This window comes from Penaeus monodon, chromosome 10, assembly GCF_015228065.2.
Source record: "Penaeus monodon isolate SGIC_2016 chromosome 10, NSTDA_Pmon_1, whole genome shotgun sequence".
Classification (NCBI taxonomy): Eukaryota; Metazoa; Arthropoda; class Malacostraca; order Decapoda; family Penaeidae; genus Penaeus; species Penaeus monodon.
The window spans coordinates 1,614,455-1,666,954 of NC_051395.1; the positions used below are offsets into that span (position 1 = coordinate 1,614,455).

The 52,500-nt window shown below is 38.9% G+C and overlaps 4 protein-coding genes and 1 long non-coding RNA gene across 8 annotated transcripts; 3 read left to right on the forward strand and 2 right to left on the reverse strand.

Annotated features, from left to right (window-relative positions):
- The first annotated feature begins 11,808 nt into the window (after nt 1-11,808).
- Nucleotides 11,809-18,928, forward strand: LOC119577755 (transcription elongation factor 1 homolog). Of its 3 annotated transcripts, none has more exons than XM_037925309.1 (3): nt 11,809-11,910; nt 16,474-16,613; nt 17,179-18,928. In XM_037925309.1, exons 2-3 carry the CDS (start codon nt 16,498-16,500, stop codon nt 17,309-17,311), a joined length of 249 nt encoding a protein of 82 aa, XP_037781237.1. In that variant the 5' UTR covers nt 11,809-11,910; nt 16,474-16,497; the 3' UTR covers nt 17,312-18,928. The 3 variants fall into 3 exon arrangements, with proteins under 3 accessions (XP_037781237.1, XP_037781236.1, XP_037781238.1); XM_037925308.1 differs by lacking the exon at nt 11,809-11,910 and adding an exon at nt 15,209-15,331; XM_037925310.1 differs by lacking the exon at nt 11,809-11,910 and adding an exon at nt 15,284-15,308.
- A 5,445-nt stretch (nt 18,929-24,373) lies between these two features.
- LOC119578188 (eggshell protein-like) lies at nt 24,374-24,921 on the forward strand. The gene is made up of 2 exons (XM_037925924.1): nt 24,374-24,413; nt 24,503-24,921. Exons 1-2 carry the CDS (start codon nt 24,374-24,376, stop codon nt 24,919-24,921), a joined length of 459 nt encoding a protein of 152 aa, XP_037781852.1.
- A 1,203-nt stretch (nt 24,922-26,124) lies between these two features.
- On the reverse strand, nt 26,125-29,098 carry LOC119577760. The gene is made up of 2 exons (XR_005229143.1): nt 26,681-29,098; nt 26,125-26,526 (listed from the first exon to the last, which is right to left on the reverse strand). It is a non-coding gene; the product is annotated as an uncharacterized LOC119577760 (long non-coding RNA).
- Nucleotides 29,099-34,330: 5,232 nt separating this feature from the next.
- Nucleotides 34,331-38,633, reverse strand: LOC119577756 (60S ribosomal protein L14-like). Its single transcript, XM_037925311.1, has 5 exons — nt 38,494-38,633; nt 36,394-36,495; nt 35,051-35,128; nt 34,824-34,940; nt 34,331-34,641 (listed from the first exon to the last, which is right to left on the reverse strand). Exons 1-5 carry the CDS (start codon nt 38,581-38,583, stop codon nt 34,360-34,362), a joined length of 669 nt encoding a protein of 222 aa, XP_037781239.1. The 5' UTR covers nt 38,584-38,633; the 3' UTR covers nt 34,331-34,359.
- Nucleotides 38,634-38,687: 54 nt separating this feature from the next.
- On the forward strand, nt 38,688-43,302 carry LOC119577758 (40S ribosomal protein S24-like). 2 transcript variants are annotated; one of them, XM_037925313.1, is made up of 8 exons: nt 38,688-38,780; nt 39,012-39,080; nt 40,767-40,835; nt 41,411-41,551; nt 41,675-41,788; nt 42,085-42,087; nt 42,430-42,440; nt 43,167-43,302. In XM_037925313.1, exons 1-7 carry the CDS (start codon nt 38,709-38,711, stop codon nt 42,433-42,435), a joined length of 474 nt encoding a protein of 157 aa, XP_037781241.1. In that variant the 5' UTR covers nt 38,688-38,708; the 3' UTR covers nt 42,436-42,440; nt 43,167-43,302. The 2 variants fall into 2 exon arrangements, with proteins under 2 accessions (XP_037781241.1, XP_037781242.1); XM_037925314.1 differs by lacking the exon at nt 42,430-42,440 and having other exon boundaries at nt 43,167-43,207.
- The last annotated feature ends 9,198 nt before the right edge of the window (nt 43,303-52,500 follow it).

Genomic DNA, 52,500 nt, shown 5'->3' on the forward strand with positions numbered 1-52,500 from the left:
CATAACCACCCTCTTTACTATTGTTACGACTAAAAACACTTTATATTATCGAAGAAAGCTCATTTATGGTTTAAACTATTCACCAAATTCGTCCAAGATTAAGAGGACATTTCCATTAATCACATGGACAACTGGTAATCGAGAGCCATTAACTGATAATTCCCATAGGGCGCCACACACTCTCCTTCGGCAGATCGCTTCCAGCACAAGCCGATGCCGTGCACCATCCTTAGCAGGACTCACCCGTCGGAATCCCGTGGAGCGAGTGGTTATTGGGAAAATCCACTGCATTATCATATCTGTGTGTGTGTGTGTGTGTGTGTGTGTGTGTGTGTGTGTGTGTGTGTGTGTGTGTGTGTGTGTTTGTTAATAATCTTTTGTATTCTAATTTTTTCTCCATTTATTAAAAGCTTTTTTTTATGATGTCATTACATTCTTTATTCCATCGCGGTTTATTTGGTTTATCTTTATATGCTCGCGTTTCCAGTTGAAAATATTTTAAAGACGTATTTTTTTATGATTTCTGTAATTCAATCGAGTGAAGTTAGATTTCCTATTTCTGTATTATTTAGTTCTCTTTGGATGTCCATCCATCCTTCTTTCATATATTGACACTTTTTAACAAACTATTATATTTATGTGCGTTATCTTTTAATATTATTAGCAAGGGATGGCTATCTAGGTGAGATGCCGTTTTCAAATGTGGCTTAGGCTTGATGATCCAAATACTAGGTCTATGATTGATTCTTTGGCTGTTTTGGGACCAACTCTAGATGTATGATTTTTTGGAGTGAACATTATTATATTATCATGACTATATACTTTCACCTGTTTTATTAATTTGCCAGTAACTTATACTGTCATTCCAGTATGGATGATGAGCATAGAAGTCCGCCATTATCAATTTTGGATCTGTGATTTGATCTGTATAGTATTGGAATTCATCTGTTTTTATGTCATTACATGGGTTGTATAATATTAATATGTTCAACCATTTGCCTTTGTAATTTATCTTTATTCCTAGCGTTTCCAATTTATCATTGTGTTTTTCTCTTAATTATATTTAGTTAGTTATAGCTCAAGACTGTCACGACGGCAATCTGAGTTCGAGGGTTCGAGTCACCGGCCGGCGCGTTGTTTCCCTTGGGCAAGGAACTTCACCTCGATTGCCTGCCTAGCCACTGGGTGGCCAAGCCAGCTCAAGTCAGTGCCGGGTAAATAGAGATGGTGACTAGATAAAAACACCGGGCGGAAGGCAATGGCAAACCACCGCTCTAAATTGCTAAGAAAAAATCATGGAAGCCCATGATCGTCAAGGCCGCGGTGGCCAAATGGTTAGAGCGTCGGACTCAAGACTGTCACAACGGTAATCTGAATTCGAGGGTTCGAGTCACCGACCGCCGCGTTGTTCCCTTGGGCAAGGAACTTCACCTTGATTTCCTACCTAGCCACTGGGTGGCCAAGCCAGCCCAAGTCAGTGCTGGTCCCAAGCCCGGATAAATAGAGAGAATGATTCCCTAAAAGATAACACCAGCACTCTCCGTGGAAAGGAACTGGGGACCCTACCACGTGCTCACTCCAAGAGCATTACAACATGAAAACTACAATTAAGTATCATGCTGTGACCACGGCGGCTCAGACATGAACCTACCGTTAAAAGAAGAAGATAGCTATACCACCTGCTACTTGATATAATCTTTCTCCTCTGATTATTGTGTAGTTGCTTAAAGTAATTTTTATCTTTTTCTTTTAACCACGTTTCTGTTATGGCTATTATACCTGGAATTTCTTTTTGTATAAATTTTAACTCTTTTTTTATTCGCACGATTTTTGCTTTCCATAATGAAAGTTCTTCTTTTAAATTTGTCGAAGAGATTTTTTAGATATTTAATTTATTTTTTACCCCCGTTTTGTACTTTAACCCGGGCAGAACCCATGCATAGGGATATTTTACCCGGGGGTCCGGGGAGCAGACCCCCCGGGTTTGGGAAATTAAAGGGTTTAAAATTTCCACGGGGAAAGGTTTAGGGGTTTTTTGGTGGGGCGCTTTGTACGTTCCCATGGGACGGGTTTAGAAAAAAACCCCGAGATTTTTTTCGAACGATGGGTTTTGTTCCCGTAGATTTAGTTTATTTTAGTTTAGTACTTTATTTACCACCCTGGCTAACTGCAAGGGGGGAAGCGGGGACTTGTCCATGGTTAAAACATAAAATGGTTTTTAAAATTAAATTTTTGGGTTTAAAAAACTTTATTATGAAAAATAAAAATTTAAGGGAAAAGGAACAATTACACATCTTTTACCTCCCATCTCCCACGCCGGCGTACAGCTGGGGTGGAAAAAGGCATTGTAATTTGATTGCAGTATGGAGCTACTTTCCCCAAATTAGGAACAACATAAGTTATTTCAAAAGACATAGAGGATAGGAAAATGTACAAGTTCTCCTTACCTCAGCTAGGGGTCAAAAGGGCTGTAAAAAATGGCACTCTGAGTATAATTCAAGGGTTGTAATTCTTTTTACATATTTTACATTGTTTCTTCGACATTAAAACGTACTGACTCCAATAAAATCTATCCCCAACCCTTTGATTTTTGCGGTACAATACACACTGTCTTGTTTTTTTTTATAAAAAAAAGTTGAATGAATTTTTGCCAAAAACATGTCATGGCTTTAGCACAGTTTTCAGGGCATGAGAATTTTAATAATCAGTCAAGTCTCTTAAAGGAAAGCTTAATGCTAAAAAAAAAAAACTAGAAAGGTACCCCAAATTAAAATAAACCTTTGCTTGTCACACGCGATTTTCCAGGCGTCAGCATGATCAGCCTGGGAAATTCCAACATGGATGGAATCCACACAAAAAAATATCATGGCCTCGTTCTTTTGAGATACACGTTTTCTGATGTCATTGCGTATTAACTGACCTTGGTTAGATGTTCAGAGCCTGGAGCACTCGGAACAAAAATATTTTCCCCAGAGCCTGAATTTTGAAACGGGGCCATGAGTATTTGCCAACTCAGTTTTGGGAGGCTAGCCCCCGTCATGAAAACCCCCACATCTGGTGGCAAGTATTTTTTTTATTAAAAACAAAAAGACACCGCCCTGCCAGACGAAGGGGCCCCTCAGTGAAATCTATGCAGGGCGAGTTTCAAGATGCTATTTTTAATTGCAAGGCTCGTTAAGTTAAAAGGGGACACCCTCTTTTTTGGGGAAAGGGCTATAATTACATAGGTCCAATTTTCCACGGTGGGACAGAACCCATGTAGGGATTTGTTTTGGGTGTTCAGCGAGAAATGTTTACATGACTTTTATCCCGGTTTTAGTTGAATGGTGTGTATGCTAAGTTAGCCCCTTTTTCTGGTTTTAGTTTTTTTGACTCGTTTCAAGAAGGGGTTTCTAAATTTGGGTTTTACACCAAAAAATGGATTTTTGCATTTAAAATTCTTTCGTAAAAAAAAAGTAAGTTGTTAAATTTTTTTATTCACAATTCTTTTTGTTCTAGGGGCCCCAAGAATACCCATGGTTCATTTTAATGTTCTAAATAGCAACTCTGATTCCCTTTAACAACAGGGGATGCATATAATCTTGATGACCGTAGTAGACAACTAAAAAGGTTTGCAAAGGGGCATGATACCAAGTCTTTTCCAACAAACCTTTTTTCGGATTCGATGAAAATCGTACACGAAATCACCCCAAGGGATTTGTATTTAGGCAGAGAACTAGTCAGGTCATTTATATGAAACCTTGGAGAGGGGTTTTTTGGGTTTAAAAGCCTTTGGTTTTTTTTATCGAGATTTTCAAAAACACTCATAGCCCTTTTGAGAGTATATCCAAAATCCTTTCATTTTTTTCGGGTGAGGTTAAGCAAAATTCAGAAATAGCAAATAATGGATCATTGCCCCCAAATGGAATCGCCCAGAATTATGCATTTAAAATATAAATAGCTGGGGCTAAGACACCTCCCCGAGGTTTTGGGTTCAAAAACTTTTTTGGGGTATCTTAAAGCCCGAAGAGAAACCCGGCGACCCAATTTGATAGTACATTTTAACCATGCAACAGTTTTCCCGAAACCAAAAAAACTAGTTTCTCAAGAATTTTTCCCTTTTTGCAATATCAAAGCGATTTAAGATCAAGAAAAACGGTTTGTATGCCTGGGTTTGTGTTTGTTAAGTATTCTGCAAACAGTGCTGGACTGCTACGCCCTGGGAGAAATCCATACAGTCTGGGGGATAACTTAGCATTTATACGATACATAAACCTGTTCAGTATTATCCTCTCAAGTACTTTGCATAGACAGGAGGTCAAGGAAATGGGCCTGTATTTGTCAGTATTAGGTTTAGGTATGGGAATGATTAAGCTTTAGTCCAGGAGCTTGGGATGATTCCTTGTGATAGGCTGAGTCTATACAGGTGCAAAAGTGGGTTGCCTGGTACCTGAGCAATGTGGCGAAGGACGCTGTAAGTAAAGCCGTCTTCGCCAGGGGCGGTTGCCTTACCTTTCAGAAGGGCATTACTTAGTTCCCACTCGGTTATTTCGGCAAAATCGGAGGGGTCAGTAGCAGCACAGGCTACTGCTATATTAAAAGTTCCTATCTATTTTCGACTTGTCTAGTTGACCTTTTATCCCTTGTGGGAGTGATTTTAGCTGAGAATTCCCGGCCCACTGCTCTAGCAGCATATTAGCCTGCTCTTGTGGACTGTGGAACTGCGGTTACGTTACGCTTAATGCAACTCACAATTTCTTCATTGCCACCTGTTTTGAAAGAATTTAGCGTCCGAAGAGCACTTTGAGAGTCACAGAAAACTACTCCAGAGCCCCTAGACATTAAGAATTCCTGCCAGCTCCGTTTGTGTAGTGCTGGCCCAGTTTTGTATTCTCATATTAACTTGATGTTGTAGTAAGCCATTTTTGTATACAGCGCAAACACAACCAGCTTTGTATCCAGACTGTACGGATCCGTCGGCGTAACACTCATATCACCCATAGATTCTGTATGTTCCATTACCGTTGCTAGCGCAATTTGTTTCAACACACAGTTATGCACCCTGTTTTTTTGTGGTAGACATGTAAGGTGCACGATCAATGTTGAATTTTTCCATGGTGGAATGGAGCGACTTTTTGGTATTTTACTAATTGGAACATTGAGTTTTATAATGTTCATGGAGATTTTGTGTATCAGAGGGCACGCGTGTGTGCGATTTGTCACGTCTACTTGCGTGATTTTATGTTGCAGTTGTTTTTGGAAATCTGAGAGATACGAGGGTTCCCTCAGAGCTTTGACCCCAAATATGGTGGAAATAAAATATTATTCTATCAGAATGGATGGTAAGTTTAATTGGATCTCATGTTTACTATCCTTGCTGTTCTCGGGGCCCCGAGGATATCCTCATAGCTTCATTTTGCATACCTCCAAACTACCTTTTTCTGATCCTACACTGCAACAAGTGCAGTGCATGGTAGTCTACAACTGACCTTATAAAAACAAATAAAAAGTCTAGCGAGCTTAACTTGATGCCATGTTCTCTTCCGACAAGAACTTTAAAGGGGTTTTTCAATCTCTCCCAGAGTCTCTTCTTTAGAGAGAAGACCAGGTCTGCATCATTTACATTTACCCCGAGATATTATACTTGTGGCATATGTCAAGCTCCGGGGTCACCTATGCGAAAAGGGGGGGGGCATGATACATGGGTTTAGAGCCATTGTTTTCTCAGCGGAAATGACTAATCCACACTCATGAGCCTTTGCTGTGATTCTGTCGAGAATTATTTGCATCCTCACTTGTGATGATGCTCTGACGCATATGTCATCAGCATAGCATATAATGGATTCACCACCCCCAAGGGATATCTGCCCCCAGCTTGTGCATGAGGAATTGAACAGCATGGGGCTGAGAACTCCCCCCTGTGGCGTCCCAAGTTCAAAAGACTGTGAAGTGGAACATCTCACTCCCCTGAACAGGACACTTGCAGATCTGTTCGATAGATACATTCTAATCCAGTTCAATATCTTACCCCGGATGCCAACCTTACTAATTGTTCTAGGATAACTTCTTGTTGCAATGTCAAAAGGACTTAAGGTCAGAAAAACAGTGTGCTTCCCGGGATTAGAGTGTGAAAAGTACTCTGCAAAGCAATGTTGTGTGCTACGTCCCGATAGGAATCCGTACAGTCTGTGAGATAATTTCCCTTGTAACCTGTCCCTGAGTCTGTTCAAAATTATCCTTTCTAAAACTTTGCATACACATGAGGTTAATGAAATGGTCGGTATTTATCAGTGTTTGATTTCGGTATAGGGATGATTAGACTGCGTGTCCGGGGGCCAGGCAGAATACCTTGTGACAAATTTAAAACCTGAAATAGGTGCAAAAGGGGATTACCAGGTACCTGAGCTATAAGGCGGAGGACACTATAGGTAATTCCATCCTCACCTGGGGCGGACGTTTTTCTTTTGACAGTGAAATTGTTCAGTTCCCACTCATGATCTCAGCAAAGTCTGAGGGGTCAGTTCAGAACATCCAATCTCAATGGCAAATTTGCGTGCAATTTTAGTTTGACTAAGGTGACCTGAATATTTGGGGGAAGTGAGTTCAATTTGGACGCTCCAGCCCATTGGCTAAGGAGCATATCTGCTTGTGCAAGAGGACTATGGAACTGCGGGGTGTTAGTTGGTTTGCCTGAAATTCGATTAATTTTTTCCAGACCTCCGACTTTGAGGTGTTATTTTTAATGTTGTAGGAACTGTTCAAAGTGTTCATTTCTGAATGAGTTTTTAATTACCGTGGGTTTTTTGTTAGTTTAGAAATTTTCAATAAGGTTGTCACGGGATTATCCTCTTGTAGATATCATAAAGCTCCTAAAACTCGCTTTTTTCCCCTTTAATAAGTAGGGTCACCGCCCCACTTAGGTTGTTTGGAGCGTTGTGAGTTGCTGTTCTTGAAGGTTTTTTTTGGACAGACCAAGTGTTGTAGTAATCAGTGACCACTGTTGCAGGGCCAGGAAATTTATCAACACTTGATAATCAAGTGTAATCATTATACCAGTCATAGATACGTGATTTAAAGTGATGCTCAAGGTAAGGGGGGATAGAAATTTGACCCTATTTGTTTTTGTAGACTGAGTATATCCAACAGCGTATCTCGTTACTATTGAAAAAGAGGTCACTGATTAGCTCTTTTTGCAAGCATGCTTCTGACGTTCCATGCACAAGATCCCTTCCTATTACATAATCTAGCCTGCCCCCCGCCACGTGAGGTTGCCTGTCTGTATCATATATGTCATAGATCTTGTTCACAAAATGTCGGAACTCTTCGCCATTTCATTGCATTGACTATCTCCAAAGGGTATAATGTCTAGCATTAAATCTCCCATGCATATTGTGCCGTGATTCTGAAAGTTGGGCAGTGAATCATCTGAAACTTTTACACCTTGCGTAACATTTTTACAGAGAAAAAAACCCAGAGGCTGTTCGAATATGTAAATGCTGATACTGCACATTTTGTCATTAGATTTCTGCACCAACTTATGCGGTATGGTGTCAATGACATAAGTCAGTAGGCCTGTCATTCCCGTGTTCGTTAGGATGGTAGCCTCTAATTTTTAGGGGCGTTTTTTATTTTAGTGGCTGATGTGAAGGGCTTTTTGTAAACAGATAACGTCAACATTATGTTATGAATATAGTAAAAGCAAGTCATTAATTCTACGGTTGGGCACCACGTATATTCCATGAAAAAAAAGTAATTGTTTCTTGTCCCCATCACACCCTATGTTTACTGATTGGTCAAAAATTTTTGTTTGATGAAACTCTTTAGTCTGCATATTTCTTGTACTGCATTTCGTATTTGTGTTGTATCTTCTTTATTAATCTGTTTGCGCGCTTTCCGCGTATTGATACTATACGCATAATCCGTACCTGATAGCATTTTCTGAGTGATGTCCCACAGATCGGCCGTTTCCTTCGCATCTTCGTCAGCATCAATTTTACGGTCACTGTCGTCACTGTTTTCAGATGGTCCGCCGTGCGTAATAATAATATCAGAGACCTCATTCGTATTTTCAACATCACTAACATCACTAACATCATCAGAACACACGTAATAATAATATCAGAGACCTCATTCGTATTTTCAACATCACTAACATCATCAGAACGCACATTTTCCCTGTCTACACGATCACTTTTGTTCTCCAATATCATTTTTTTCAATTCAGCAATCTCTTGCCTGATGCTTTTTTCATTTCCCGCAATCTCTTGCCTGAGGCTTCTTGTTTCCTCGGCCGCATCCATGTCTTTTTCACCAATGGTTTCTCCTGTGGCACTGTTTCCTGGGATGGGGAATCCCCCTGGCAGTTGCGGAATCCTGTGGGTTGGGACGTCCCCGCGGCCTGGGTGGGGGGGTGGCTGGCTGGGCATCGCCACTCCGCGGTCGATGGGTACGGTCGGGGGAGGGGGGGGGTGCTCGTGGCGGTTTTTGGGGGCAGTTACGGTGCCAGGCCGCACACCTTCCGCTCTGCACCCGACGCACCTTTCACGATGGTGGCGGCGTCTTCATTGTCGTTGTCCTTTCCGTCGTTTCTTGCAGGGCAGTCCTTTGCCTGGTGAGCTCCTGCCAGACAGCCCCACGCTGTGTCCTTCCTGCAATATTTAGCTACGTGGCCATAACTTGACATTTGTAGCAGACTACAACCTCTGAGCACACGGGCGAATGGAGCTCGGCTCTATGTATCTTCCAAAGAATTGGTACTTTTAGGCGGCGGCTGTTCACCGCTCCATACAATGATGAGCCTGTTCAAAGGGCTGTCCGTTTCCCTTATAGATCCTCCGGCTTTAAAACACCCGGAAGATGCAGTGCTTCCTCAGCGGCCGCCTCCTTCGGAAACTGGTAACCAGGTATTCCCCTTATTTTTTCTTTTTAGGCTGAAAGTCGTCTTTGTTCTGCAGAGAGATCCCCGCAAAAGTGCCATTAATCATCAGGGCCACATATTGTTGTTGTTCTCGTCGTACATAGGGACGTAGCGCGAGGATATCCATCTCCCCTGCACCATGTCTAGCGGGCCTTCCTCTTGGAGGGGCGGCAAACTGGCTCACCTCCCTCATCCACCTTATTTTATCGACAGAAGTCGTGTCCTCAGGAAAGGCCAGTCTAATGTACCTCTCCCGGGGGGCGATGGGTTCGCGCTTTTGGGTCGTTCCGTTTGCTTTCTTGGTCAGGTTGCTGGTGTCATTCGGCATGGTTTTCACTTTTTTCCTTCTGGTCTGAACGAGTTGGAATCCCTCGTTATCAGCATCAGGGTCGGCAGTCGAATCCACATCGTTCACATCCCTAGGTCGGTGGAAACAATCCCCCCCATAGAGTGGAGGGTTGAGGGGGTGGTAGTTGGCACTGGTACTGGGGGGGCATCGAGCGCGTCCCCACCCTCATCCATGGTAGGACAGTGAGGGGGTGGTTGTCCCGTCCGCTTCTTGGGTGATTAATTCCCTGCGGTCGGGCGCGGGGAGGGTGCGAGCGCCAGGTCAAGTGCTGTCACACATACATTCACCAGGTCTCTCCAGAACACAGGAGGAATCCTGATGACGTCCTGCTTTGGTGTTACTAGGCTTACAACTGGTCGGTCCGTATATTTTCAAAGTTGCCTGGGGACGTCCGTAGGATTTCATTGGCCGATTTTCATTTGAACCCTCGATTCCCCACGCATCAACCAAGATCGTTGAGTAGAGGAAAGATATAAATAATCTGATTTTGGAACAATATGGGGTATTTTGGCAATCTTTAAAATAATGCTCTTGTTGGCTACAGTTGTTGCTTTTTTTCAAATGTTACTGTTCCATGACAATTATAGCATTTTGGTATGGGGAATGTGTAGTGTCTAACTTGGTAGCTAATATGGTTATAGCTACTCTTTTGGATGGAGTCCCTCTAAAAGTGATTCTTAGGGATTTAGTAGGAATCCATTTTTCTTTTTTTATTATTATTATTCTTATTGCGTCTATTTTTTTCATTTGATTCATATCCTAATGTTCTTGTTTTCTCTTTAATGTTTTCAATATTTAAATCCGTTTCAAATAGGTATATCGTTCCATAGGAACAGTTTGTATACTTATTTGAAGTTGGTTGTTTGCATATTATTTCCCAGTCTCCTAGTTTATTTATTTCCTTTAAAGGTCATTATTTGGATATGTCTTCATTTCAAATCTGAGGGCTTTACCTGCCCCTAGTACTCTTTGGGTATCTTCAACTATGTATTTCGGAAATTCTATTTTTTATGGCTTTGGTTGATTTAAATGGATTGTTAAAATTAGTGGTTGCAGATCTTTTAATTAATCTTTTAATTGGATTTCCTGCCTCCATATTTGCTAGGTTGTTACTTGTTGGTTGGGGTTCTTCCGGTGTTTTCCATCTGGCTTCTCTGTTTTTCGGTTGTTTTGGGATTGGGGTTTTCTTCGTTATCACTTTCTAATTCTTCTCTTGTTCTCCGTGTTGGGTTATGATGGTCCATGTATTGGGCTGATTCGGGATCTTCACCTAGATCGGAATTGAGATCAGTGTCCATAAGTTTAATATTTTTCACTTCACTCGAAAGTTGACGTTCACTCAGCAGAGTTACAATCCGTTCTCCTAGGAAATCATCGACTACTGTTGTTTGTAATTCGACAAAAGAAAGTATAAATATCTTTGAATATTTAAAGAGCAAACGCAAGTTTTATCAGAGAGTTTATGTAAAGTATTACAATATTCAGTATTCGCTTTTAATACCGAAAAAGACGCGCTCATTTCAAACCAGACCTGAAATATTGAAGGCGTTTCGTGAAGCAGCGAAATGACAGTGTTCCTTCTGGGAGAAAATGAGAGAGAGACGGAATAGCTTCGGAATATAAGGCATCCACATTTAAGAAAAGTTTAAAAAGAAGTTTGTTCACCGAAATTTGTCACGAAAAACTCACTACTGGTAAGAGCTATTATTTTTTTATTCAGTTCCATGACATGTATAGAGTTCTCATAACACAAAATGTTCATGTTGAAGTAAAATTGTTTGGTTAGAACAGGAGAGCACATCCGAAAGGGAATGACAGAACATTAGATAGTAGGGAAAGAACAAAACATGGTTTCAACCTAGTTTTATTTTGAGTTACTGAAATTGGCTGTATTATATCTAATATAATAGTTTCTTAATTCCATCTTGATAATGAAAATAACAGCAACAAAGAAAGACCTCTTTATCAACTTTCCACATTTTTAAATGCAGAATATCACTGTTAATTAACCATTTATTTTGTGTCTATAACAACCATATACAAGTGTGCCACCAGAACACAGCTTATTTATAATACATATTTACACAATACATTTTGTGAGAAAAACAATATAAAGAAATTAATATTGATAATTCTAAATATGAATGGTACATGGTACATCATTTCCATGATGTCATTGTCATTATAATTGAAGGAAAATTCAGTTCAGAGATAAGGAATGACAGAAATTTAATATGAAAATTATACTGAACAATATTATTTAAAACTATTATATCATTAACGTTCTTGATGAAGCCTCTGTTGATATGTAAATTACCAAAGGCCTTTATTGATTTTTTTTCTTTTTTTTTTTTTGAATGTCGCGCGACGAATTTTGGCCTGCCTGGGAGCCGCGCCATCATAAAATCCGGCTTACATACTGTAGAGTACTGTTGAACAAAAGGGACAAATAATCGGGAAAAAACACCATATCCTTTCATAAAAAAAAGCTTTTAATCATATTCCAACGGTATCATCTTATAAATTAACGCACTTCTGATGAGCACTTAACACCCCCAACAAAGCAATTACAACCAATACACGACCCCGAAACAGTCCGGACTCCATTGTTTACAAGCACCCTGTCGCCTCGCGCTGAACCTCCGCGGAATTTCCTCTTATTTAGGCGAGTGCAGGTTGACTTTCTCGGGTTTGTGGCAGATATTTGTCCCTCTGGCACATGAGTACTTCCCACCTGTTATTAAAGGAATATGTCACGGTTCGTTCGTCATGGAGATGTAGATGTGGCTTTGTTGGTCTCGTTATAGGGCGAGTTAATTCGTGGGCGCAATTCAAGATAAATTGGAGGTAATTCTTGGGTTTTTTCGGTGTTTTTTTTTTTTTTTTCAAGTAGATGAGATCATCGGTTTAGGAAATAGTCTGTAGACGAACGGTAATGGGTAAGATTTTTGGTAAATATAAAGGAAAATCTTGGGTTTGTGTGTGTGAGGCGTCGGAGGCTTAATTATTTCCAAAATTGGATCCGCGGCTTTAAATCCAGTCAGTGTAGGAGCATGGACTTTTAAGTGTTTATGGGTATTTAGTCAAATTTAGTTTGGTACGAGATGGCGGCAGTGATAATGACGCTAAATCCAGTAGGTGGGGAAGGTTTTTTTTTTTTTTTTTTTTTTTTGGTCTGTTTTTCGAAATTCATATATGTAATGCACTCTTTTAGTTTTATTGAACTTCTTTTATGTATCTTGGTAATTATTTAATCTTTTCTGTATAATAACCTTCAGCCCATGTGTGCATTTTGCCACCGGGAGATTTGATAGGCTTTGTGATGCCATTCGTTGAGAAACGCCGGTGAGAAATGTTTCTTTGTAAGCGTTGCATTGATTTAGGGTCATTTTTAATATAGTGGATGTACAGAACAAATAGACATTAATATCTATCACAGCCTGTACTTCAGCCCATCAAGCATCCCAAATGCTGTAAAAAGCTTTTTTTTTTTTTTTGTCCGAAGTTTTTTATTTAAATCAGATTCTCTTCCCCTTCCCCTTCCCCTTCCCCTTCCCCTTCCCCTTCCCCTTCCCCTTCCCCTTCCCTTCCCTTCCCTTCCCTTCCCTTCCCTTCCCTTCCCTTCCCTTCCCTTCCCTTCCCTTCCCTTCCCTTCCCTTCCCATCCCATCCCTTCCCTTCCCTTCCCTTCCTTTCCCTTCCCTTCCCTTCCCTTCCCTTCCCTTCCCTCCCCTCCCCTCCCCTCCCCTCCCTTCATCATAAAAATATTTGTGAAGCTATTATGTATTCTATACATTAGCTTCAAACACATTTTGGATTGCTTTTACAGCATGTTGCATCATTTCTCACTTGGTAACAAAGTGTCTGAACATGTCAGGCAGCCCAGTAGCCATTGGCCAGGATTGCATCATTTCTTTGTCCTGATTCCTGTTCCTGTATATATCAGTGTTATGACATGGCCTTGTGTCTTGTAGTAGTTTGGGTGTTACAGCCACTCATTCCTGAGCTAACTGCAAGAACAGAGAGATGTCACTGACCCCATAGCCTAATGTATCTGGTAGGAAGAGTGATCCAGTGTGGGAACATTTTAACAGAATTCCTTCTTAGTCTGGGAAAGGATGGAAAGCTTTGTGCAAACCTTGTAAACTTGAGTTACAACTAAGAGTAGCAAGAATGAAAGCTCAGAGAAAAATTAGAATTATCAGATGAGGATTTAGATAATCCAGGTAAGACTGAAAATCTGACTCCAAAGGTGCCTCAACTGCAACTCCAACATTACAGAAAGAATGTCCAACTTCTGCCACAAGGTTTTCAAAGTATAATGCAACAACTTTGGACACATTTGTTACAAAGACAACTTCTTATGAAAAAGCATACCTTGATAAAGAAGTCGCTGAGATGGTCTTTGCAACCAATTCTTCATTTAGATTGATAGAACATCCTCAGTTTTGTAAAGTGTTTGGGAAGTTGAGGCCAGTAGACACTCCTCCAACAAGAAAAACAATTGCAGACAAATTCCTACCCATGATATATGAAAAAGAATATGCAAAGTGTGCCACTGTGTTGAAGGTTGAAAATGTATGTCGTTCTTTAAATGGATGGTCTAACATTCTCAGTGAGCCTACTATATGTGTTCTGTGACAACCTCAAATGGCCATATGTCTAGTGGATACAGTAGACACTAATGGCCAGTCTCATAATAGGGAGCAGATTGATGTCAGAGTTAGAGAGGTGTCCAACTCAACAATGAAGCAGTCAGCAGAGGAGCTACTTGCACGAATAGAACCAATAGCTGTGGCTTTGGACAGAGTACAGAGTGATAAATGTACAAGTAGTGAACATATGGAAAAAATTCATCTCGACTATATGCAGTGACAGAGATGCATTATATAACTGCTGCAAAAAAAAAGAGGTTTTGCCAAGTCATAACACAAGCTCATCATCTTGCCAATCAGATTCATCCTTCCTTTCAAAAAAAACTGCTTAGTGCAGTATAAATGAATAATGCAATGGAGTATACTAATGAAAAGTTTTCCTCTCTTGTCCCAATCATGAAATTTCAAGTCAGATCTGCTCCTTTTCATGCAATTAAGTTTATTGGTTTTGTGACCAAGTATATGTCAGCTTCAGATGTGGTGGATAGCGATGTATTTTCAGCAGCATAACAACAACTGCCTGCAGTGGCATCTTCATCGGGGGTGGAGAGAATTTTTTCAAGCTATGGTATTGTACATTGAAAGCTAAGGAACTGGCTGATGACAGAAAAAGCAGCAAAACTGATGTTTTTGTTTAAAATCATGAATGTACACAAAATAGATGTATTTGATGATACTAATGATAAGGATGCATAAAAGAACCAATTTTATTGTCATATGAATGACTGCTTTTCCAGTATAAATTGTGTGTGCTTTTGTTTTAAATACAGGCTCTAATAATTTTCTTTTTTTAAATTATTACTTCAGGAGATAAGTACAGTACATTATAAGTATACCTCTTTCATTTCCTTTTTTAATAGCATGTGGAATTAAAAGGAGGTTTTTAGTGTTCAGTTCCACAGAAATATATAAGCAGGCGGTTGTTTTACACATTTCTTTCCCCTGTTTTTGTTATCTTAGCCCATTTTACATTGCAATTTCCCTGATCTACTTCATTTTATTTTATTTTCCTAATTACTTGAAATGACCATCAGAATCCTGCAAATAGTAATAGTCTAAATCGTTAGTAATGGAAACTTCACTTATTTTTTTAAAGTTTATACTCATTGTAAATTTTAAAGAGAAGGGGCCAGTTTTTAATCATCTCCACTTATTTTGTGTTTTAAGATATATGAGTAGACTTTTTTTTGTGTGTGTGAAATATATTTCAGCATTTCTTTTTTTGTTATTGGAAATATGAAAATGGAATTGATTCACTGGCCTAAAAAGTATCCCCAAACTATGAAAAGTTTGTTTCATCTTAGATTGTGCAAGGGGCCGGAGGGTAGATTGTGCAAGGGGCCGGAGGGTAGAGGCCCTGAAGGCTAAACACTCCCTTGGCAGGGGGCCGAAGGCAGAGCCCCTGATAGGTAAATGCCCCTATGGCCCTATGGTGGGTAAAAAATAAATAAATGAAATAAATACATTTGTGTGTGTGTTGTGTGTTTTGTGTTTTGTGTTTTGTGTGTTTTGTGTGTTTTGTGTGTTTTGTGTGTTTTGTGTGTTTTGTGTGTTTTGTGTGTGTGTGTGTGTGTGTGTGTGTGTGTGTGTGTGTGTGTGTGTGTGTGTGTGTGTGTGTGTGTGTGTGTGTGTGTGTGTGTGTGTGTGTGTGTGTGTGTGTGAGAGATATGTAAAAAAAAAAAAAAAAAAATTGTGTGTGTGTTCTATTCTATAAACTGGTCAACTGTATCAAAAGCATTGTGTTACTGATACTAATGATTCTATATGAATTGACTGTATAACACACACCCAAACTCCTATAATACAAGTATGCATAACTCAAGAAGTGCCAGTGATTCATCTTGATGTCATTGCTGTTTTGTGACAAATATGAACAGAAACACAAATGAATAGATAACTCGTTTATACCCTCTCAGCATAATCAAGAGAATGTTTCTGTTGATTATGAATGTGTGGTATCCTAGTTTATCAAGGTACAAACTCTGAATTGCAACAGTGAAGGAAAACACACAAATGTGCTAAAGGCCTTTTCAGATTTGAGAGAGGTTTCCCTGTAGGGAGTGTGACATGTGCAGTCACCAGTGCTAGAGGATGTGAGCCTGCCATTCCTGCTAGGTATATCAAGGCCCTACAGGAACTTGGGAGAGAGAACTCCATCATCATTGCTCTGGCCGATAAGGGTGGCAGTGTCATTAAATATTGATAACACTGATTATGTCACTAAGATGGAAGTACTGCTGTAATGCAAAGAGGACTTCAGCATATTTGTGTGTTTTGCTGTACATCTCTTCATTGTTCTACTTGCAGTTTGTTTAACATGAATTCCACAAAACTCTGAAGTAGAATGCAAATTGTATGAATATTATAAATCTGCTTTTTATGTGTTATCCCATTAACATCCAACAATTAGGTTTTTGCAGCAACTTTCTACAGCATATTCTGATGGTGAAAATATGTTTTTGAACATCAACACTCTAGATATTATGCAAAATCATTTAAAGACATTGGTTTAGTGATAGTATGTGTAGAACTCCTCTGAAAGGTGACATATATGTTGAAAAACTTATTTTTCAGGTCTGCTCTAAAAGCCCAGGGACCATGGGACGCCGCAAGTCAAAGAGGAAGCCTCCCCCCAAAAGGAAGAACATTGAACCCTTAGACACGCAGTTCAATTGCTCATTTTGTAACCACGAGAAATCTTGTGAGGTTAAGATGTAAGTATGACAGTTTGATTTTCAGTGATCATATTTCTTAAGTAGAGTTTACTATGTCACTATTGCAAACATCTTACATTTCCAGGATACAGCAAAGCAATGCTGACTGATATTTTCTTAAATTTGATATTTTCTTGTGTCCTCATGCTGGCATACTTAATACTACTTGGATCATTCATTTTCACTATCCCATTGTACTCAACTGACATTTATATACATATTTTCTTGCAAATTTCTTTGCAATATGATTAAGTTGCATCATTTCTCCTGTTTTTTTTTTATTTCCTTGCATTGTTTTATGCTCTCATCCAGTCTTATAACCCCATTTGTATTGTAAAGAGTTCAGTTTTCAAATAGTTTATTTGTACTTTACTTAAAGTATGATGATTTTTTGCCAATGTTATAGTCTGTTGCAAATCTTCCCAGGCCACACCAAATGTTGTATTTTGCAGTTAAAGTAACTCTATTTAGGGAAATTTGAACTTTGCTAGTATAATCTATAAAGCTGGGTAGTATTTATGGTAAAAGTCTTTGTGGTAAGTAATTGTTAATTCTTTGTTTGCAGGGACAAACCACGAAATGCTGGAAGGGTCTCGTGCCGTGTTTGTCTGGAGGACTTCCAGTGTACTATTAATTATCTCTCTGAAGCTGTTGATGTCTACAATGAATGGATTGATGCTTGTGAATCTGCTAATTGATGAACCTACTCCTGAAGATTTTTGGGAAACATTCACCCTTTACATTTGGTGTTCCTCAAGCAGAAATAGCTTAAAATATGTCATTTACCACATGCATGTATTCTTTGATTCGCAAGCTGATAAAGCTACAGAATATTTGACATCTTTCAGAAGTCGTTGGCAGAAGTGCCACTCAATGTAGAATCACCCTCATTGTTAACCATTCTTGGCAATCTTAATGTTTGCAAAATTAAACTCACTTCACATCATATGTCATTATCATACAAATGTTTGCCAGCGATGGATTTAGGTCTTGTGTTCTGATTTTAGTATCTTGGATTTCCCCTTTTAATAAATAGAGAAAACTACTATCAAAATGGAAAGCAATACTTATATTTCTCAGTTTTTGGAATAGCCATATTGGGTAAATTATATATTGCTTATATTATGTAAAAGCTATGTGACGTAGCTTGTCACACCATTAGTAAGGACCGTGTGTCTAATATGCAAGGAATTTGGCTAGATGGTTACAAGTGAGCTTTGCTGGAGAGTAAATTTAAAGAAATGCAAGTTGAGCATGATAGACCATAAACAGAACTATATGTAAACTTGGGCATTCCTTTCTTTGTAAGGCCAGTAAAAACATTTAGGGGAAGTAATACTGAACCAAGTCATTGCTCTTTCAGTCTTCAGTAATTAACTAGAAAGAAGTAATGCAGTTCCTGAAGTAGTCTTCCTAAATCATCATTGGCTACATGAAAAGGACAGTTTTTAATTCATTCTTTTTGTCACCCATTTATAAGATTCATTTTTTTGGTGAGGGATTTCTTTGTTTCTGTTTGCCGTATTGTTTAGGCGTCTTCTCCATGAGTATTGGTTAGCCAACTATTTATTACTGCTGTACCATTTATCAAATGTACATTAGTTATTGAAAATGAACCAAAGTCAGGGTTGGGAAGTACTGCCATTTCCAGACTTCAAGATCTTGTGAATTTAGATATCCAAATTATTGATTAATGTAACTGTTAAGACAAATTAATGGCTATCTTGAGCATAACTTTATGAAGTACCAAAAGATAGAAAATACTACTAGATAGTACCGCTGGTATATTTTAGCTGCATTCATGGTTTTGCCTTTATTTGGGGGGACCAGTACTTCTAGAGATTTTGCAGGTAGCTTTGGAGCCATATTCTTAGTAGCTACAGCAATCTTGATTTCTCAGCACGTAAATTTCTAGGTGGAGAATGATATTAGTTTAATAATAATGGTGATACTTCCTGCCACAAATAATCAGTCATTATATTTAGTTTTTGGTCTCTAATATACCTACAGTCATTATTACATACCAAACTATTTCCACAGAAAGAAAATTAACTGACAAGATAAAACCAGATAATTTTGGTTGTATTTTCTTACTTGTAGCATTTTGTTCACATTCCTGTATTTCCAGTAAATACGGTTTATCAGTAGTTACAAGATAAATCTGTATTAGTGGACTTGGAACAGATGCACTGCAAATAACCCTTTTACACAAGTGTGTGTAGCTAATGGCTTCAAGACTGATGTGGAATTTGCCTGTGAAAGGTCTTCAGTGTCAAGGAAAATCTTTTTCTTAATCTAGTAAACAAAGATGTTCAGCTGCAGTATTATTTTGATCCTTGAGAATTTGTTAGAAGTTTGAGGTAAGTATACTTAACTAATAATTTACCTTACAATAAAATTACTAAAGTTAAATATATTACAAGTTCCCCCAGTTGTATTATGTATTGTAGTGTTTATGTATGTTTTAATGTTTCTAGTTAGGCCCCCCCCCCCCCTAGTCCCTTGCCTGCCAATGTTGGGCTTCAGTCCTCGGCTCAACCAATTTTGCAGTCTTTCCTTCTCTCCCTTTTCTTTTCCATCTCTTCTTCAACCCCCTTCTCCTGTCCACATCCTAAGATATGACAGCCATTTTGAAGGAATAAAAGACTGACTTTGGGTCAGTCCTGAGTGGCCTCAGGGAGCCATGGGGACAAAATTCCTCTTTAGTTGTCTAGTCCTTCTGAACCAACTGATTAAATTTTCTCGTTCCCCAACCCTGTTAAAATATTGCGGCTAAAAGGGTAAAAATGAGTTAACGATCAAGACAAAATGTATTAGCTGTCAAAGGTTGTAGAGTGCTGTAGAATAGTATGCTAGTAAAAAGTTTAAAGAAGTTGCAGCAAATGGAGTATGGCAGGGATTTGTAAAAGGCAAGGGGTTCAGAGTATACTGTGATTAGATCAAATGGAGAGTATCTATGTGTCTGAGGAAAGGAGACTGACAGCCATTATGGAACAATCTTTAGGCAATATGGTTAATAATGGTAGTTGGAGAAATAAAAAAATCCAGATTTTAACGAGGAAGGGCCTGATATAGTTAGACAGGGCACCAATATAAACTTGATGGGGGAGATCATATCTATGGAAGCAATTCTTGGCAATTTTGGTGTAGGACTTGCATTGGCCACTAGGAGGAATAGTTCTGCCACTAAAATAGTCGAAGAGGCAGGCAAGCAGGTCATTTCACAGTCTGACCAGTCCTTGTCGTTTACATGACATTCAGACGGGGAGACGGAAACAGTTCCGGTACAAGTATGGAAGGAAGAGTGAGGTTGCTGGTGAGGTCACAGTGAGACATTGTTGAAAGAGAATGGTGTTTTCAGAGTATGGGGCCTGTAGGAGGAATCACAAAGAATTGATCCCACTTAGCTGGACCAAAAAGAGTACTCAAAAGATTGAGTAATGATCCAGGTAGATGATTCAGAATGGACAGAGCTGACAGCAAACATAGAAGAGGTAATAGTAGTATCAGTGGTCAGAGCCTTGGTTGAAGGAGAGACAGGGATTGGGAAACTAGAGAAATCAAATTTAGACAGGCTTGTTGATGAAGGGGCAAGCCTTAATGACCATAATAGGGGGAAAAAAATTCATTATTGGTTATGGTGAGCCTGAAATCAGTGGGGGCAAGAAACGGTTTACCCCTCAAGGTCCCCTTACCCCTTAGGGCTAGGTGATTAACCAAGGCTCCCAGAGGCTGTTCATGGCTGACACAAAGACAGACTCTTGTCCTTTCAGCATGACTCTTGTGCCTGAGGAAGTGGACAGGAGATGAAGAGAAGGAAAAGGAATGAGAGAGAATACTATGCAAAATTAATTGAGGGGTCATTTGGCCCTGACCGTTCAAATTGTTATGCTCAGTCACGCACATGTGACAATGGTGGTGGCTCCCAAAATGTATTTTATAGATGCCCTGCCTACAAATCAAATCTGAGGTAGCAGTTTTTAAATTCAAATTAGGCCTCACTTTATGTAAGGCCAGTCAGGGAGCATGCCAAGGTTTTTTCCTCTCTATTCCAAAACTGTCCTTCGCTCAGCTCCCCTCCCATTTTCAAGATGTCTCAGCATATATCTCTTCCCTCTATACCCTTTCTCTCCCAGAAAAAGACTAAATCCAGATACTCCAATCTCTACTACTACCTTTATTATTATTATTATTATTATTTTATTTTTATTTTATTATTATTTTAATATTATTTTATTATTTTATTATTAATTTATTATTATTTTATTATTATTTTATTATTATTATTATTATTATTATTATTATTATTATTATTATTATTATTATTATTACTCTTCCTCCTCCTCTTCTTCCTCCTCCTCCTCTTCTTCTTCTTCTTCTTCTTCTTCTTCTTCTTCTTCTTCTTCTTCTTCTTCTTCTTCTTCTTCTCTTCTTCTTCTTCTTCTTCTCCTTCTCCTTCTCCTTCTCCTTCTCCTTCTCCTTCTCCTTCTCCTTCTCCTTCTCCTTCTCCTTCTCCTTCTCCTTCTCCTCCTCCTCCTTCCTTCTTCTCCTCCTCCTCCTCCTCCTCCTCCTTCTTCTCCTCCTCCTCCTCCTCCTCCTCCTTCTTCTCCTCCTCCTCCTCTTCTCTCTTCTCTCGCCTCCTCCTCCTCTTCTCTTCTCTCCTCCTCCTCCTCTTCCTCTTCTCTCGCCTCCTCCTCCTCTCTCCTCCTCCTCCTCTCTCTCTCCTCCTCCTCTCTTCCTCCTCCTCTCTTCTCCTCCTCCTCCTCTTCTTCTCCTCTCCTCTCTTTCTCCTCTCCTCCTCCTCCTCCCCTCCTCTCTCCTCTCCTCCTCTTCTCTCTTCCTCCTCCTTCTCCTCCTCCTCCTTCTCCTCCTCCTCCTCCTCCTTCTTCTCCTCCTCCTCCTTCTTCTCCTCCTCCTCCTCCTTCTTCTCCTCCTCCTCCTCCTCCTTCTTCTCCTCCTCCTCCTCCTTCTTCTCCTCCTCCTCCTCCTCCTCCTTCTTCTCCTCCCCCTCCCCCTCAATTGTCGCACCAGGCAATCTAAATTTTCCACACCATCTTTTCCTACCACATCCTCTTCTACTTTTGTTTCTTAGACCTCCCCACCCAACTTCCCACCAGGAACTTTTGAGAACCTCCAAAACTTCCTGAACACGACCCATGAGAACGCTCCATTCCCTCATCTACCCTCCAATCCCTCTATTCCCACTCCCTCTACGTTCAAATATTTGCCGATATTCATCCTCCCCCTCAAGTACCCCAACCCCTCTTCCTCACACTCTCTCGCAAAACACGCCATCCTCCCCTCCATGTTCACCACCATTCCCTCTTCTGTCCCCATTATCCTTACCACTCCCACGTGGATGCTCACGTGACTCCCTTATGTCACAACAGCATCCACCTCCGGTTCCTTTCCCACCCGACATTCTTCCAGATACTTCACTACCTTCCCCTGTTCTCTTATTTCAACTATGGATTCTTCTACTTCTCTAACTACCATTTCTACCATTTTACCAGCTGGTTGTCCTCATACACTGTTACTCTCCCCTCTTGACACAGATACTCTCCATTTGATCTAACAGCCCTATTCCCTTAAACCCAGCCCCTTTAACAAATCTCCGCTGTACTCCATTTGCTCTCCCCGTTTTACCCGTTTTGCCACAATGTTACCATAGTGTTATATGACCTTTGATGTCATTATTAGTACCTCTCCAACTCCTCGCAGTGCTCATTGCATCAGATAATCTAAACGTCCCACCCCATCATCTTTACCGCATCCTCTCCTACACTTCCCTCCCTTATAAGAAAACCTTCGTTTCTCAGACCTCCCCAACCAACTCCATTTCAGAAACTTGAGGACATTCAGAACTATCTAAGTTAACATGCATATACCCCATCCACCCTCCATCCTACTTATGTACCACCTACACCCCTTCAAACACACTCCATCGCCCCTGCTTCATCTGTATCACCCGACATTCATTATCTGTTATCCCTTACGCTCTCTCGTGAATACACACAATTCCCTTTTGTCATTCCCCCTTCTAAATTATCTTCTGAAACTGCTCGTTCTTCTATTTATTAGCTGAAAATCTTCTGCCCGCGTCAACATTTAAGGTCAGCTGCGTATTCAAAATAAAGCGATAGCCTGAGGCCTGGGAACAAAGCTCCCAGGTAAGGAAGTGCTACACGACCTCGAAGGTCATACGGCGCTATGGTAAAGTAACGAAAATGGTTAGGAACGAGGTGATGATCTGGGTAAAGGTACAGGTTGAACAGTACTAGAGGGTAGTATGGTAGTGAAAAGGGTTGAGAGAGGGAACTGATGGGTGATAGAATAAGGTAAAAGTTGTTATAGGGAAAGGAGTTGAGGTAGTAGGGAGCATTATGATAAAATTATTGTGATGAAAACGGCAAAATTAATTAACGATTAAGACGATTGAAGGGAAAGAAAAGACCATACAAAATTAGGTGAGGTAAGAGCTGAGGTCCAAGGCAGGGGTGATCCTCCTGCATTGGCCCTCAGTCCCCGCCTCTTAACCCCCCTCCCCCCACGATAACAACGAACAAGGGATTGGGGGAGGGGGTTTTTAAAACAAACATTTGCCGCGTCAACATCAAAGGTCACAGCGTATTCAAAATAAAGAGAAAGCGCGAGGCTTCCCAGGTGAAGAAATGCTACATGACATCAATGATCATATGGCGTTATGGTAAAAGGGTAGAGACGGGAAGCTGATGGGGTATAAGATACAGGTTGTTGGAAGGGGAAGGAGTTTTAAGGGAGTAGGGAGCATTATGATAAAGTATCGGAGCGAAAACGGCAAAAATGAGTAATTATTAGGATAAGTGGACAGAAAAAGAGGAAAAGGAAAGGAGAAGAAAAGACTGTGCAAAAATAGTTGAGGCCTTTAGAAGTGGACAGTTACATGCCCGATATCTATGTAATGATGTATCTACCAGCGAAAGGTGGCCCAACTAAAAAGTATCCAATAGCCTCATCATGCTGCATCAATCGATGCGTCAACATGACTTATAACTTGGTTATATTTAATTGTTCAGATATATCACCATTTTTTTAGTACAACATTCTTGTGCAGGGGATCCACAGGGTCATGCACCACCCTCCGCTGAAAAACAGCACTTCTTATTTCTTCATTTCCCATGTCTGAGCTGGTGCATGTGTAGATCGACTGGTGTCCCGAAGCCTCTGGGCGATTTTAACCGACATGTTGCTTCACCAAGCGGGGAGGGTAGCGGATAAGCTTGGAGTGAACCCGCTACCGCGTCTGTTTTGGCCATGGTACAAGACACGTTTGTTTTTCCCTTAGACCCGCTAATCATCTTGTTACCCTCTACCCCCCCCCCCCCCCAGCAAATCACTTGCAGTGTGGCCGTAACCTAACGGCACCCTCCAGGAGGAATGATGTAGCATTATACTGATATTGCATCATTATCATGAGGGACACGAGTAAATCTTCAAAATCTGACCAATCCTTGTAGACTGGCCAGTTTGTCGGGGAGATGGAGAGCGTTCCGATACAAGTGTTGCAGAAGAGAGAAGGCTAGGCAGGAATAGGTTTGCCAGTGAAGTCCGTTAGGGTTGATAACACTTTGGCTTGGGACAAGGCAGTTGCGGAAGGAAATTTTGCCAACTTGTTTTTTGGAGGAATTGCTGAAAGAGGGCGTGTTGTCAGAGTAAGGGGATGTAGAGGTGATCACAAACAATCCCATTTGGCTGGGCTAAATGTATTTAGGTTTGTAGAAATGGGGGTAGTTGAAAGACGCGGACTTGTGGAAGTGGGAGGTGCGTTGAGTGAAGTAACACTGCGGAGAGATGGATATTAAGGCTACAGTATAGTAATAAGGGAGAAGGTTGTGTAAATGACCCCGTAGGAGGAGGTTGTGTAAATGACCCCGTAGGAGGAGGTTGTGTAAATGACCCCGTAGGAGGAGGTTGTGTAAATGACCCCGTAGGAGGAGGTTGTGTAAATGACCCCGTAGGAGGAGGTTGTGTAAATGACCCCGTAGGAGGAGGTTGTGTAAATGACCCCGTAGGAGGAGGTTGTGTAAATGACCCCGTAGGAGGAGGTTGTGTAAATGACCCCGTAGGAGGAGGTTGTGTAAATGACCCCGTAGGAGGAGGTTGTGTAAATGACCCCGTAGGAGGAGGTTGTGTAAATGACCCCGTAGGAGGAGGTTGTGTAAATGACCCCGTAGGAGGAGGTTGTGTAAATGACCCCGTAGGAGGAGGTTGTGTAAATGACCCCGTAGGAGGAGGAGGTGTAAATGACCCAAAGGAGGAGGTTGTGTAAATGACCCAAAGGAGGAGGTTGTGTAAATGACCCGAAGGAGGAGGAGGTGTAAATGACCTGGGTGTATGTTTTGGACTGGACTGAGGTGACAGTATGCATTGAGGAGGGGGTAGAAGTAGTGTTCCGAGTCGTGGCAAAGGAAAGCCTGGGATCAGGGAGCCGGGGGAATTAAAGTCGGTGGGACTAGTTGACGAAAGGGCAAGCCTCATTGCCCCTAACATGGGTACAAAATCTTCATTATTGGCCATAATAACCCTGGGGTATGTTGAAGAGAAATTATCCACCCACTAAGGTCCTCTTGAGGGATAGTGGAAGAAAAGACCGTGTAAAATTAGTGGAATCGAGGGTTCAGGCCCAAGGCCCTAATTTACCAATACTCACTCAACCCAGGGCTGTAAGCCACTGCCAGACACCTATCATATCAGTTACATGGCCTTCTTATACTTAAGGAAAGTCTGAGAAAGCTTACAATAATGGTACACTCGGTACACTCGCTAAAAAAAAAAAAAAAAGTATCTACTTAACTATAGCATACGCTCATAATATTATTGCATTTCAGTGGAATCTTCCTGTATGTCTTTTATATAGTACATTGATTTATTGTTTTGAACGACATTTACTTCATATTCCTCCATGGATTCCGTTGTTTGGTGTCGCTGGATCCATACATATGGTTGGCTTCAAAATATATATTCTTGATATGAGGTTACAAATGGTCAATGAGGTCTCCATTCCTAATATAGGTATGATACGGGGCCCTAACCATATCGGCTCCTAAACACTATTCAAACTCATTGTAAAGCCTCATCCGTTCTGAGCTCTGAAAATCTTTCTGAATGAATTATTGGCGATCTTTTCAGTTTCATCTACTCTTTTTTAGCAAGTGTACAAGTGTATAATAACGCTTGATAATTTAGGGTGATCTTAAAACTTTGTTCATCACTGCTTGCAAAATTATGAGATATGGAAAAAGTGTCTTAGATCTGAAAGCATTTCCTTTTGTTTTTAATTTAGTAATTTCATCAAAAGTATTAGATACTGTAAAAAATTATGGTGGAAGACTCCCTATTAATTGCGAGGTATTTGACGTTACTCAAATTATCTAACAATGTAAGAATTTAAGAAGTTACCATAGCCTTATAACACCATATATAGGCAATATTTGCATGACCCCTTCATAGAAGGATAAGGCCAAAGACAATATAACTTTTCATATTTTTATTCATCAATCTACATCATAAAGGGCATTCCATCAATTTCACAATAGCAAGTTCAAAGTGCAGCATTCTGGGGGGAATGTACTGCTTTTGGTTGATTTATCAATTAACATTCAAATATTCACAAATCACTTCAACTTACTTCTACTTCCACTCGTCTTAATGACTTCAACATTTAAAACAGTTTAGGTGGAGGCTGATGCTAATCAAAGTTCCTCCCCAAAATGATCATTTTAATGGATTACAAGGGGACACTGGTCTAATACTGTCCATAGTTAGCAACACTTAGCTTGCAGCCCTGCTTGGTATTTGCCTGGCATGATGGGTTTGAGCCTACAGGGTGGCTGCAAGGCTTATTTGGCTGCATGCCTCACATATACCCACATGGCTGTCATTGGCCAATAAAAATTAAATCATGAGAGCAAGATTTGTTACTATAATATCAATCATCATCATCAATAATCATTAAGGAAAATCAATACAAAATTATTAAAGCCATCGACTTTTCCCCAATAAAGCCGACTATAACTTTACATACTTACCTTGCACTTGCTTTTGGCCACATACCAATCTTTAAGAGGAAAAGAAAGTTTTCATTAGAAAAAAAAAATGCTAAAAAGATCATCTATATGTAAAGTGATATTTCAGATACTCAGAATAATCAAGGGACAATAGCCATTGGAAGGTGACAAACTCACTGTGCAGAACGCAGAGTAAGTTAGCAACCACCAAGAGATATTACCCATCAGATGACACGCATGAGTAAAGGACATCATTCAATTTGGTTATGACTACAGCCACATTCTAGGAGGCATGCTTAATCTCACATCATTCCAGTCACAGTATGCATAATTTCTTTTTCCAAAGCCAGGTTGTACAGCTCATACACTATCTTGGTTTATGATCAGACCTGTTTCTCCAATGATGCACAAACTGGGAAAAATGTTTAATATATAAAATACTTTTAAATTTCTTTCAAAGTTTGTTTTACATTTCTAACTTAGTTGTACAAAAAAAAACAGTAAAAGGTACTGAAACTATCAGGAGTATATGGCTTTCTGGCAAATTTGGCAATCAGTGACAGTGGTGTGAAACTGGATTTTCAATACAGAATAAAGCTGTATGCTTCATTTTCTATACCTTATTTTTTTACACTCAAGTAATATAAAACCTTGAATAAGATGTGGAAAAAATATATATATCAACACCCTCTTGATCATACACATACAATTCCAATTAAACTATCTTCACAAAGCAACTGATGGCAATTCTCTATTGATCTGGACTCGCTAACAATTTGCATTATAGATTATAGGCTTTGCAATATTAGTCTCCACAATAAAATTGCTACATCAACTTCAGACACTTAATAAACTTATTAGTTATTTGTTAATCCGGAAAAGTATTACATTCACAAATTTTGGGAGATGAATTCAAAATATTTTCTTACAACCATCAACCAGCCTGCATTTCCTAGTCAATTAGATTCACTAACCCATTAACTTGTTTGGTTAAAATCTGCACTTTTAAAATCTGATACTGAAACATTTACCAAACCTTAAATTTATTAAATTTTTCATTAAAAAAAAAAAAAAAAAAAATCAGCTAGCCTTTCCAAGTACATGTCCGCAGCAGCAAAAGAACCACTTTATGAAAATTACAAACATTATGGCTAAGTGGTCTGTCCAAAATGCATAGGAGAGCAGTAACGTGTGTATGGCATCAATACTGATATTGCTTGACTATTTTCAACAGTCAAGCAGTATCACAATTTCATGTACATCATGTCTAGCACACACCAGATAATAATCAGGCTTGTAATTAGCACCAAAGAGAATTCATCCAGTTCCTGTAAAAATTAATACAAAATATATATTCTCACAGAATTATTCATCCCTTCTGGATGTGTCTCGTACATCAGCAGCTTCATGGACTGATCAGCTGGCATTTCCTATTAAGGATCATCACTGTACTAAGCATCTCAGATACCAATCCTACCATATTATACAAGGTCTGCTAATTTTCTAAGGTTTCATTTTGACATATGAAAACAATTTTTTTTTTTCCAACCTTTCTATTTTAGTCAGTTAGCTTTTCCAATCAAATTAGGTTATAATCTTACAGTTCTCCATGTCTTTCCTTGAAAAGATTCCTAAAACTATTGGCAGACCACAAGACAACAGCTCATAAATCAATTTAAAAAAAAAAATGAAAATCAAAATAGACCTTATAATCAACTGGGACAGAAGATGTTGGAAACATCCAGCCCCCTATGTAGAGAAGGCAATGGGGAATAGAATCTCCACAACCTATTGCATATCAAATAACACATGCCAATGTTAATAGTGTGTTTAAAACTATTAGATCCTGGTGCGTATACAATTGCACATGGCCCAAAACCCAGATATTAGGCTTACTAATGTGCCGACTCTCAGGTGTGTGGCTTCTGTGGTATCAAGACTGTCTCCCCTTTGCAACAATCACTTTTTTGTTTCAATGCCATTTTCCAAGGTCTATATTTGTCATCTGATATGCTGTAACAAGATGGTAATAGACTTTCATTGCACAGAAACCTTATGATCTCTAGGTAGTGAGGACAATACCAAGAAGTTCTTTGCATCATATTCAAATATTTTTGTAATATTAAATTTTCAGTAATATGAACTGCAGCATGTATTTAGCTTCAAGTATCTCAGGGAGTAAATACAAGTATAGTAGTACCTATCTAGTCTCTTCCCTTTGACACAATTATCCATAGTAATCTTATTATCTTGCATTGGTCATTAGCTCATGCTTATATGGTATAAAACTTCAATATAGAACACTGCACAGAATGCTCAGAAGAAGCAACAACCAAGAATTGCCAGTCAAACTATGTACATGTACAAATAACATTTAGGTTTCCAAGGTAAACATGAACAGGAAATCATTACTTGTATGCACTTCAAATATTGATTTGATTTTACCTTTACTGACATGCAGCCATAGAGTTCACTGAAGAGAATGCACCATCTTCTGAAAAACAAAGTTATCCAAATTTATTTCCCGTCTCCCTTTCTTACAATAAGAAATATAATCAAAAGTATCAGTTGGCATTTAGCTTCAAGTGTCGATCAGCCGGCATTTCCTATCAAATTTGGTTCATCACAATATTAACAAGTAAATGTAGTATAATAGCATGTACATTTATGTAAAAATGTTGGTCATTCAATCTAGTTTGTTCTTTACTAACCTTTCATTGGTCACATTCTCCTAATTCTTGTTTAGAATTTATTCAGCCTGTAAAGAAATTTAATACATTAAAAAGAAGTTTCCCAAAAGGGTAAGAGTGAAAGAATGAGAATTTTCAGATGCACATTACAATCAATAGGTACAACAGACATTGGGAGTGTCCGCTCACACTGCACAGAACGCACAGGAGAGAATCAACAACCAAGACTTGTTGCCTGTCAGATGACGCGCATGTGCAAATGGCATCATGGTAGTTTGGTTTCTAAAGTAAACAAAACCTGGAAATTCTGGACTGTCACACACATGTCCATTTCATAATATATCAGTTTAAGTCTTCCCTTAACTGACATGTTATTCATAAGGTTCACTGAAGAGAAAATGTATTACGAGGCAACTTCAGTAAGACTCGAGACTTTCAAAGGGACAGTTATAATCCTCCAACACTTGCAATTTGGTATGTCATTACCATATGTCTAATGAAAAAACATTTGTTATTCCAGGTTGGAAGACACGGCTGTACATGAAGTTAAGTGAAACTTACTAACCCATGCTGGCCAGAGCCGACTTTTTTGCAGAATGCAGTCGGGCCGGGAGGAGACTTTGGAAGCACAATACGCTATAGTATTTTACGTTAAAACTTGGAAAGAACGCTATGCAGACTTATGAAAAGCTTCAGACTGTTTTTGGAATAACTTGCATGGGCAGAGCATCCGTTTCATTGGCACAAAAAGTTAAAGGGTGGCAGAGAGTGAGATGAGAGGTGTGGAAGGGGGAGGGAAGTCAGAACACCAGAGCTGGTAAGGAAAATTTGTGGCTTTTCTGGATGAGGACCGTCGAGTATCAAGAGAGAGAGTAAGTGAACAGTTTGAAGTCAGTGTGGGAACTGTGCACAAAATTTTTCATGATGAATTGAACATGCAAAAGATTTGCACACCTTGTCCCAAGGGTGCTCAGTGACAAACAAAAGGAAAGACATGTTTGTGAAAGTAGGGAGATGGTCAAGCTTATCAATTCAGATCCAAGAGTACTCATGGCTCTGGTGACCTGTGAAGAAAGCTGGATCTACTGCTATGACCCAGAAACCAAGAGTCCAGTGGTAGCATACGGGCTTGCCCATACCCAAGACGGCCAGTCAGAACAAGTCCACCACCCTGAAACTCATGATCCCCTTTTCAACAGCGAAGGCATGATCTACATCCACTAGACAGACCTCCATATACAGCACTATATGGAGGTCTTGAGGGAGTTCCTAAAAAGATTTCATCACAAAAGACCAGCACTATTCAAATCAGACCGGTGGCATTTCCACAGTTCCATCCGTTTTTCCAACTATTTGACCGAGATGGGCATCAAGACAGTTCCTCACCCTCCCTACAGTCCAGACCTTGTTCCCTACGACTTGGTTGTTCTCCAAGCTCAAGGACAACTTCAGAGGCAGTTATTTTTGAGACCATCGAGGAGATGAAAGAGGCTGTCCGAAGAAAAAAAAGGTGTCCCTACAAAGTCTCAAAACTTATAAAAGTCACATCGTATCTCCAGAAAAACTATACATTTTTTTTCTTAACCCACTCTAAGATGTATAATCAGAAGCATCAGTGGGTAATTTAGCTTCATGTATTGATCAGTTGGCATTTCCTATCACTTTGTGATCATCACATTCAATATATAAATCTTACCATTTTACATAATGCTGGTTTCTCCGACCGGTGCTTCATTCTTCTAATGCTTATTCACTTAACCTGTTCTTGCCAGGTGACGTGCTAGGACGTCATAGCGAACCGCATGGTTGGGAGGTTCAGCTCGTACACGTGGCAACACGCCAGAGCGCGTGGAACGGGAAGTTCGGCTTAACTCAGCGGACTCCCGCGCCCACTGTCGGGCCACTACCAGATACCACCAAGAGTTTAATTGCTCTCAAGAGATTCTTGATAACCAGGAATGATGGGTTAAGGACCTGAAAAGAGAAATACAATATTTTTTCTTTTTCTTTGTTATGGAGAGAGACTATTTTTTCTATATACAATCAGTGGCATTCTAGCTTCACATATCGGTCAGCCGGCATTTCCTATCAAATTTGGTTCATCACAATTTTAACAAGTAAATGTAGTACAATAGCATGTACATTTATGTAAAAATGTTTGCCATTCAATCTAGTTTGTTCTTTACTAACCTTTCATTGGTCACGTTCTCCCAATTCTTGTGTAGAATTTATTTTGCCTGTAAGGAAAATTAACACATTAAAAGAAGTTTTCCCCCAAAGGGTAAGTGTGAGAGAGAGAATTTTCAGATGCACATTACAATCAATAGGTACAACAGACATTGGGAGTGTCCGCTCACACTGCACAGAACGCACAGGAGAGAATCAACAACCAAGACTTGTTGCCTGTCAGATGACGCGCATGTGCAAATGGCATCATAGTAGTTTGGTTTAAAAAGTAAACAAGACCTGGAAATTCTAGACTATGACACACTTGTTCATTTCATAATATATATCAGGAAGTTCTTTCTGTCATATTCAGCTAGCAATTCTTCATCAGAATCTCGGAGTAAATACAAGTATAGTAATACCTATCTACTCTCTCCCCTTTAATAAAATTATCCACATTAATGTTTATCTTGCATTGGTCATAGCTCATGCTTATATGGTAAAGAACTTCAATATAGAATAATGCATAAATACACAGAAGAGAAGCAACAACCAAGAATTGCCAGTCAAATTATGTACATGTGCAAATAACATTTAGGTTTCCAAGGTAAACATGAACAGGAAATCATTACTTGTATGCATTTCAAATATTGATTTGGTTTTTACCTTTACTGACATGCAGCCATAGAGTTCACTGAAGAGAATGCACCATCTTCTGAAAAACAAAGTTATCCAAATTTATTTCCCGTCTCCCTTTCTTACAATAAGAAATATAATCAAAAGCATCAGTTGGCATTTAGCTTCAAGTGTCGATCAGCCGGCATTTCCTATCAAATTTGGTTCATCACATTCAATATATAAACTTGCACAATTAGATAAGTCTTACCATTTCACAAAGTTGGCTTCTCTGACTGGTTCTTCATTCTTCTAATGGTTATTCATTTAGGGATCTGAAAAGGAGTATATTATTTTCCTTTTTTCTTTGTTATGGAGAGAGACTATTTTTCATATAAACAATCAGTGGCATTCTAGCTTCACATATCGGTCAGCCGGCATTTCCTATCAAATTTGGTTCATCACAATATTAACAAGTAAATGTAGTATAATAGCATGTACATTTATGTAAAAATGTTGGTCATTCAATCTAGTTTGTTCTTTACTAACCTTTCATTGGTCACATTCTCCTAATTCTTGTTTAGAATTTATTCAGCCTGTAAAGAAATTTAATACATTAAAAAGAAGTTTCCCAAAAAGGTAAGAGTGAAAGAATGAGAATTTTCAGATGCACATTACAATCAATAGGTACAACAGACATTGGGAGTGTCCGCTCACACTGCACAGAACGCACAGGAGAGAATCAACAACCAAGACTTGTTGCCTGTCAGATGACGCGCATGTGCAAATGGCATCATAATAGTTTGATTTCAAAAGTAAACAAGCTGGAAATTTTGGCAATTGTATGAATTTCATAATTTAACACACTTTGTTCTTACCTTAACTGATTTGATGTTCATAAGCTTCATTGAAGAAAAAATGGACCACCACCTGAAAAACAATCATTTTATTTCCTGACTCAATCCCTCAATAAAAAATATAATCAAAAGTTTTCAGTAGGCAATTAGCTTCATGTGTCGATCAGCCGGCATTTCCTATCACTTTGTGATCATCACATCTAATATATAGTCTTGTAAAATAAATATATAAACCTTACCATTTTATACAAGGTTGGATCTCTGCTGCAGGATCTTCGTACTTATAATGCTTAGTCATTTAGGGATCTGAAAAAAAAAAAAAAAAAAAAAATTATATATTTCTTTCCCTTTTGTTTGAGGGATATGATTTTTGTAATATATACAATCAGTGGCATTCTAGCTTCACATATCGGTCAGCCGGCATTTCCTATCAAATTTGGTTCATCACAAAAGTAACAAGTAAATGTACTACAGCAGTATCTATATACTTTTTTTAAGGTGTTGCCTAACTCTACCTCTTCTTAGCTTAAACTTACTCTTAATAATGCTCATTAACAAATTCATTTGATATGATGTGTAGTTTTGAAAGAAGTTACCCTTGAAATGCAGCCAACTTCTGAACCAAATGCAAGTACCAGCATAATGCAAATAGCTTTGAAGAAAAAGATTCTCAGCTCTAGGCAACACCTTTACACATTTATAAAAAAAAAAAAGTGTCCTGTAATCTACTAACCTTACATTGGTCATCTCTTAATTCATAGATGTAATCCATTTAGCCTGTAAAGAAATTTAATGAACATTAAAAAGTTTTCCAAGAGAATGAGAACTTTCAAATGCACTTAATCAGGTATAACATCCATTGAAAGTGATTTCGGACAATGGCCAGATACTAGTTTCCTCTGCTAACACTCATTCAATATGGAAAAGAAACCTACATTTTCAAGTGTAAAATCAAATTCTTAAAATCTAAAAAGACCAAAAATTGGCTAAATGAAAGGAGAAAAAGCATACCTTATTTCAGCTGGTGGGATTATTATTCTCCTTGGTTGTCTGTCATACGATAGGTTCAGTGCCTCCCTCGTCATCCCTTCCTGGTGTGTTGACGTATGCCTTGGAAATGATAATGGTGGTGGTTTTCCGTTGCCTTCCACTGGTGGATAGGCAAGTTGAATTTTGTGGTTCTTAGGGATTAACACTTCTGGACAGTAATAATAGGGGGCAAAACTACACAATATAAACAATATTTATCAAAAAATTTGTTCCATATAGTAAAAAACATACTTACAGAGGTATGGCACTGTGGGAACTAAGTATTCAGAATTTGTGGTTAATAAAAGACAAACACTTTTTCCTTCTTTATTCAGTCAAAAATCTACTTTGCAGCCTTGACTGTCTTTGCAGGCTTGCCGTCCTTGTTCCTGGCTGCCCTGGGGCCTCTGGTCTTCCTAGGTTTCCAGGTCTTAGGCTTCTTCTCCTTGAGTTCCTTCTTCTTAGCCAATTTCTGTCCCCTTACTTTCCTGGCTGCCTTTACTGTTGGTCGCTTGGCAATCAGGATGTTCTTCTTCAAACGCAGATATGCAGACTTGACAATCTTGTTCCTAGCTTGCTTTGCACGGCCAAGCTTGAACCTATCGAAGTCTGTCATACTGGCACGCTGCAAGTGGTTAACAGTGTCACACATGAAACAAAGTATCTATATTCTACTGTTCTAAGCAGATAAAAATGCAACATCATGATCTTTAATAATTACATTACAGTAATGGAAATTCAGAAATTTTAATAACCTTCAGAAAAAAACACATGCATTCTAAAATATAAGTTTCCATGGACACTCACAAGCAATCCCTTCTTGATGTTCTTGTTCCAAGTAGAGGCTTCAAATTTCTCACTGATCTTTGCTGCTTCCCAGGCTGACCTGATCAACTTGGTCCTCATACCACGACAAATTTTCAACTGGAAAGAACCACGTAATGAATATTTGAATTATCAGATCTATATAAGCCAGGTATAAGATGCTTTACTCCCATAATATATAGTTTAGGTTACACTAACATCCCACTTACCACATAGGTTGTCAGTCTCATCTCACAGAACTTGAACTGCTGCCGTGGGACTCCATGGCTAGGTCCATCAATGAGGGCCTTTTAGAGGAGAGGGAAATAAATTAGTCTCACAGATCTCATCACATACTAAAAATCATACATAGTCACAATAAAAGGTCTCTTATTGTCTCCCATATTACTCACCAACCTAGTGTGTAGTTTTTGTATATACCACTTGTCTGTCATTTGGGTTTTGTTACCATGGTTGTTTACATATTTTATGTAAAGACCAAAATACTGGTTATACTTCCATTCCTATTTTTCAAGATTGTCATAACACCATCTCAGGTCTATTACAAGGTGACCTGGATATAAATATATCACTACTACAAGGTGAAGTTGAATTCCTTTAACCCATTACTGACGGGTAGCATTCATAGAGGCCCAGGCCTCGCTGCCGGGGGCTTCTATCGTCGCCCTAGCATGCGCGACCACTCATGCCAAATACCAGCATCCCATGCCGTTTCTTCATAATACTACGAAAATATGTTGTATTTTCAGTTTTCATTATTTTTTACAGTCTCTACTTGCCAAACTTCCTGATAAATCGAGACTGAAGGGTATTTTTGTTGTTATATAGACTCCATAGTTGATCATTATTCGGTCTATAGTCCGAATAAAATAAGCAGAGTGCGGCATCATGGAGTTGAAATTGTCGGTTTGTTGCATTTTTTTTTCTTTGTTGCATGGTAAAAATGAGAAAGTGTTAAAACCGACTTAATCATACTTTCACTGGCAGAAAAATAATCTTTTGCCGTGATTGTAACAAAAAAAAAACTCATGGCATGTCCATGCATCCTCTATGGCATGTGCGTACGTGCCCCCGGCAGATGGTCCCGCCATGCCATGGCATGTACGTACATGCCACCCGTCATCAATGGGTTAAGTTGCATTCACTGCATTTTAAAAGATTTGTCTATTTTGCCACAGTTATCTTTTTGAGCTCAAGTTACAGATATGTGAACTTAACCCTTGAAAATCACTTTTTTCATAAATGAAGTTTTATTATAATGTACCCAATTATAAAAATATATTCTATCCATCATTCTATTATATGACAAACTATAATGTAGCTGTACAGCTAACAGACTACTAAATGAAGTTACTCCATTGCTGTAACACATTTTCTAAATTCACAGAACGAAAAAGGGTACTACACCTTAATGCACCTGTATCATGGCGAAATAGGCAAGTTGGATTTTGTGGTTCTTAGGAATTAAAACACTTCTGAAAAACACTGTTTTTTGAGTGCATGGTAAGGGGGACAATTCCATTAAAACTGCAAAATATGGAATAATACTTACCCTGTTGGTGTCAATAATGTCGACAATGACAGCAAGCTTGCCCTTGTACTGCCCTTCATTGATGTAAATCACACGCCCAATCTGGGCAAACTTTTTGAAAGGCTGAAAAAGAAGACAATTATTGTAATGAATTCTATGTTGGGTACCATATTTGACCAAACTTTTAAGATTACTAACATGTAACATACTGAACCAATGATGTATCAACAGCTGATTTCATGAGGCTGACCACTCGTGGAACATTTTCTATTCTCACAACCCTAAGATTTAAAGTTTAAAAATATGTCCAGATAAGGGCAGAGCGTCTAAGACTCACAAAATAAAGTTTATCTATGGCTGCTGTGGAGTTGGGTGAAAGTCTACCGGAGGACTGAACCTACCCTAACTCAGCAAAATGAGATGAATAAATCCCATCTTTGACTCGCACACCAATACAAAAACCATATTTGAAAAAAAAACAAGCCCCTACTGATTACCATCTATCTGGTCTGTTGCAGTATCTTTGTATAGTTTAACCTGTTTCTGTATTCTTACTGGTACTCAAAGGGGTTATGTGCCACACAAGAAAAGGTAATTTTTAGTTTTGCACAGCCATGCCACCGTTTTCCATCCCAAATGATAGAAGTGAATGTATAGCCAATTGTGTAGCACCTTTAAGTATTAAAATTGGAAAGCCACTTAGATAAAGAATACATACAACTATAAACATGCTCCCAACACCCCCATGGGACACATTGTCTTCACCTGAGTATGCATGGCAAATCAGAGCCAAAACTAAACTCTGGAGCACTGAATGGAATCAAGTCATGAGCGATAATTCCTGAAATCTTTTCCCTCAATTTATAGTATTTCCATAGGTGTCCATTTCCTGCACCAATAACACCAACTTTACATCCTCTACAAGAATATCTTTAACCTGCCCTATCTTAGTGTGTCCATAATGTAACAATGAATCAATTCCTATCACTCCAGGCAAAACCTTGGAGGCACTCATGGGAATCCACAAACACTGCCATGCAAATCAAAACTTTCCTAAATTGGGTGCTTTGCAAATAAATACCCTATAAACACCACATCAGATATGAAAAATACTCTTTACAGATTACCAATTATAAATGTTACACAACAATGTTCTGCATGCTAGAAATGAAAAGTTGTAGAAGTATAATTGAGGAGAGAAGTTACACATTTATTTGCCAATAATCATAAAGGCTAATCCTACCCTTTCTACCTAGCGACAACCCATTGTTCCCGTTATCTTACTGTATGTACACATTTGGGAAATGGGCAAAGCTGACAAGCACTCGATTACTGATAAGGTGCACATCACCTCATGTAAATGTTCCCGACCATTCACGGTGTTATCACAGCACACTGTGGGATTCCGATCACAAAATAAAAACATTAGGCCCTTAATACCATTTATAATATAATTTCACTGGCTGTATTCCTCCAATTTTTAATGACATAATTAAATATTCACTTTACGCTAAACAATCTGCATTTATTCATCAAAAGCACAATAACACAATGAAACGAATATTAAATTTTGACACCTTTTACAGAAGGATTTTCCTTCAAAAAAAAAAAAAAAAAAGTCATCTCCCCAACATAAAACCGCAAAGTTTAACAAAACTAACGAGGCACGAATTATGAAAAACACCAACTCGAACTCCAGCGAGGAATGGCCTAAGAACACGGACTTGTTTAGGGCAATGCTCTATGGACTGCTACGTATTATGCCCCGAATTCTTACTCAAGAGCCGTGTTTCAGCGACATAACTCGATTGTGTGCGTCCCCAAACCATATCACAACCTGAATTCGTTGCTATGACCAAGTATTTTCGTAAGATAAACCTTCACGTACACATTAAAGCAAGCATAACATTTATAAACATTGGACTTGCACATTGAGTGTCGTGTTCTCCTGTCGTGGTTTATTATCATCCCAATTATCTTTATACGTGTCCCGATTGACCCTCTAAATTTCCACTAAGGATGTAACCAGGTACATCCAGTGCCGATATTTCACCTCAAAAATATCGGGAAAGGACAGATGACGTCAAAATTCGCCGATAAATGTAGACACTTCTCGCTTACCATGGTCGCGCTCTTTCGCCGACTTCGTGAAGGCCTCTGCACGTCACCGGACAGAGGAAGTCGAATGTAAACACCAATTTTGACGAACATACGAATACATCAATATTTGAATAAAAAACATATTGTTTCATGGTCGGATTTAATAGAATTAAATAACTGTGTAAAAACTGTGTATGATGATATGAATTACAGTTGTTATTTATTTTCCGTATTTGATGCCTTTTGCGTCGGCGGCCATAACGTTCTTTTCCGTCTTTCGCCAAACGCGACCAACCATGGGCAAGGAGGTGCTGCTCTCTTTATCTCCTAATATTATTTCCATCGAAGTGAAAATATATGATCTTTAGTGATATTCAGATTGGTGACGATTTCGGCATGGTGACTGAGATAATTTAAGATCTCCTATGTGAAAATTTTGGGAGATATAGATGTTAGAGAATAGGCGATGGCGAATGTAAACAAGAAGTGCCGTGGTCAATGTGATAGCAATAAGCTTATTTCTCTCTCTCTCTTTGCAGTCGGAACCCAAGGCGACAGTTCGCACCAGGAAGTTCATGACCAATCGGCTCTTGAACAGAAAACAAATGGTGAGTGGAGAACTTACTTCAGACTTATGTTATTAATATATTGAATATATTGCTGAGAAATTCCACTTGGGGTTTGGAAATTCATGACTGCATGTTGAATACTATTGATTATATCTTTGGTTAACTGAAGGTATGGACGCACAAAGGTAGGGCTATTTGTAGATATTCTTACAGAGGAGGGGGGTTGCAGGGGGGCACAGCCCCCTGCTTTAAACACTAGACTGATTGTGTATAATTATATTTTCTCGGTACCTTTCATGTCCGTATGGAATGGCTTTTCTTAAAGCCACAGGCGGTCCAGTGGGCATATGCCCCTGGCTGGGCAAATATAATACCATGGGGTCCAGGGGGCTTACCCCCCTGGCTAGGCGTATATATTACCACAGGGTTCCTGGCTTGGGAATATATTGATTGCAATGTACGATTACCATAGGGAATCTGGATTAAGAAATCCCATAGATTTTTTATGCCGAACAATGGGTTCTATTACTATAGTTTTTCTAAAGTTTCCACGTTTGGTTTTTAGACTTTTAAAGATGGTGGGGGCACCTGTAGAGTTTCATTATCCAAATTTAAGTGTTTTTTGTTTGATTTACACATTTAATTTCGAATCATTAAGATTGTCAGCAGGAGAATCTGATGTAAATATTTTCGGGGACTATTTGATAGATCACAGTAATGGATTACATGTCACATTTTTGGTCCTCGTAAGGTAAACATGATGGTATTTAGAAAATGAAGGGTCGATCTTCTCTTCTGTCTTTTATCTCCATACTTTTGAATTGTGCACCTTTTACCATAGATGAGTCTGTTTTTGCCAAGGTAACCACTCCATACACCTTTTTTTAAACTGTAATCCTGGTTGCCATACATGGTAAATTTTCCCTGACTTTCTCCTACATGCATGCTCATACATATCCATGTTCTGTTATGTCGGTCTTTCTATTAACTGCTCTGAAGTTGGAAATCACCCATGTATGAAATGTGGATCTGTAAATCTGGCTGCTAAGCATAGTTATGCATATTTTGCAGTGTATGTACTTAACCATAAATTAAAACTTTGGTTAATGTCACTGAGAGCAATGCACTCAGAGGGAAATAGACACTGCCATATTATATAGCCCCCTGTAGCACTTCATGCCAAATTAGAGAAAACACAACCTTAAGAACTTGGGCTGTGTAAGGCTGTTGTTGACTTAGTAAATGCATAGTGGTTTACTGCACCTGTGTTTGTCAGGCCACTGCAACTATACCTGTGTTTATTAATCTATTTCTTATGCTTTATGAGAGGGCAGTGTCCATTTCCTCTAATGCCGGAAAATTGTGTATGTTGCAGCCAAACCTGCACAATGAAGTAAATGTTTGAGGGGTTGGTAATCCATGTCGTGGATCAACAGGAAGAAATCCATCAGCATTGGGTTTACCCAGTTAGCAAGAATACATGCCATGTCCACTGTAACACAAATTTGTTGTATTTACACATTGATGGCTCTGCAAGTGCTTAGTCACCAAGGAGTCAGTTATTAGTCCTGCCTATCTCACCTGTTTACCACTTTTCCTTGATTTTTGTAGTTTTTGTATTATTTAATTGTCTTTAACTTAACAGTAAAATTTTACTTTAAGTATAAATTGAAATGTTTGTCATGCCATTGGTTTTTTGTACTTAGATTTACAATAATTTTTCAGGTTGTTGACGTCCTGCATCCAGGGCGATCAACTGTCCCCAGGAATGAGATCAGAACCAAACTTGCAAAGGTAAGCAGCTTTTAGTTTATTAATATATAACTTCACAGATGGTTCTTTAACCAATTTGAAATTGTCATTTACCATGTAGTAGCAAGTAACTATAAATGATTGGTGACACCTCATGTAATGTCTGTCCCAACTGCTAGGATGAGGTCTTGTTTAGACTACTGTGAACTGGACAATTATCCAGACATAGCAGCAAATCCAAATGAATGCCTGGCCTGGCTCAACTTTTTTGAAGATTTTCCATGTAATTATTGAATTAAAAGAACATTTTCCCCTCAACATGAAGATTCATAGATCTCAGGAATCAGTTAATAAAGTAGAAACTATTATCCCCCTGATCTGCAAAGTTAATCCAGATCTTGTTAGATGTATTCCTTTTAGTTTTATAGTTAAACTTCCAGATGTATTACGGAGCCCAAAGATGTGTTAAAGGATTTAGCACAAAAAATCGAATTTTGTAAAATCTAGCACATGTTAAACAAGGACTGTTTTTTGTGGTTTGATTATTGAAGTAATCCTATGAATTTTCTCCTTTATTTTATTTATTTATTTATTTTATTTATTTTTTTTTTTTACAGATGTACAAGACCACCAGTGATGTTGTCTTTCCCTTTGGCTTCAAGACTGCCTTTGGTGGTGGTAAGAGCACAGGTTTTGCTCTTATTTATGACACACTAGACTATGCCAAGAAACTGGAGCCCAAGTACCGCCTTGAAAGGGTAAGTAGGCAAGGCTGCATATAATCTTGATTTAGATTGCTCATTTGAATTGTTGAATTGCATAACTTGATGAGTAGTACCTGCAAGTAACTTTTTTTTTTTTTTTTTTTTTTTACTTTGCAGCAAGCTCTCATTGAGGTCAAGAAAACCGCTCGGAAGCAGAGGAAAGAGCGCAAGAACAGGATGAAGAAGGCTCGTGGTACAGCGAAGGCGAAATTGGCCTCTGCCACAAAGAAGGTAAGAGGAAAAATCTGTGAAATTTAAATGGTTTTCAGCTATTGAAAAAATAATCTATATATTTTTTGTGTGGTTATATGTATGTGTGTGTGTGTGTATAATATATATATATATATATATATATATATATATATATATTACATATACATACATATATACCTATTTATATACATATACATATATGTATATATTTTTTATTATTTATTTTATTTATTTATTTTATTTTGTCTTTATTTTATATAATTTAAGTTCCAGTTCTTATGCTAACAGTTGTTTTTTATTTTCTCCATTTACAGAAGGTAAAGTAAACAACATTAACTGCAGACCCCAGTTGGCTGGGTGGAATAACCCAGTGGATGAAAATTTACCTGGGTTTAATGAGGTTTATTTAACTTTTATTGTATAAGGTAGAAAAAGGGTAAGTCTTCTGGCAAATGCCAGGGGAAACCACTTCATGAGCAGGATTAATTTATAATATTCATATCTGGACAGACAGTAATTGTAAATGTTGATTGATTAATATGCAAACCAAGATAATGCAAGATAATGTTTTGTTTGCTTTTATGAGGGAGTTGGATAGAGTACAAACAAGTAATTTAAGTAATGGCAGATATTCACTCTTCATCTGCATTTCTTTTCAGAAGTAAACAAGGTACATTCAGGAAAGACGGTTTGCATTTTGTGACATAAAATCCTTTCTTGTAGAGTAAAGCTTATCCTTTGAAGGCACAATTGAAGAGAAGCTTAACTCCTATGATGATAGGCTTTTAGTCACAAAATGTTGCAAGTACATGTTGGTTGCACTTATTTTCCACAGTAACTCTTGTGTGATCAATTAACTTGTTATAGAAGTGTGGGAGGGGGGAGGGAGTGGTAAGACCTTGATACATAACTAACCACAACTAATTTGGAAGCAGTGTATCTTGATAACCCACAGTCAAGAGCTAGGAAATTTACATGCCCTTGACCAAATAACAGGAGTTTTATATGCATGACAGGTGCATCTTTTTAGGAAAAGTATATGCAGCTGTTTGACGATTGATCAAGTGATATCTCTTTGTGTGTGTGTTTTCATTGTTTGGTCATTATTTGCACTAATTAGGCATGTATTGGATAATGTATACAGATTCTAAGTCAGCATATGGAGTTGTGTACAAGTTTAGTTGCCTGTCGTTGATTAACTTACGTAATTGCTGAATGTGAGTTTAGTTGCGTAACACCTTTCACATGGTAAGAAATAAGTGTGTGTGTGTGAGATATTGAAAACTTTTATTTATTTCCCAGCAAGGAATAAGGTATGGGTTTTTAAAAAAGATTGTTCATTCTTTACTTATTACTTATGCCTTTACTTATTTTCTTTTTCTTTTTCCCCCAACAGTAACCGTGGAGCTTCAAGGAAAATAAAATTACAACTAAAAACGGTGTTTCTCTAGCCCAGATTGAAGTAGACCTGAATTGACATACGATTATGCAATGCCTTAATGGTTGATCTGATAGATAATGAAGAATTCATTGTTTTTTATTTAACTTCATTCCTTAAGTAACAAGGAAGACTAACAAGGCCATTAAAAAAAAAAATCCTACTTGATCACAAACCCAAGTGATAATTGCATTTGCCTGGAAAGCATCTGTCATGGAATGTAAGATCACTATATATGCACAAGAGTTTGGGGATTATGAAACGATAAGCATATTTTACGTGTTTTTGAAAGTGCTGAAGATAGTGTTTAACACTTCAGCTTTCCAAAATAATGTAAATTTGCCGTTTGGACCAGTAAATTACTCTACCAGTGAAATTTAATCCCAAGTATCCACAGTTCTCTTCCATTAAGACTATTAGGGAATGCATCTCCATCACCACCCTATCTTCTCTTAGTCCTATAATTCTCCTTTTTCTTCCTCTGAACTGTCTTAGTCATGCCACAACACTCATAAAGACCCTGTCGGTATTCACTACCGTATGCTCCAACACCTTCCATTTCCCTCTTTCCTTCCTATTAACCATTTTCAACCACACATGAACGTTAGAAAATTTTTCTTCTTAGCTCTTAGCTGCTTGATACTACATGGCGGTACCATATTCTCCAAAAAATTGTCCTCCCAAGGCATACGTGGAAACATGGCTGTCTTTGTAATCTTTCCTCTCCAAACGCACTCGTGCCAAATTTACCTCTTTAATATCATTTCAACAGTTAGAGGGCGCCCCACGAGGCAGTGTGCTCGGCACCACTTTATTCCTTCCTATATTGTCTGCTTTACCACCGGGAGCTCGATCATCACTGTTTATTTGACCATATTCGCCTCTGGCACATCCATACTATATCTCCGCCAATTCCCTCAGTCTGCAATATCAGCAGTATCTCCCTGGGCCACCAACCATGGCTTCCACTCTTCTACCTCCAAATCTTTCTCATCCTTTTCTCTCGCACACGTCTAGGTCCCTAACCTCCACTTTTCTTATATGGCACTCCACTCTTGTACCGTTCCTCTGGCAAATTCCTTGATGTTATTTTTGACTCGCATGTCCTGTCGATACCACATCTTTTACATTAAAGGAAAAGCTCGCCACCGCCCCCGAATCTTACAAAACTCTGTCCCATATATCCTGGGGCTCAGATCGCAAAACTCGACTCCATCTTCATGTTACCTTGATCCTCTCCACTCTCGATTATGGATGCCACATCTCTGCCTCAACCTCCCTCTTTGCTCAAATTGATAACGAGCCACCACTGCGGTCTTCGCTTAACCCTAGGCGCCTTCCACTCCTCTCCAGTTTAGAACTTGCACACTGAATCAGGCATGCCATCTCTCTCGACGTCGTACCCTTCTCCCTCTCCGATGCTATGCTCGATTCCCTCAGTAAGCTAACCATCCCACGATCCCTACTCCCTACCTTTGCTTCTCCACGTTTACTTACTCCCTTCTCCATTCGCAGGGATACCCTCCTCTCCCATTCCCCATATCCCCATCTCCGACCTCTTCCATTTTCTTTCAAATACCCCCTCCCTCCTGAATCCAGTATCCTTACTACAGAACTATACGCACTTCTTTTGCCTTAAAACACAAACTAACCCTCTTCTTCCTCCTTCACTATTTTTACTGACTCCCATAACTCATTAACTCTAATAAAATCAATACATTCGAGCAACCCCCTAGTCTGTTGTAAGATCCAGAACTGGTTGTTATACCTATCCACACACCATAAAACTATCAGGTTTTGCTGTGTGCCCAGCCATGTTGGAATCCCTGGCAATGAACAGGCAGACACACAACGCCTGTATGTCCACAATCATAACAACCAAGTTTCTCACGCATTCCAGCTACGGATTATTACCCCTACTTTAAGACCTTATTGTATAACCGATAGCAAACTTTCTGGTCGTAATAAATTACATACTGTAAAACTATCAATCTCCTGGTCAGCTCCATATCATCGGAACTGACGTTGGGAGACGGCTCTCGGCCGCTTACGTATTGGCCACATCCAATTAACACACTCCTATCTAATGTCCTTCTGATCCACCCCTATGTAATGTCCCTTTCAGTTCCACACATTCTGTTGCCCTGTCCACGCTTTGATGCAGATCGTATCTCTGCTTTCCCTCACCTATCCTCCCTTCACCGACCTCCCAGCCTTTCAGACATCCTTACAGAGTCTCACACTCTGCTTTAACAACCTGTTCTCCTTCCTCAGATGCATACATATCTTCACTTAATCTAATCCCCTTACCTAACCCTACCTTAACCCATTCACTCATCAACTCCTTTTCCCACCTTTAATCTATTCAATATTAATCTAGATAGTAGATATAGCAACTAACTACTAACTCAACTACGCTTCACTACCCTTTACTGTACCTTCCTGTAGTGCTACATGACCTTAGATGTCCAGCACATTTGTTTAGCTTTTAACCATTAATAATGATCAATAATTCAAGATTTTTTGTTCTCTCTAAATACCTCAGAAAATAGTAATGAATACTATTGTAATATGTTTATACATGTCTATCTGCTTACATGCACACTTACATGTATGCTTACAAACACTTACATACATACTTGCATCTCCCGCTTTCTCGCTCTTTATCGCTCGCTCTCTCTCTCTCTCTCTCTCTCTCTCTCTCTCTCTCTCTCTCTCTCTCTCTCTCTCTCTCTCTCTCTCTCTCTCTCTCTCTCTCTCTCTCTCTCTCTCATTATATATATATATATATATATATATATATATATATATATGTGTGTGTGTGTGTGTATTTGATTATATATATAAAATTATAACTACATGTAAAATTGTATATTTATATGTGTGTGTGTGTGTCTGTATTATATAGACATAGATATATAAATATATATATATATATATATATATATATATATATATATATATATATATTATATATACTTATATATTTGATATATAGTCGCGTTTTGATATTACATTCCGAATTAATGATAAGGCATACCCCCCCCCCCCCAATCTTTTGCTCGTTGTTGCCGTAGGGGGATCACCCCTTCCTTGGATTTCAGCCCTCGCCTCCGCTAATTGCGCAGGGTCTTCTCTTCATCCCCTTCTTCTGTCCATTTGTCTGAATCGTATTTACCCTTTTCGCCACAATACTTTACCATAACGCTGTGTGGTGTTTGATGTCTGGTACATTTGTTTGTTTTGACCATTGACCATTTTGGAAATCCACAAACATTGCCTTACTGAACCAAAAATGAATTCTTACCTGGAGGTTTCGCCCCCATACCCCACCCTATCGCTGTATTTTGTGTACGCCGCTAATGGCCTTAGATTTTCAATAAATTATATTAATGATAGCATATTATCCAATACACGCTGGGTGGCATGTAAGGTTGACTGACATAGCGCTCTGAGAGTTTATGCACAGGTTGTCCCGACATGTTAATCAGGTCTGTACCTAAACGTATTACGTTTTCTACAGCGTTCATGGATTTCTTTATCCATACTTAGCTTATCATATGCTGCTGACCTTGCAGTCATTTGGGTATTCACACATTGTATTACATGTTCCCTTTATTGGGATGTTATTTGCATTATTTCCTGCAACTTTATTTTGCATTATCCTGATAATGCAAAATATTGTTTTATACAAGCGCATCCTGCTTTGCTCGTAGATTGCAAAAGGGAAGAATGACAAATTGTGTTTTGTTACCAACAGCATAAGGACTATTGTCGTAAACTAACTTTCGTAGCTTCTGAAAGAGGCATATCATAAGGTACTTCATATTGCAAAATATCGTATCATTATGATGAGCTTCGTAAGAAAGTTTCCTCGCGATCAAAAGGCATCCCTAAAATACGATCCCCACTGGGAACACCGCTTTTCTTTTATCAATAATTCTTCAGTCAATGTTCTCTTCAAGTCGTACATCTTTTCTCTCTTGAGAGATGTGATTTCAATAATCTTAGACGGGTTTAATTATTTTCGTCATTAATTTGTGTCCTTTACACACTTGATCTTTATTCGACTGTCTAACCTACAAGGGTCTCCAACTGAATACATTCAGCGCAAGAAAACGTGACAGTTTGTTAGCATTACTGCCGGGTCACGTGTATATCCGTCATAACAAAGCGCTTAATCTTCCGGGCGAGAAGTTTGGATACATGTAGTGGACCAGAGTCTACAACACCGAGCGATTTGTAATACCGTCACTGACGGATTAAATAAGTAAAATGCTCGAGCGTTTCTTCATGGGATCCATAGTGTAGCGTGACTCTTACTGTACACGGGGATGCCAATTTGTTATCACGCTTGACTTTTTTTTTTTTTTTTTTTTTAGAGAGAGAGAGAGAGAAATTGTCCACTTAACTTCCTATTGCAAAATTGTTGATATCGTATGGCTTACTGTCACCGCACTTTCGAGAAAATTCCACGGAAAACATTTTTACTCAATAATGCCATAAACAGATGGTGACTTTAATTCTTTCATACAACAGGTCTTTGTTATCCACATAACACATGTGTGTTACACAGACACAACTTTTGTCACACATCTATCTCTCTATCTCTCCCTCTCTCTCTCTCTCTCTCTCTCTCTCTCTCTATATATATATATATATATATATATATATATATATATATATATATATATATATATATATATATTATACTGCATTCATACCTTCGCGAACGACACCAATTTCTAAATCTGAGCATAAACCCGTCTATGTTTGGAAATGGGGTAAGTCTGTCGTTATCTGAGATGACAAAAGATATGATCGGTATTTATCAGTAGTGGTGGCGATGGACAGGTAGTCTATATCAATGATCATTTGAAATAGATTTACTACGTATTAGTTCAAATAAAGTCAGTAAAGTACGAGGGGTTCGATTCTTCATTCAATAGTGGCATTTTCCGCTCTCTACGAAGAACAAGAGGTTTTCCATTTAATATTTCGTGTTTTCATTATATTTATCGCTGACTTTTGAGCCACTGAGATGCATATATGATAAGAAATGACTCGCCGCTGCCCATCCACGCAGATATATCAGTGATCGGGAAAGTTCCACACTGATCAGTTAAATAGTTTCATTTTCTGCGTTATACCAAGTTTTCCGTGCGTAGTCTCTACATTAATGCATATATAACATATTTACTGTTTCTTGGTTTAAATAAAGGTAAGTAAATAATGAGTGGTTTGGTGCCTCATTAGCATTTTCCTCTATATGGTGAACAAGAGGTTCTCCTTTTAATATTTTATGCTTTCATGCCATTAATGATTGACTTCTGAGCCACTGTGATCAGCTGTTGCACATCCACACAGACAGATCAGTGATCACGAAAGTACCACTGGTCAATCTTCACCAGTATTTACTGTAGGTCAAACATTTTTCCTTTCAAGTGTAAATTGCAAATGAAGTCATGTGTATACACACACACATACACAAACACACACACACACACACACACACACACACACACACACACACACACACATACACAAACACACACACATACACACACACACACACACACACACACACACACACACACACACACACACACACACACACACTCACATACATACATAAATACACACACACACACATACAAATATTCAAGCATAAAATTGTTATTACAAGTAGTTAAATGAAAAATCTTATATAAGTGCTTTACAATTACAGAACGGAAAAAAAATTTAGTGGTTTCGAGGCAAAAACTGATGTAACATGAACACATCTCGATTTACCGACTTCAGTTTCAACAGCTGCCTTTCAGAAACATCCAATAATGATCCGCACTTGGTAAATTACCCGAGCAACAGCAAACCAATTCTCAGATGTCTAAAAACGTATTCAAATTAAATAATCCCATAAAATATAAGAATATGAAACATGTAGTATGAACAATGTTGTGAGTTGCGTGGCTGGTCATATAACTGGGATTGTTATCGTCTTTTTTTTTCTAAATTGATAATTGAAGCTGGCGAAAGAAGCTGGATAACCGAAGTCCTTTTGAGGTTGTAAAAACGCCTATAAATGAAAATTTCTGGCGTCTTTTAAATGCCCCCCCCCCCCCTTAGCTTGTCCTCGGAGTTAGCACTCGGCCGTAATTCTATGAGGTTTGCGAAGGCTACCTTCGCCCGGGCCTTACAAATGTGGCCTAGCCTGTCTCAGATATATATATATATATATATATATATATATATATATATATATATATATATATATATATATATTTATATATGTATATTGTTACGCCGACCGCCTCGTCTCTCAGCCACCAACACAAGGCAGGCTAGGCAGACGGCGTGCTATCCACAGGGTCGTGAACACTGAACAGCTGCAAGAGGCACCGAGCACCACAGCGTCCAAGAACACCACGAGAGGAAACGCCAAGTGGCGAGGCAGGGCACGAACTAAACACAAAATGACAGTCTTTCCTTTATTTACACAAGTTATTTACCCGTACACTTTTCTATAGGCACAATACAGGGGGGAAACCAGCATGTCACACTGCACGATACAGCTTATAACAGGGCAACACAAAGTTTATCAGGTCACAAGGGCACACAGGAGGTCTTCACAGGAGCAGCACCCAACTCAAGTCTCCTCGCTCCTTCCGCTCACAGCCAGCCGCGTCATGTTTGCCCAGGTCCCTTCATGTTAACACATGCCCAGGTCATCCTTTTCATGTTAACACATGTTTCGCACAGAGACAAAGACCCATTGGCGTAGCAATATTATATATATCTACAATTAAGTATCATGCTGTGACCACGGCGGCTCAAACATGAACCTACCGTTAAAAAAAAAAAAAAAAAAAAAAAAAAAATATATATATATATATATATATATATATATTTTTTTTCTCTCTCTCTCTCTCTCTCTCTCTCTCTCTCTCTCTCTCTCTCTCTCTCTCTCTCTCTCTATTCATCATCACTGAATGGTGGCCGGATTGCCAGCAAGTGTTCCAGCCGTCACAGTGTAAGCAAAAGGCATTTTCTCACCAGCCCGGCGGCTGTGGTCGGTGGTCCCAGGCCCAGAATTTGTGCTCAAAGCAGTGCTTGCAACACCTGTTGGCATAGTCACTTGTCTCTATAAGTTGCCATGCGCAGTGGTAGCCTAATCTGATTCTGTGAAGAATGACTTCGGCACCTCTATTACTTGTTGAAGAGTTACAGTGGCTCATAGTCTGTGGCATCTGAGTACCACTGGCCTCTGATGTCTATGTGGCTGGGGACCCAGTTTATGATCATTCTTTTACACTGAGCAAGAATCCTCTGCGCTATGGAAAGCACAGTTGATCAGGAGGTAGTTGTTGTAGGGCATGCTGTGATGCAGATTGTCAATGGCTGCCCTAATATCTGGATGTATAACCACGTGTCCTTCCCTCTGTCACGCGTGGACTAGGGATCCTATGATCGCAAAAATGCCTCTGCCTGGAGCGAAGTGGCATTGTCTGTTACCCTCATTGGTGTTGTGACATCCTTGCTATAAAGTCGGCGCCTGCAGTGTGTGTTACAGGATCAACTGATCCATCCGTGAAGTAGATTCTACTACCCGGAGGTAACCGCGACTTCTGCCTTTCTCCTTGACAAGCTCATGACTGAAAACTCGATCAAGGTCTTTACCCACGGCGGAGGTTCAATATAGCCAGGGCGCGGGGGAGTCCATGCCCTTAACAAGTAGTTGCACTTTAAGTTCACAGCGTATTAACACCCTGGCTGTACGTGGCAGCCTTAAGGGTACACTATATTACTGGGAATAGTTTATATATATCAAGAAGAGTAGCTAAATAAATTACAAGACATCATAATAGGTTAATATCTTATTTACTAAAATAAAGGATAATGCTTTGCATAGAAGTAAGTGTTCCCTGTGTCCATTAATTACCAATATGACACGAAATTTTCTGTCCGAAGAATAAGCCAAAGTGATAACCTTAACCAAATACATTATAAACGATCCTTTATAAAATTGTAAAGTTTTCAAAACCATAAAGTGGCAGATGTAGTGATCCACAGCCTGTTGGAGTAGCTGATATGCATAAGCTTTTGATTAAAAGCAAGCCGTTTGAACAATCGAGCGATAAGACAAAATTATTCAGTGAAAATGTGTGCTTGACCTTAGCACAATCTAAATACCCATATCCCACGTGGTCTTTGATATAGTATAGGTTCACACCGTCCGCTTCTTGAATCTGGGTGAAAGATCAGAGTCGAAATAAGTAAATTTTCGACTTTGTGAGGGACCTTTTGCCCTCGAAAAGAAACGTGAAATGTGAATTTTTATAAGCTGCACCCCCCCCCCCCCCCGAAAAAGTTATACCCCCAAATGCTTATAACTATATCCATAGGACAAAAACTATTATATTTGCTAAATATGAAATAGCAGAAAGATTTTCATTAACAAAAAAGTTGCCAGATGATCGTGAAAATATCTTTGATTTACAGATGAAAAACTCATATGATGAAAAAAAAAAAAACAGGTATATATTACTTTAAATTATTGCACAAGTGTTTGCACTCTACAAGTGTTTCAAGTGTTTGCCGAAATTATTACTGACGATTCCAGCTTGTTAAATAGCCCACTCCCATCTCACAACTAAAAAAAAAAAAAAACCGCAATATATATATGCCCTTTAACCCCTATGATATCCTAAAACATAACAGATAACGAATCCTTACACGCAAAAGTGTGCATAATGAAATACCACAAATTCTAGGTCTTATGTTGAATGCAACTTGCAGTACGATAATTTTAGGCCCAGACAAGCTTGCGTTTAAAGGCTACAGTTCTCCTCACTGCGATGCGATAAAGCAGAGGTTGGATAAAATTTAGTCCCGATTAATTAATCTCGTAATCAACGATACCCAGGACAATTAATATTATATGTGAGTAAGGTAATTTGTGCCAAGATTTCAGCTGTCCATTTTTTTTTTTTTTTTCAGTCAGCACCTGTTGTTTCATGTAAGTTTCAACCATTTGTGTATTTTTTATACAATCTGCAGTTTTCATCAGCAATTTTAGTCTAAATGAGATTGGATGACATGTAAGCTAACATATAGTTTTATTCACCGCACTATTTTTTTTTTTTTTTTGTAAATATTTGATGATACAAATGATCAATGACAATAGATATCAAATTAACACCTTATCCTAATTTACTTGTTTATCTCTCTCTCTCTCTCTCTCTCTCTCTCTCTCTCTCTCTCTCTCTCTCTCTCTCTCTCTCTCTCTCTCTCT

Bases quoted from the DNA above. Each gene is read 5' to 3' on its own strand.
- LOC119577755 (XM_037925308.1), top strand. The intron at 16,614-17,178 runs GTAAGTATGACA...CTTTGTTTGCAG, and splicing joins AAATCTTGTGAGGTTAAGAT to GGACAAACCACGAAATGCTG.
- LOC119577756 (XM_037925311.1), bottom strand. From the start codon at position 38,583: ATGTTCGTCAAAATTGGTGTTTACATTCGACTTCCTCTGTCCGGTGAC. The intron at 35,129-36,393 runs GTAAGTATTATT...CTCCTCTAAAAG, and splicing joins ACATTATTGACACCAACAGG to GCCCTCATTGATGGACCTAG. The intron at 34,642-34,823 runs GTGAGTGTCCAT...AACCACTTGCAG, and splicing joins ACATCAAGAAGGGATTGCTT to CGTGCCAGTATGACAGACTT.
- LOC119577758 (XM_037925313.1), top strand. From the start codon at position 38,709: ATGCCTTTTGCGTCGGCGGCCATAACGTTCTTTTCCGTCTTTCGCCAA. The intron at 38,781-39,011 runs GTGCTGCTCTCT...CTCTCTTTGCAG, and splicing joins GACCAACCATGGGCAAGGAG to TCGGAACCCAAGGCGACAGT. The intron at 39,081-40,766 runs GTGAGTGGAGAA...ATAATTTTTCAG, and splicing joins TCTTGAACAGAAAACAAATG to GTTGTTGACGTCCTGCATCC.
- LOC119578188 (XM_037925924.1), top strand. From the start codon at position 24,374: ATGGGGGTAGTTGAAAGACGCGGACTTGTGGAAGTGGGAG. The intron at 24,414-24,502 runs GTGCGTTGAGTG...ATGACCCCGTAG, and splicing joins CGGACTTGTGGAAGTGGGAG to GAGGAGGTTGTGTAAATGAC.